We start from the raw sequence: 72,089 nt of genomic DNA on the forward strand, positions 1-72,089 counted from the left end.
TTTATCCGGTCGATAAAGCTATGACCCTTAATTACTTAGTGTAGTTCTCTAATAATTTGCTGTATCACTATCAATGCTTTGCCTTTCGGGTAAAACCACTTTTGGTCTTCTTTTGTGCGCATGTCGGAAGACTGTTATGGAAACTGTGCAGTTGCATCCTCAATCGTCCCATCACCAGTCTTAACAGCTGCGGTGTTAGTACTTGGCAGCATTAAGCTCAGGAAGAACTTGCTGCAATTGTGCATGTGATAGTTATTTGCTGATAGTGCAGAACATTTCATATGTTAGTTAATTTCAAGAATGTAATGGTTTTTGGTTTACTTGACACACATTAAACTTCTCGCTTCTTTTAAACTTACAATGGTTACCACAGGATCTTGGTCACGACATAACAGAATCCTTCAAGCTAGCTTTTCTGCAAGGCTTGGCTGAGCTTACAGAAGAGACTGCCTGTGAGAATTTTTTATCTTCATTTTATGCATGCTGGTCAGAAAAAAACTAACAGTACTGTTAGCAAACTTAGCAGTGGCAAAGATCAGACACTGAGAGATATCTGCTGCATAAGTGGCTTGAAGATACATTAAATGTTATATATACATATCAGCTGATACATCAAACTGAAATCAGACTAACATGTCTCATATCACTTGTTACAAAACTTCAAGTCAGCCAAAAATGCATATATTAGTTCTTGCCCCTCCTCTCTGTAAAGCCTTCAAGCAATTAGGAGCACAAAAAATAGTTGCTGCACATTTAAAAAAGAAAAAAAAAAAAGGAAGAACAGAAGCATTATATGCAAGAAGAGGTACACCACACCATGCCAATAAAATGCAATAAGCACACTTTATTATGTGCATCCGCACTTCCTGGTCGTTTATATTTTGTGAAATACCTGCTACCTGTACGTTTCCTGCCACTCGTCTTGAATAAGTACACTAGAAATCGCTTTTATGCAAATGTGCTAATCGCCTTGGTTCTTGTGGCCAGAGTGCTGAAAAGGCTGGCTATGGAGATTATTAGTATTAAAAGGTGATCGGCGACATCAAAAATTGTATTGCTGTGCTGAACACGAATTCTCAGTGTGTGCCATTCTATATTTTTGTTTTGTGCCCCCTACATTTCTATGTCAATTTTTTAGTGCACTTAGAATGATTCTGTGACTGTTTGGGGGAAGCAAAGTGCAGACAATGTTTTTGCTGTAACTGTGAGTGAAGGTGCCACCATTTTGCTGCCAAGGAAATACACACTTTTCAACTGGCATTGCAGCTGACATTTGACTTATTCTGGACGAAACAGGACAGCAATACTTATATAATTTAAGCAAACAACATGCACTGCAATATGACACCTCCGTGTAAAATATGAACGTGAACAAGCCAGCAGTTCGTCAGGAGAGCATTTTATAAATGGCTTTCTTCAGTGTGAAACATCAGGCAGTCCTGCAAACCATGAAACAGTTGGCAACCCATAGGACGTGGCCTGTCTGTAGCGAGCCTCAGATTCACAGATTTCTGTTCTTTACGCCGATGGTGATGTCTTCGGCAGTCAACAAAGAAAAAGTGGTTACCATCTTTAACGGCACCTGTAACAAGGTAGACAAAATGACCATTAAATCAATATTCATATGGTTGCAAAGTGAATGGTTGAAACCAAAGCACAGACAAATAAAAACAAGTTAACGTGTAAGTTGGCAAGTGAGAAGGTGGACGTTTGCAGGGGGCTACAAGAAAAATATAACACTGAGTGTTAAAAAATAATCTCAGTACACCACCAGTATTTATGCAAGGCTAACTAGCTGTTAACTGGCTCTGGCTAACTAGCTCTATTGCTTCGATATGGACTATAACAGTCCAGGAAGTCAGTTTATTTTTTTTTATTTGCCTGGTTATGGTTCAAAACATCCCATCTTTAGTGAAAAGTTCCTAATTATGATGATGACTTACTCAAAATTTAGTCTATTAAATTTTGTTTTATTCAGTTTTCAGACTTTCTGCTTAATTATTAGGAAAAAAGAAAAAACAATCACCCATTTTCTGAAGCGGTATTACATCTCAAGATTGTGCTTTGCCCCGGATAATTAAGCAGCTTTGATGCACCCAGGTGGCTCAATAATAAACTCTTCGGTACGTATCTAGAAGTAACGACAAATGGAGGCACATATAACCCCTTAGAGATAAAATGTGGGCAAGACATTTAACTTAGCCAAGGTCCCCTGAGAAAGTTCACCAGCGCAATTTACTGGCTATCTGTAGCACCATTGAAAAAGTCACTAAGACTCCGAAAAAGACAAATTTGTTCACTTTAGCACTCTACAGGTGTAACTTGTACAAGTGCCCTGTCTGTTGTCCTCAGAGAGATACGCATTGTGAAGTACCAAGTCTCCTGTGATCTTTAAACCTTTTATCTTTTTATAAGCTAGATACTGATATCCTACACCTATACGACTCTAGGATTTAGCTCTTTGAATTCCGAGAAGTTTCATCTTATTAAATTTTCAGCCGCATAATGAGGATATTTGTATTTTATACAAATACATTCTACAAAATTTGGCGTCAGGCCTAACATACAGCTTTCATTTAAACATGCAGGTTGACTCTACACTATACTAACAGTATGGCACACTTTTCCTTTTGCATTGGCTTGTCATACATGCGAGTGCTAGAAAGGCTGGGTTGAAAAAAATTTGGTAGCCACAACTCCAGTTGAGCTCCATGTAATGCGAACCACTGCTGTTTGGTAATCAGAGGGCACTCACCAACCATGGCAATTATCTTAAGCGAAGCATACTCTGCAGGTTGTGAAGATGAAATGTTTATATGACATTGCATTGTAGGACATGATGATTATGTACAACTTTACATTGCAATTATACATTTACACTAAAACCTTGTTAATTCAAAGTCTACCAGACTGAAAAACCTTCAAGTTAAGAAAATGTTTGAATTACCCAAAAAATAATAAGAAAAAAAAAAGAAGGTCGGAACTGTGCAACACCAGCATATCACGTTTGTTTTCTGCGTAGCAAGACTACTTGAAGTAATCACTGGTGTGGGATTGCTTGGTATGCTTGGTATGGTAGCTCGCTGAACCAAGGGTAGTTCTCTAGCTCGCTAATCATGTGCAGTCTCTCACAGTCACCACCCAAAAAAGTCACCACTCAACAAAGCTGTGGACGCTGTTCAGGGACTTAATAACTGTCGCTAAAACGGGCGCACAAGTGGGCTCATTATCGTCCCCGAATTCGCCTACTGGCACTCTGTCGGTCGCTTCATTTCACACATTAGCGTCTGACATTTGCATAACTGCTTTGATGTTCAAGTAGTCGGCGTAGCCCATTCTGTCACTCACTCTTGTCAGTGTCTTCGTACACTAGTGGTTCCGCACAAGTGCCGGCGATTTCCCACACGGTCGGGAATCGTACGCACGGATCACCAGCCTTAGAGAAAACGTGACGTAAGGTGCAACGCAGCTGGCCACACTGAAGCCCCTCGTTTTCGCAGACCAGCAAGAGCGGCGGTGGTGTGCAGATGGAGGGGTTTTAGGCCACACAATGTATGCACTTTGCAAAGCTGTACTGCCTATCGGCGCCCACATCGCGGAATCTAGCACATGCTCAGTTGCAGCTGCAGTGACAGCTCTTTCCGAGCCTGATATTGAAGGCCATGCATTTATGTACTGCAAGTGCCAACACCAGTTGCAGGAGCTCAAAACAAGTCGTGGACGCCATATTTTTCATATCACATCCGAGATATGTGAAGCCAGAAGTGTGTCCCAGCATGCCAGTCTCGGAAGCTGCAACCGAAAACTACTACAAATTATCCGGATAGATGTGTGCAGGCTTTTCAAGTTATCTGGGATGTATACTGTATGTACAGTGCTCAGCGAGTGAAACGCGATACTCAGACAACATGGCGGCCGGCGCTTGTTGCGCCACCGGTGATCGCTAGGTGATCGCTGAGGGGGCCGAATGCAGTTACAATGCATCAAAAAGATTCTCGCTTTCATGTGACACAAAAATGCATCATCTACAAGTGTCACCAGTGCCCACCGGTGGCGTAAAAAAGTGCCGGCCACCATGTTGTCAGAGTATCGCGTTTCAATCGCTGAGCACTGTACATCGCTTGAAATAATTATTCAATGTCCATTCACTGACTGTACATGGTTTTTGACTGTGTTTTCATCGATGACATCACTGGTGGTTTCACTGGTGGATTCACCAGTTAGGGTGTAGAAAGCCCAATGTGCGTCATTGCTGATGTCAATGCACACTCGTGAAAGAACCCAGGTGAGCTATGCCTAGAATCCGAGAGGGATATGCCAAGCAGTAAGTGACTGCATATTGTGCCACCGGCGCTCTACTGAGTTTGAAGGTCACATTGGGCGCTATCTGAGAGTTTGACAACAGCTGTGTACTCCAAGTACAGTCCTAGGACACTGAGACACTCTTTTAAACTGCACTGCCTTCGGAATCAGCCCACAGTAACAGCCAGATTCTGGAGAGGAAAAGCCTGTTTACACTTGCCAAACATGCTTTGCATTACAAAAATGTTGACGAATTTGCTACCTGATCAGTCCTTTGGCATTGCAGCTTCTCTCATGGCTGCTTAATAAAACAACATAATTTTTAGCTGTGCACCATAGCAAATGGCAGCAGTGGCACAGCTGCACAATGTGCATAAAGAGCATCATATTGTTGCTCCCTTGCACATTATGCAAGGGGGTGTAACCTTAGAAATTTAACAGCACAAGCTGCATCTACCACTCGGACTTTTGTTTTCATGTTTTCATTTATCGAAATAACTTCTACGTGAAATGCATGTGAAGCCTAATAAATGGTTATTCTAAATCATAGTGTTTCCTAAAAAATGACAAGAAAATTCTGGTGCTGCAATCATTCCGCTTCCATGGGAATCATGGGTAGTTACAATGATTAGTCTGGCATTCATGTTTGTGGCTTGAGATGTTCTTGTGGCTTTATTTGTCACACCTTATGTGCCTTGCTGGCCCGATTTCCAAGCAGTCGTATTTTATTAAACACATGGCAACAAGTCCGTGCATGCAAGCATAATCATTGCAAATCATTGCATACATACGCAATATTTTGTTGGAAATTAATCACTTTGCAAAATCAAAAAGCTGCTTGAAGCAAGAGTGGCAAAGGTTAGGCAAATCCATGTAGTATATATTACCCATAATTCCATGCTTGCTGAAACACCATACTCGCAGCTCCCATACTCACTAGCACCACAAAGTTCCCTGTACAGTTGAACCCACTTATAACAATACCAGATTTAATAATATATCGGATATTAACTATGAGCAGCCATTGCACCGTAAAACTTTGTTGTGTTCTATCGCGAAACAAACTGCTTACTACGATGCTCCTATGCCATATTATCGTTTATAACAATTCAATCTGGCTACTACTGTATATAGCCGTGTAAAGTCCGCACGCGTGTAAGGACCGCACCCCCAACTTAGCAGCCCAAAATTTTGAAAAAAAAAAAAAATTCCATCGGAGAAGCAATAGCGTTCGCTGCCCCGATGCCGCGGGCGCGCTTCGGCGAATTTTCACGCGCCGCGTACTTCTGCGTGCCGCTACTACATGGCGAGAGCTGGGCATTGAGCTGGGCGTTGAAGTCGCCGGCTGCGCCGGCTCCAAAATATTTTGACCAAAAAATTCGGTCCCATGTAAGGGCCGCACCTCGTCAAAATTGTGAGAAAAAAGAAAAAAAAAAAGTGCGGCCCTTACTCGAGTCTATACGGTAGGTGTGTGTGCCGAAAGGAAAAGGTATGCAAAATCCTTGGGAAACAAAGTGAGCTGGTGCACCTGCCTGCTTTCCGCACAACTCTGCACGGCACGCCGTCGTCTCATCGCCCTACGCATCACAAGCCTCGAGCAGCTCTCTCCCATCTCCCTTCCACCCCTCTGAAGTCGGCATAGTCATGGAGGAAGGAAAAGTTAGGAGAGAGCGTCATGCCACACAAAGCAAAATGTATAGGCCTAACACGTGATCGTCACGCCAGAGCGTGCAGCAGGTTTTTAAGCTCCCACTCTGCAGGCAGAGCTGTGGCAGCACAGCAGATCAAGTGCACATCGATTAGAAACTACCGGCAACGAAACGTCCTCAGCCAACAGGCTGTGTTTCACAGGTCCCATGTTGGGCCAATACTGATAGGGGACAAAGCAAGGAGAATGGCTTCATGAAGAGTTCGCTTGCCAAGGCTGGCTGCATGATGTAATGCTCTTTCCTAGTTCATTTCCTTCCTCCATGGGTGCAGTCGACTCGTGTATCAGAGAGGTGGAAGGTAGAGGGGCAGCGAGGCCGGCGATGCATAGGGCGATGTGATGAAGGCATGCTGTGCGGGGTGCGCAGCACAAGGTGGGTGTTGTGAAGGTGTGCGGCTTGCATTTCTTTTCTTTTCCTGGATTTCATGTTCCTTTTTCTTTTGGTGCAGACACCCAGTAGCCAGATTTAATTGTTACAACCAATAATGCGGCATGGGAACGTTGTAGTAGGCGGCTTATATTACGATAGAACACTCACAAAAGTCCATAGTGGGGCAGCTTCTCATCGTTACATCCGAGTATTGTTAAAGCCGGTAACGTTATAAGTGGGTTCGACTGTGCTTCCTTGTGTCTAATTAAAATGTGTGTCCCCTCTGCTTCTTTTTCATGCAACCAGGTTATACCAATTATCGGTTGTAACAATGGCATTTTCTTGGCACTTGAATACTGTTATAAGTAGGTTCAACTATACTAATCTTTTTAAGAAACTCGGTGTTCTAAATCGCTTTGAGGGAGCAAACGTGCAATGGCATGTGCAACTTTCCAGAGAGGCTTTTCCTGTTACATTATTGTAAAGGCCATTCTCTCAACTTCTAACAGGGTCTGTTTAGTCATCCTCGAGAAATGTATGCACACTCTGAGGTCTCCAAGGTAAGTGCTTAAAGGGGCACTAAAGGAGAAAAAAATTAAATTAAATTATGGGGTTTTACGTGCCAAAACCACGATCTGATTATAAGGCATGCCGTAGCGGAGGACTCCGGAAATTTGGACCACCTGGGGTTCTTTAACTTGCACCTAAATCTAAGTACACGGGTGTTTTCGCATTTCGCCCCCATCGAAACACGGCCGCCTTGGCCGGGATTCGATCCCGCGACCTCGTGCGCAGCAGCCTCACACCATGGCCACTGAGCAACCAAGACGGGTCACTAAAGGAGAATACTATTAAGTTGAACTATGTCTATAGATTATTCACCTAGACGTCTATCATCACTTTCTGCTTTTCCAATAATCACTTAGTTGCACAAGAAATTTCTGCCAATGGTTCCACTCCTGCTCAATTTAAACGGACGTATCGAAGTAATCCCCACGTGTCCTCCCTCTGTGACGCTTTCTGTGAATCAGTCGGTGCTGACGTCGTGCGAGAGGTACCAGAGTCCACAACAGGTGGTGCCACTCCGATTTTACATTTTCGTCATTCTTGCTCGGGGGCAGTTAAATTATTATCTGAAAAAATGGACTAGTACAGTGTATTCTGAACGAGCCAAACACGGAACTTGGGAAGTTTCAGTAACTTTTACTGAACCACAACAGTTGAAATGCAAAGAACACTTTGAAACACGTGACGTTATGCAATGGTCGTAATGTTCTGGCGTGAAATTCATAAATGAAACCTTGATGGTCATTTTTTTCTTCTAATGATTAACCTATTACAGCAAAATCAACAAAAGTAGGTTCAGTTAAGAATACTTTATCGATCTAAACTATTCGAGTGTTTCTCGTTAGTGTCCCTTTAAGCGTTCAGACAACAAGAAGAGCACTGCCTTTTACAGCAGTATTTGCGCAAGCAGGCGCATCTGCGGTTGAAAAAGTAAGTAGTGATCGACACCCCCTTCATAGGTCTTTGATTCACGTGCGCAACACAGAGTAGTTAAAACTGCCAGCATTACCAGGCTCAAGTAACACTGTGATCACACCAACTCTCGACAACATGAAGCACTAGGTGTTTTCCGTTTGCAAACCCACCTTGGTTTTCTCTGTCCGCAATAGTTCCACACTGCGAACAACGTGGAACAGGCACATCCTCAGAGCTTGCAGGGCGAATCGCATCCCAATGCAGTTCCTGGGACCAGCGCCGAACGGCAGGTAGGAGTAGGGTTGTATGGAGCCAATGTTCTCGTCACTGAATCTGCGTTATGTAACGTTCACACTCACACGAGGTTGCGATTAAATAAACTGCACTTAAACAATGCAACAATATGCTGAAAGACAGATCAAGGAATGGCAATAAATGATGACCTTGGTGCAGCAACACCTTCTTTTAAGAGGAAGTTCTAGCTCGGGACAACTACGACTTCCTCGTTAAAATACGCGTAAAATGCAGAAATGCTCTCGTGAGACAACTGCTGGACCGATTAGAATGAAACTTGTTCCATTTGAAAGAGAAATTTAAATTCTAGCTTTACAATCTAACCGTTCTTACATAGCTTGCCAAAGATCTGCAAGCTTAAGAAAAGAATTGAAGCATGAAGTTTACAAAATTTTAAACTTTACACTAATAATAAACATTGCAGCTCTGTAAGCAGCAGCTGTTAGAACATCTAAAGCAGTCAAATTTGACATGCGAGTTAAGAGCATAGGTGAAATTGTTGCAATGTTTACGAGGGTTTTGTAAAAGTCCTACTCACAAATTAGTTAAACTCGAGAGCAGTGTATAATACATCATTTCCAACTCTGTATAAAGAACAGAAATTTAATTCCTCTCATATTATAATGTGTACAGCCATCATCACACTTAACCCGTACATCAAAGAGACATCTAGAGTGGCTTAACTTTAACAAATGCAAGTTATAAACGTCGAATGCTTTGGAAAGAAGATGCATTAAAAACCGTCACAGTCTAAGCACATTCCTGGCTGGTCTGCTTAGAATGTGGTAGCTTTTAGAATGTGACAGCACCCTCCTCAGGAGAAGCAATGAGGGGCTCAAGGTGTGTTTCGGTCATGTACAATGGTGACCGCACACACACCTAAATCCTGATTTTGTATCCTCCACATCATCATAATCGGCATATTGGTATGTCCACTGCAGCATGAAGGCCGTTCTGAGAAATCTGCAAACACTCTCTCTTCCATCAAAATTATATCCTTATGCTAGGAAATTTCCTATTATATCATCACCTAATCCTTCAACATTGTCGACTACGCTTCTCATCTCTCGGCACTTTTCCCAATATAGTACTTCGATAAGTGTCACCAGTTATCTTGTCCACACATTGACATGACCTGCCCCAACTCAACTTCTTTCTCTCAATCTCAACTGGAATATTAGCTGGCCCTGTGTTGCTTTCTATCCTATAAGTTCTGTCTTCCTTAGCTCTTAATGTTACAGCTAAGACTTCTTTGTTCCACTGCTTGTTGTCGAAAAGTCTTTCTTTGTTATCTTTCAAGCTTCAGCCTTGTACAGGAACAACACATTGATCATACATTTTTCCTTTCATGTGTAATGCTAATCTGCAGTTCACGACTTGAGAGCGCATGTCACATGCCCTTGAACCCATCTTTCTTTATCTGGAGGCTCCTTCCTCATGATCCAGTTCCCTTGTGCCTAAGTAAACACTCCTCTGCACTGCTCTAGGAGGCTATAAACGACCGATTATGAACTCTTGTTCTCATTCCGAGCTACTGAACATTACTTTATGGAATTCTGTGTCACTTGACAAATGAAAACACCCTTGTGGTGCACAAAAAAAAAAAGGCATTCACTGTGGATAGCAAGGCAGATGATTATGCAGATGTCCATGAACACCATTCATGCATCCACTTGGAGACAATACTTTAGCAGGTGGCTGACATGCCCTTGTGTGATAACTTGAATTTCATTTGGAGAACATGCTCTTGTAGGTTTTACCCACCGTACTCTTTTTTTTTTTTTTGGTGCGGCTTCGTCTCCTCCCTGAGAGGGGGCAACGGATCTTCTCAGCACCTTCATTAAAGTTCTTTGTCTGTCTGTCTGGTGCTGCCAGTACCCAAAGCAAGTGAGGAAAGCTGCATTTTCATAAAATATGTCATTGCTGGTTGACAAAATATCATGTCAGGTTCATCAGTAAATCTATGGATAAACAGAAAGCATAAGCCCTTGCTGTGTGCGCTTTATTTTGAGTTTTCACTTCTGCAGTACACGGTCTGTGTTATATTTCGCATACAGTACCTCTGTGCAGTTCTTGCACAAGATGTGCTTGGAGTATCTGATGCGTCAGATACCTTGAGATATCCATTAATGTAGTGATCAGCTCCTAGCACGGTGAGCCCATCATCATCATATGTGCGTGCTGCCGGCAGCATGTTCTGTAAAAGTTGCGATCACCTCCAATCGATCCATAATCTGTAATGACGCTTATAAATAACAGGAGGGGCTGAATAGCCAGCAGCATCAGCATCATTTGATCCAACGATAACCAATCAGGCTGTCAACACTGCTGCTATCACAGCCTAGTTGTACTTCCTTTGCAGGTGCAAGTTGGCACAATGAATGATTACGATATCACAAAGCTTATTGTAGATTAGAGCCAGGCAGAGAAGGTAATGTGTACACATAGTGTATACAAGGTTCCTTCTTTCTTTCTTTCTGTCTAAGTCATGCCAAGTTTACAACAGCATGAATTACCAACTCATTCATCTGTAACTAATGTGAAACTCTCTATAATGGCCTTAGCAGCAGACGTCAAGGCAGGTAAGCTAGTTGTAGATGGCTCTTCAGAAAAATTGCACCCCAACGCTGCTAGTAGGCAGATATTCACTGAAGCTGAAGTTACCATATTTTCAAGCAAACATCCTACATCAAACATGCAGCCCTCATATCTGCATAAAGGGGGGAAAACATGCACATGGCTCGCGCAAATAGCCACACATAACCATGCTCGAATCTTATAAAGTCAACTCCACACAACTGTACCAGTACAAAGCAAAGCCTTGTAAATTATTTTGTATGTTGAATTATAACAGCTTATGTTAGTGATGCATGTTTGAAATGTGACACGGCTCCTGTGCAATGCAGATAGCTGCTACAAGACTGCACTCCAATCCAAAATTCGCATGTACCCAGCACCCATATATTGTACGTAAATGTCTGGTGAGAGTAATACAAGCAGATGGTATGCTTTATGCATCAAGATTAAAATACAAAAATACTTAAGCATGCTTTTCACCCAGCTTACCTTTCAGGGTCAAACTTCTCAGGATCTGGAAAGTACTCGGGATCATGGTGCATAGCGTACACTGGAATTACCACAGCACAGCCTTTTGAGAGATTGATCCCGGTGTCACCGAGGGTGACATCTTGGCAAGCTGTTCTTTCAACCCTTTGTGAAGAGAGAAAAAAGAAATGTGCTTCACTGCTTAAATTGAAGTTATAAACCTGCAGTTGTAAAGCTATCGTTACAGAGCCAAGTTAACAAATTGTATAGTTAAAATCTGAGCTTATTTTACCCAGAAAGAAAAGGGAATAGGAATGTTTAATTTCTCGTCAAACATCTCATTATCGGGTACACTGTAGTGTGCACAGGAACCACAGATATTGAATTTTGGGCAGTTGTTGTCAGGCCCAGAACTCGTCATCTGACTAATCTATGTCCAGTGCAGAGGAGCACTTACTCCATCGCCAGATTTAATTGTTACAGCCAATAATGCAGCATGGGAGCATTGTAGTAAGCGGGTTATCACAGAACACATACAAAAGTTGATGGTGCATTGGCTGCCCATTGTTATACCCGATATATTGTAAAAACCTTGACAGCCTACACTGAACCATATTCACTTACGACACATCACAGACAGTAATCGTCATGCCAACAGCATCTGGAAAGCCTGTCCTGCTACAAACTTGGTGCCATCTATTGAGAGCTCAAAACATAAGAACACTGTGTTGAAAGATAAAGCTTAAACAGAATACACATTGATCAGCAGTCACTCAGTACATTTGGTTACACAAGTGACACTTGCCGTACAGCTGGCGGGTACATTCTCAAGCTCTCAGAGATGATGCAGTTGAGGTACTTTAATTTGGAGACATCATCAAGGCTTGGCTCCTCGCCCTGATAATTGCAAGAAAATATGAAAAAAAAAGGACATCTGTCAAATCTGTACTGCTTCGATGCTTGCAATACATGTATAAAAAGTAGGGCTGGGCAAATGATAAAATAACGTTCCAATTAGTAGTCAATTTATACTTTACCTGCCATTATTAACCACTCAACCTGCAATTAACCTATCTTTAAATATGAACGTGCTGCGCAAGATGCACAAGAAAAGAAAGAAGAGGACAGGACAGAGCGTGGACAGGACACTGCACTCTGTCCTGTCCTCTTCTTTCTTTTCTTGTGCATCTTGCGCAGCACGTTCATATTTCAAGTATGAACCAACTAGTCCACAAGAAAGTATTATTACTAATTAATCGGTTGAGGCCACTTGACATCCCAACTTCAACTGCTCAACAGCAAGAGAATGACAGACTGAGCCATAATGTTCCGACTAAGACGACGATGCCTGTGCAATCTTTCGGGACAAAAGCAACCCATGTGTGCTGCAGGGCAGATGAAAAATCCAGTCTGCTACAGCTGCTAGTGTATTTAACGAAGGGTGAGCGACACACTAAGAACACTGACACGTTCCATAATGAGGCTGCCAGAGAATGCTAACAAGCTTCTTTGCTTCTGCAGTTGCACTAAGTATGTAGCTAGGTTGAATTATGCAAATTTTTAAACAGTCATTTTAGCGCATAAGTTTGATAGAAGATGTGTAAGCCGTGCTCAGAAACCCCCAACGGAGCTGTTTTCGTGGCATCATCTTCGACCTAGTCCCTTCTTCTTGGCTCTGACGAAAGCCGACGAAATATGAAAAAAAAAAAAAAAAAAGATGACATCACTGCTTGCATATTTTGCTTGCAGCTCTCTTCATAAAGTTTCCAAAGAATGAAAGCTGCATGTCCATTGTAAAAAGAAGCTATTGGCCCTTGTACCTAGAGCACGGTGACAGCGACGGCAGAAATGCGCCTTGAGTGTCTATTATCGCAATAATATAGTTGTTTTGGTTATGGTGCGGTACAGCTTATAGTGCGGATATTTGGGACTCCGGCGACTTACGTTATAAGTGGTGTACACTGTAGAACAACAATTAGAGAGTTAGATAATTACTTTTATTTAAATACTCTAGATGTTGGGAACTCCAATATTTCTGGCGGCTACTGAGGGAGAGGCAAAAAAAAGTTTCATTTTAAAGAGGCCCTCACGTTCTCCTCAAAGCAGCGATCCACTTCCTCCCGGAGCTTTTGCTGAACGTCGGGGTGCAGGGCCAGCAGATAGAATGTGAATGCCAGGGCTGACGAAGTTGCGTCAAGGCCGGCAATGAAGAATGCAACGCACTGCGACAGTGCCTCCTCTTCGGTGAGCGCTGCAAAGCACACGTGCAAAGGAAAAAGTGAAACTCACACTAGCCACGCTACTGATCTAGAGTAGTAACCTTTCACTTACATGCCAACGGAGAGAAGAAAGCCTACCAAACATCCACAAGAAGCACGCAAAAGGAGTGAAAGCATGGTAGAGCTAAAACTAAAAGCAGACAAAAATTTACAAGTACGCTCGTAACTGTAACACAAAGACATGTATGCACATACAACATGCACATATGGCATGCATGCAAATATTCACACATGTAAACTGACACACACAGGTGGCCCACACTGCCACTAGTTTTGCAGACAAGGGGACTGAATTTGGGTCAGAACAGGGTCAACACCTCAGTATATAAAGTAATTAAAAGAATTTACATTACGGGGTTTTACGTGCCAAAGCCACGACCTGATTATGAGGCATGCTGTTATGGGGGACTCTGGGTTAATTTTGACCCCCTGAGGTTCTTTAATGTGCAGCTAAGTACAAGGGTGTTCTTGCATTTTGCCCCCATCAAAATGTGGCAGCCGTGGCCTGGATTTGATCCCCATGACCTCATACTTAGCAGCGCACCACCAAAGCCACTACAGCGGGTCGTGTATATTTAAAGCAGGAATTGAAATGTTCTGTAAAATTACCTGCTGGCTTGTATGAGCAGCAGTGTTCCAAATTAAGATGGAGAAATTTAAAAACCGGTATGGCAACACATTTCTTCAAGAGTTCAAGCTCAAAAGAGCTCCAAATCCTGCCGACCTTTAGCACTAGCAGTCCTTTCCACAGCCTGCTCTGCGCCTGGGTTGTACAGCTTCTCCTCGGCATTCTGTGGGCCTTCAGCACAGACTTGCATTTTGCTGTCCTGGGCATCAACCATCAGCTGCAAAAAATCTTGGTGCTTCTGTGGAAAACAAAGATGGCATTTATTTATTTGTATACATACGGCCCCGAAAGGAATATTGCGTGTAGAGAAGTTCAGATAATAATTAAAAAAAAAGAACAAGAAATAAGTTACACGGTGCTATAAGGTTAAACAGGAACTTGAAGTAAACATAATATTTTCCAGAGAAGAACAAAAATTGGGCAATCCGCAGAGTCCCGACTTCTCACCGCACCTGAGTAAGAAAAGACACGTACTGCCAGTGCATTGTATTCATCCTCTTTTATTCGCCAATCTGAAACCACTCGCCAGAGTTAAGGCCTGCTTGGCCTTGTTTGAAAGCGAACCTTTCCAGCTTACTTTTATGTCAAAAAGGATTCAGTGCTGCTTCAGAAGAAAGCTACCTAGTTTTCTAGTGTGAAATGAGTATTTTTGCACTCTTGTTTTTTTCATTTTTCTCAAATAAATAGGTTTTGTAAAATGCAAATTTTGGGAGCAGCATTGTCCCTCTGCTAATTCTCTTAATCTTTGTTTTTGCCTGAATGCTGGAAAGCCATAGCGCAGAAGCATTATGATACAGTGCTTTAGAACATGACAACATTATGAAACCTTGTAGAAATCGCCAACAAAAATACACACTTGCAAAAATGCAACTTTAGAATTTGATAACTTCATCTACAATATAGATGCAAACATTTAAACGCCAAGTTGCAAGCTTTCGACATTCTAAAACATATTGACTTAATTTTAGCTCTCCTGCTGCAGTACATTTTTTGTAACTCACCACCCAAATGTATAACACAAACATTTTTGTGGATTGAGTTTAAGGAATCTACTTGGATACTTGCAATTAGCAGACAATATGGAATATTTGCTGAAAATTGCGTCTATATAGAGCCAGCAACAAAAATTGTTTTCTTGGAACCTGGCTCCAAATGACCCTGGCACCAAAGACCTGGACATCAGCCTTAAAATTATTTTCTGCAACCCACATAGACTGCCCTAGCTGCAAATGGCACTGGCCCACACTCCTAAGGCTAAGTGCTACCACTTGTATAAAACTACCCAAATAAGTGGACACTATAATTCACTTGGTGGAGCATCGGTGGCAAGCTACCTTTTTGTATACTTTCATTTCCCTTTTCCCATTATTTCCAAATTTCAATTAAACAACACAGTTAATTTTGCTTATGCTTTCCCTGACTTCATTTGCCTGTGGCTAACAATAAATTAAGCACCTAAGTTCCGCTTATTCTTTGCGCTCTTTGCACACGTTAGTAAATCTTTCAGCACAATCACAAGTGTCTTAAAAATGCGTTCTACACATTTTTAACATCATTATTTTCATGTACTGATTCCAGTTTTTAGGCATTGTACATGTGGTGCCTGAAGAGGTTGTTCTAGCAGAAAACGTGCTCCTAGCCGCAGCATCAAGCCATACGCAGTGTTGAAATTTACTCTGCAAGAAGCCAGCAAGCTACAAGCAACTGAAGAAATGAGCCTGTAAACAGATGCAAAACTGTTACAGTGTAGACCGCTTATAATGTAAGTCGCCGGAGTCGCGAATATCAGCACTATAACCAAAGCAACAATTTTCAAGGCCCGCACATATGCAAAACATGTGCACCGAGCTGCCACGCATATGCGACAGTCGAGGAATGCGGCTCGAACGTTTGCATTCAATTTACAGTTGAATCTCGTTAATTCGAAATAATTCATGTGACGACGCTTCCGACCGGCATTGCTCCGGCACCGCCATAGAGTAAAAGCTTAGGAGAGACCCCTCAATGTTGCGCGCGAACAAAAAAAAAAAAAAAAGAAGAAAAAAAAAAATGCGGCGGAAATTTTACCCTCTTTCAAATGGCAAGGTCGCCGAATCTGCGTTGCGCCGGAACATGCGTGTACATGTGTGTTCATGTCGCTCAGCCACGTTATCGTAGCCACGCGTAGAAAATGGCAGTGAACCCTTCTTTCTCCTTTATGCTTCCTCTACTTTCTAGTCACGTGTTGCCCTTGCACGCTACGGCTACGGCGCAGATGGAAGCAGCGGTGGTGTCCCAGGCCGGCCAACGAAACTGCCCACGCTGGCAAACACCCGCTTCCCGATAGTGGCAGAAAACGAAACTTCGGGGAGCTGGCGCCGGGCCGGCAGGAGCGGCGGCGTCTGCATGGCGGCGGGCGTGCACGGTGACAGTCGAAAGTGAGGGAGCTACGGGAGCCACCGAAGTGGCGGAGTTGCCAAGGCGAAATCCGCTTCTCTGCCTGCCTCCTCCCTCACATTCCACGGTCTCTGCGTGCGCCCTTCGCTGTGCCATGCCGGCGCCACCCGCTCCCTGAAGTTTCGTTTACTGCCGTTATCGTGAAGCGAGCGTTGGCCGGAATTGGCAGTTTCGTGGCCCTCGCTCGCTATGCGCACCATGATATTTCATGACTCGCACTCAAGATTCCGGTTGCAGCCTCACTGGCTGTTCTCGTTCGCACCACGTGCCCTTCTCCTCCACTCGTCTCTCTTTCTTCCTCGAGTACTCCTTGGGGCGCCCGTTTGAGGGGACCGTTCGCCGTCTCCGCTGACTTCCATACTCCCAGGCAGCCCGCACTGTAACCGGTATTTGGTTTCCTGCAACTGCACTATAAGCGAGTCGTGTACACATGGTGTGCTATGGGAAAATTAACGGGAGTCTGAAAAGACCGCACTATATCCGGTCCTGCACTATAAGCTGTTACGTTATAAGTGGTCTATACTGTATTTACTTAACATGAAAGGCCAAGAGCTATTCCCAGATTTTGTTTTAGCAGCAGGAATCAATAAATCACTCTATCTACCTGTCGATCAAGCAATCAATTAGTACTTGTTTACAACTCTAACATAGACTTACCTCAGGTGACAGTTTCCTTTTCTCAATAACATTTAGGCAGAAATTTTAAGGAAGACGAATGTTTCAGGGCTGAAGACGCGCAGCCGTAGCAACGTTGTGATGAATGGAAACAGCGTCCAGATGTAAACTGCAAGCAAAGGGTTGTCATTCTGTGCATCGTGGCATGCCGACCCGAGTACCTACAGAACAAGACGACAGCTGGCATGGGTTTCAGGGCGAATGCTGCCTGTGACTTGGCGACAAACTCGTCAGCCTGGGCGGTGTGAGATCCCAGCCTTGCCCCCAGGACACACCTCGTAATGACGTCCAGGGTGTAGTGACCAAAGAATCTGTCAAGGCAAATGACCATCATCATCATAATTCATGTCCACCGCAGGCGAAGAACTCTCCCAGCAATCTCAAATTGCATCCATCACCATCCACTGAAATATCATCAAAATGCACACTATAAACTACTTGCCTAGACTAATTTCTTTTGGCTGGCTGTAGGTATGGGAATAAATGTTAGATGAAGAATGCTGTTGAATTCAAGAATAAACTCCAACCAAAATTTGTTTTAAAAACCCGATGTTTCGGAGCACAGCTGGCTCCTTCTTCAGGGGTGAGAGTGCGCGAGGTGTAGTAGTGCTTATATGTGTTAACACTTTGACAGGCGCACAGATATTTTTTTGCAATTCTTGACAGCAGGAAGTGTTCTTGATGAATGATTGATGTTTCCCGACGTTTTTTTGGATGTGCCAGGATCCCAAAAGAAGCCTCCACTAGTGCTTTTGTTTTCTCTCTACAAGAGGACGGCGGCGTCGGGGCTAATTTGCTGTCAAAAAGCTCGCAGTGTTCTGCTGTAGCACTGCGTTCTCAGTTTAGGTGACGAAGGTCATTCTTGTGCTGAAGAACACCTTGTAAGAAGTTTTTGGTCTCACCAATAAACGACGCGGGCATTTGGTGCAGATAATTTTCTACACGATGGCCTGTGCCTTTTCGACAGTAACGTGGTCTTTTGGACGAGGGCAGAGGCTGTCGACCGTGGAAAGAGGCTTGCGAGGAACGTCAACCCCTGGCCCTTGCAGCAGATGGACTAATGTGCCGCTGACCCCTCGAATGTAAGGCATCGAGACATGGCATCGCTGTTCGGATGGGTCGGCAGCTGCCGCCGCCTTCCTTTCATTCTCACTCTGTAGGCAGAGAGCGAGGTAAATGCATGCCTTTGCATAACGGTTCATCCCAAGGTCACAGATTAGTGTGTTCTTTAAATTTTTTTCTTTAGAAGGTGTGGGGAGGAGCCAATTGTTTCGGCTCTCTTGACGAGGCTTCGGCCTACAGAAATCTTGTGGCAGGTGGGGTGATTCGAAATAAAGTGAAGATATCGTCCTGTATGTGGTGGTTTTCTGAATACGGAAAAGGACAGGTTAGGTTGCTCTCTATTCACAAGGACATCTAAGAAAGGTAGAATTTTTGCGTTTCACTGTAAACTGTATAGCCGGCTCTATGGAGATCAAGTGCACAAGCAAATTGTCCACCTTGGATGCCTTCACCACGCAAAAACAATCATCCACGTAGCGTACAAACTTTTTCTGGCTAGGGGGTGAAAGTGCAAAGCGTCCACTTTTCAATGTCCTCCATGGCGAGTGCGGTGAGTGTGACAGAGTTTGCGGCACTGTTACGGGTCGGGGATTAATCCCGCTGCTGCTCCCAGTTTGTTGGGAACGGGTAGTTGAGACTCGGTAGCGTTTAGGCCGGTGATCCTTCAGCCAAAGGGATGAGTACCTCCGGGAGTAAGAGCGAGAGAAAAAAGGGTTTATTCTACATATTTACAGTGGCTCCAAATATGGAAGCCCACTCCATGGGAGAGCACTTTGAAAGTCTCAGCTCACTACATGTCTGAGTTCATATCAGAACACGTCAGGACACACCACTGCACTCAGGGTGTCTCCTTATAAAACATCGGTCTTCCCTAGTTGACCCGACTAGGGAATCAGATGACCTTGATGCGGCCAATCAGACGGGCCGTCTTGTTCGCTGAACTCCGCCTCTAATGTTGCACCTTCGAAGCAAGGACGAGGCAATCCGGAAACAGGGGGTTGACACTCCTTCCACGAAAGTCGGTGACCTGTTTCTTGCCCTCCGACGGTCATCTTGCCAGGGTCGGGAGAATGGCCTTTGCACTAATTCCCGCGTCTAACGAAGGGTGGCGGCTGTGGTCGGTCGCTTCTAAGTGAGCTTCTTTGTCCGAACGTCACTGCCGGTGTCTGGCCGCGTCGCCAGGTAGGCGGCCGCTGATGAAGGGGGTGGAATCGGGGGAAGCACCCAAAGAATGCGCACTGCCGACTTGGGGCGCGTGTTTGCCCGTCTCGTCGGTGTCTGACACTGTTGCCGTCTGAGCGACGCTCATGAAAGGGCCTGCCTCGGTGGGAAACAATCAAAGAATGCGCCCGGCCGGTTCGGGACGCAACAGACTCCTCCCCCGCCGGAAGATTCGACCTGAGGGTGACCAGCTGTCAGGTTGCCCGAAGCGTCGGTGGTCGGTCGAGAGCTCGGGGTTTCTTCTTGAAATGATGGCCGATGACACACTCGAGCATGAGGTCCCAGCATTAACCTCGTTGTGGCCTTCTCCCTGGGAATACACAAGCACACACACGACCACAGGGCCCAGGAAAGCGCCGTGCTCGCACCGAGAGCCATCGGGTCCAGCGAGCAAATCAACGCGCCTGCCCTTATCTAATAATAGCACCAAAGCAGCCATCAAATCACTGAACCTTCGCTGAAGCCCACAATATTAAGATTAGACCAGGATTCACAATCTTCTCGCAACCTCCGACAGAGAAGAGCAGTCCTGGTGACAAAGCACCACATAGAGCTCAAGCGCCCGAAATCCATTTAAATCCACCAGGCCTCGCTTGTCCCAATAATTTGGACCCAAAATTTTGTGCCGCCAAAGCGAGCTCTCATGAACCTCTGAGTTCACCAAAACGATATCGTCGTGCTGCAGAGAGCAAAGGTAAAATACTCGAAAATGCTCTAAATAAATGATAATGAAATATCGTACGCAGCACAAATGCCATGAACAGTCTTACATCCGCTAGTATTGCACGTACTAGTGCCACTAAGAGCCACATTTGCATCATGGATGTACTGTCAGAGTCGCTTTAACTTTGCGGACAAAATTCACAAGTAATACGGGCGACTCACGCACTAAGAATTTCTTTCTCCTGTCCACAAAGGACACACACTAAAGAAACAACAAAAAAAATATTGCGTAAATTACACGCTAGCACTACCGAAAAGTAAACTGATAATCAAGCGTGCCACTACAGGCTTCAAGAAATAGCCTGGACTTGACACTGCAAGCGTATCTCACATACAAAAATGAAGACTATCTGCTTAAAAAAAAAAGAGCGACACGCCGAAAATGTTTCAATAATTTAAACGCGCGCAAACCATCTTTCGGAATATTGCTGAGTTTCTAAAATAAACAAACTAAACAAAGCGCAAAACGCCTATCGAGACTATCTGTATTCCGGAGATCTTAAAACGTATAACCAAACACTAAAAATAAAGAAAGAAACAAACAAAATGATGTTCCAGAAAACCTGCGTCGTTTTTCATTCCGCGTAGCTTATGGTGGCGCCGTATCTTTAAGCCGTACTCGAGGCGGGCGCGGTCTGAGGGCTCTTCGTGTTAACGAGAGAACACAAAGGACACATAGGCCATTCTCCACGCTGGCGGCCGCTGACACTTTACATGCAGGCAACATGCCTGCTGGACATCGGACTGCGAGTTTACTGCAGCGTATAGCCAATTCACGTCGGCTTACCGACTCGCTCTCCTGTGTGACGCCTAGCATGCCTCGAATAGAACCCGAAGAGGGGGAACATAATTGCCCCCTCCGCGCCACCTTTGCTTTTCTCCACTTTCGCGCCGAACGGCTTTTTCTTTTCTTCCTCCTTCGGCGGTTCGGACGCGCTCTCTCTGAAGACATTCCAAGTGACAAACGCGCCGTTCGAACTCTTTGACTGCGCTCCTCAATGGGTTTAGCGCCTTTGTTCGACCGCGTTGCCCTGTCTGCCGCATTCCCGACTTTGCGACGCCGTTTCATCCTAGCACGTTTACTCGTGCTCATTTTCAAGCCTTTCGCTTGAATCTCGTGCTGACCGGCACTTATTTCATCGGTCGCTATTTCTATCTCAACCGCACAGTCTGAATAATTTGCGGGTAAATCATTCCTCTCAATGCTATCTCGACTGGCGGAGAGCTTCAAACACTCAGGGACAATGCAGCTATTTTCCTTTGTGAAACGTAGCTCGTATTCCTGGGAGCTGTCCATAACTGCACTGCCCTGCCTACATTGTGCTTTAGCGCACTTTCCTGACCGATTGGACTTTGCACTGGTGCTCTTGTCTGACGACTCGGGGCCACTTCGGGCTTCTGCAAGAGCTACCTTCGCGACGTACTCCCCGGATAACTGTGCCAAATCGTCTACAGCTGGCCTAGCTGCTTCTCTAGTAATCCATTGGCACAGTATCTCGTCGCGCTCAATACGGTCCCCATTAACGGGCTCCTCAAGAACTACGTCACGGTCTACGGATCTGGCCTCCCCTGTGAACGTACCATTAGGCTCACGGGGATCAGCCTCTCTTTCTACCATCGGTAGAACCGTGCGCGCAACTTCTTCACACTTTCTGTGCGATATTTCTGTGGGTGCCTGACATACCTGCTGCTCCACTTTAAAACCCTGTTCTAATCTTTCAATCTCTTGATTGAGAGCATCTCTTTCCTTACCTGCCTACTTTGTTCCTCTGCAATTTTGATTCGTTCTTGGTTAATTCGTTCATACTCCTGCCTTTCTCGCTCTTCATGCTCCTCGTTTTCTTGTTCTTTCAGAATTAAGTTGCCGAAGTATTCAAAGTATTTCTGATCACGGTTGCCTTCTAAAATGGCTCTAATTTCGGCTTCTGACATGTCATTCTCTACCTCTACGTAGAGGTAGAGAATGACACAACTGCAACACGTACGCAACAGGTTAGCTCTCGTCAAACTCATGAGGTCCATGGTCACCACTTTAGGCTTTGGCTCAGCTATTCACAATACTTGCTGCGAAACCCGCAAAAATGCAATGCAAGTAAAAAACTACCAGTGGCTCAATTCTGTTTTCCTAGGAGAAATTGAAGCCTGGAAAATATAGCAGAAACCAAACGCCCATACACAGAAGTAGTGCCAAGTCCCCAAGTTCTCTTCCACCGCATCGAATCAATTCAAAGACGAAAATCCTGGGCCGCCTTTAAATGATAAGAATTACGGTAGTTCTCCACTTCCAAATTACTCCCACACAAGAATGAGGTCTGGCTTTAGTAGCTGGTTCAGATCTATGCTGAAAGCTGCTTTCTGCTTGGATGCGCAACAACCACAGTATCAAATGGGCAGTTGTACACGCTTCATCGGTTTTTAGAAAGTTTAGGCTAAAAGATCCGATGACTCAAGCACAAAGCCAGGCACTCACCCTGTACCGTGCAGTCATGATGCGCTGCATTCATCCAGCCGCTCGCGAACCAGTTGGCGATTGGCTTTGGCTGCAGGTTCCATCTTGCCGCTGTCATCCTGTCGCTCGTGAATCAGTTGTTGGTGACTGGCGTCGGCTGCAGCGTCCATCTCACCACGGCCATCCAGTTGGTCGCGAACGAGATGCCGGCGACTGAAGTTGACTGAAGGATCGATCTCACGACGGTCATCCAGTTGCTCGCGGCTCGGGGCTAGGATTCATCTCAACGCTGCCATCCGTTGTTGCGAACCGGGGTGACGATTTATCCCGCCGCTGTTACCATTTGTTATGGGTCGGGGATTAATCCCGCCGCTGCTGCCAGTTGTTGCGGGTTGGGGATTAATCCCGCCGCTGCTCCCAGTTTGTTGGGAACGGGTAGTTGAGACTCGGTAGCGTTTAGGCCGGTGATCCTTCAGCCAAAGGGATGAGTACCTCCGGGAGTAAGAGCGAGAGAAAAAAGGGTTTATTCTACATATTTACAGTGGCTCCAAATATGGAAGCCCACTCCATGGGAGAGCACTTTGAAAGTCTCAGCTCACTACATGTCTGAGTTCATATCAGAACACGTCAGGACACACCACTGCACTCAGGGTGTCTCCTTATAAAACATCGGTCTTCCCTAGTTGACCCGACTAGGGAATCAGATTACCTTGATGCGGCCAATCAGACGGGCCGTCTTGTTCGCTGAACTCCACCTCTAATGTTGCACCTTCGAAGCAAGGACGAGGCAATCCGGAAACAGGGGGTTGACACTCCTTCCACGAAAGTCGGTGACCTGTTTCTTGCCCTCCGACGGTCATCTTGCCAGGGTCGGGAGAATGGCCTTTGCACTAATTCCCGCGTCTAACGAAGGGTGGCGGCTGTGGTCGGTCGCTTCTAAGTGAGCTTCTTTGTCCGAACGTCACTGCCGGTGTCTGGCCGCGTCGCCAGGTAGGCGGCCGCTGATGAAGGGGGTGGAATCGGGGGAAGCACCCAAAGAATGCGCACTGCCGACTTGGGGCGCGTGTTTGCCCGTCTCGTCGGTGTCTGACACTGTCGCCGTCTTAGCGACGCTCATGAAAGGGCCTGCCTCGGTGATAACAATCAAAGAATGCGCCCGGCCGGTTCGGGACGCAACAGCAGCCATAGCAGCTCCACTAGTCTGTTTGTAGAACTGGTTGTTAAATGAGAAGTACCGTATTTAGTCGATTGTAACGCGAGCTTTTTTCCAGATTTTTGCTACCTAAACTCGATCCTCGCGTTACAGTCGAATACCGAAATCCAAGTTGTCTAAAAAGTGCAATGATGCACCCAATTCTAATCAACGAGTGAAATGTGTGAGTGAAAGCGCGCGCTTTCACTTTCACGGAGAGCGAACGCACGGCGGAGAGCAAACACGAAGTCTTCCGTTGTGCGAAAGGTAGCGCGGGGATGGGAAGGAGGGAGCGGAGGCGACGTTTAGCTGCGGCACCAAATGCGTATTTTGTGACCGGGCGCAAGGGGAACTGGCGACTCAATTTCCCACGCGAAAGGAGCAAAGCCGGAAGGCAGCGCGAGAGGGAGGGGGCGCGGCTTCTACTTTGCCAGCATGCCGCGTACTTGTACATAGCGCGGCTGCGGGCTGTCGTGCGCACCGTATCTTGAAAGTGATCTCCACACGGCTCTTACCTTTGTACGCGCTGTGCTTTCGCCACTTAGTTTCCCTTCAAGCGATAGACCGCACGAACCTTCGCTCGCCCCTGCTGGCGTGCTTGCTCATGGTAGCGTTTTGACAGCTGTTGTGCGCGGTCATCGAGTGTGGTCTATTCATGTTTGCTTGTGTGCACTGATACCATGCTCATTAATTCAGTTAGTAAGCGAATGTGTCCAAGTTTATACATCCGATAAAACTACTGTCATTACTCCGTATAGCTCTGTACTAATTTGCTATCGCAACTGATGCTTCGCCTCTCAGGCGAAACTGCGACTTTTTCATGCATCCGGTCGTCTCGCATTACTTTAGCGGTTTTCTTCTTTTCTTTTTGATGGATGCAACAAAAAGGCACCCCTTGCGTTACTTTCGCGGTTTTATTTTTTCTTGGTGGACGCAATGAAAAGTCATCCCTCGCGTTACAATCGAGCAAATACGGTAAGTGCTTGAAAGCCAGAATTCCAATCACCAACAGATGAGATTAATAGAAAGGGGAGTGTGGTATTTCAGTGTAGGGTCATGTTCGAGTGCACAACGTGTCACAGAAGGCGCGAGGGGGCACAGGCACACTAATAAACAGCGAAACCACATCAAATGATAGCATGTACTCGTTTTCATCAAGACTCGCATTAGACACAATTTCGGCAAATTGTCCTGAGTGGCAAATGTTGTATGTTTCTGTTTTTCCAGTGAGAGGAGAGAGTATCTTATGAAGATAGGTCGACAGGGCTTGTAGGGAGCAACACGTGACATCTACTATGGGCCGTAGAGGAATTTCTGTTTTATACATCTTTGGGAGGCCGTAGAAGCTTGCAGCATAGCTGTTTCTGCATATCAACCTTGAGTGAAAGATTCTGAATTCCGGATGTTGCTTGAAAATTTCAAGAGAATTTGGTTCATCTTGGTTTGGGTTTGAGACGTTGGATCTTTCTCCATCTTGGTGTATGCTTCTCCATTAAAAAGATCCTCTGCTTTCTTCTCGTAGTCAGCTCGATCCATGCCAACAGTGCTATTGCCTTTGTCGGCTGGGAGGACAACGATGCTTTTGTCCTTCTTCAAGTCTCGCAGTGCCTTCACCTCGTTGTCTGCTAAGTTAAGGTTCTGGTGGGTGGGTGGGTATGTTAGAACTCCCATTACATTTAGCTTTGTCTCTTAATGAACGCCAATTCCCAGATGTTGTATACCGTCCTCGACTGCTGCGATAATCCTAGGGGAGAGGTGGGGTGATGGAAACGTTAAACCGTGATGAAAACGTGGCCAGCACAGACACTTCTGCTTCACTGCCGGGATGTTCATCAAGAAGGTACTTGGAGGATTTACCAGAGACTTTTGGTAATAAAGCAGGTTGCAGAGCTCTTTTTCTTGTAATGCCTTGTGCTTGCCAGTTTCTGTAGAGGCAGCTTTCTTTGCAATGTCTTCCAAGGATGGCACGATTTCGGGAATACGATGTGAGCTGGTGCCAGGTAAAGAAAAGGTCCAGTTCTTTCTTCCCGATTGTCGCATTGCACTCATGTATACATGCATTTTGTATGCCGAAATAAGAAAGAGAGATAAAAAACATGCATGAAGTTTCATATGCAGAAAAATAGAAAAATATAGATGATTTGAACAAAAACTGCAGTACACCTGTTAATCTGACCTTAGATATTTTGACATAGCTTATGATTATACTTTGTTCAAAACGGCCAAAAAGTGTCCATTTCAAAAATTTTTTTTTTCATTTGAATGTTGGCTCACTTGTGAAGGTTTTCATGTTTCAATTGGCCAGCTACGAACAGGCTAGCTGCTTTAAAATTTCGTTCAAGCTAAATATGTTGAATATACGCAGTACTTATCAATAAAGCAATCAGCCATGATAAAGCCACAGCACTGGTAATCACACAGTATTTAAAGATGAATGCCATTTAAAGGGACAGAATGACAAACACTGAATCAATCTAGGTCGTTATATTACCTTTGCAAAAACCCCTTTGCAAAAGAGATTACCTGGCTGCAGGAGAAATTGTGATTGAGGGGGCTGCATACCATTATTTTGTAATTTATATATGCGATGTCTGAAACATGGCGTCCACGACATCTTTCCAGTGCCTGCTTTCAGTAAATTTAGTACGCAAAAGCATGGTCTCGGACGTTCAATTCTGTTACTCTAATAAAGCCGTTGAGGTAGATTTAGACGCCATGTATTTCCTGCAACATAAGCATTATCTAGCTGTGCCAATGATCTCAGGGAGGTGCTGCTGCCTCGTTTGATCCACAGGCTCGCAAAGCATATACAGGGACACTAATAAAAAGCACCATAAGAGTGGTATGATAATGTACAACACCATGCAGTGAGTTACTTCTTCTGCAGCAATAAGCGATGTCTTAAACATCGCAGTATGACATGTTTCTGACTCTGCAATTGCTTGTGGCACATCCAATCTGCAAAAGCATTGCCTTCAAGATTTGGGTTTGTTACTGCAAGCAAGCAGTCACTAGGCGTTAAATTTGGACAGCAACTATATCCAATAGAGTGTCAAAACTACATTATCTTCTGTTTTGTAAAGCAGCATAACTACCTTACTCATAAATGACGGTTCATTAAATTTATCAATTACGTTGTAGCACCAACCAACGCCGCAGCGCAGGGACGTTAAAGGAGGCATTGGGTCGGCGCTCTCCGCCAGCGCCTTGGGGCCAGCTGTGAACGACGAGAATAAAGTTGGGCAGCGCGTGCCATCGGCGCAAGCCTAACACGCGCTAGTCGGTTCTAAAAGCCTGCTGAGCTGGTCACTGCGCGGCGACCCTTCAGTTGCTTACATTGGTGACTTCGGACGTGATCCTCAGAGTATCAACAAGGACCGATTCAGCATCACCAGGTACCGAGCCCCGCCTGCGGTCATGGACCAGCTCGAAGAAGAGTGGCAACCGCCGACGCTCGACGACCCTTGGCGTTTGCAACTGTGGCCCTACCGTCCGCACAGCCCTATCGTGTGGTTTGCGCATGTAGACGCACAGCTATACGTAAATGGCGTGCCGTCGCAGCTCTGGCGGTACCTACTCCTCAAGCGAGAAATTCCCACCGACATCTTCTCTTGTCTTGACCTTCCGCCACCAGACCAGAACATGTACGAGGGCCTCAAGACCACCTTTTTTCAACACTTTGGCGTGCCAGTTCCCGATCAACTACGCAGCGTGCCACAGTTTCCTTCAACGGCTGACGCTTCTGAAGGAGTGGCTCAGCCTACGCCGTCCTCATCGCCATCGGCGCCTGGTGAGAGCTGCATCACTGCTCGCGAATCTTCCGCCACACCTACACCACACTGTGGGGAGACAATACGACAGCTGCGCCTCCCACGTCTCATTCCGTCCCCGACCACGAACAACCTTCCGGCCTGCTAGTCCTCAGCAATGACCCTTGCATCCATGCTTGAGCATACCAAAGAGTCGGCATGCACTGCACCCCCACCCGAGTTACATGGCGTCCAGTCCAAGCCGTAGAGATGACGCAGCAGCGAGCCGTGCCTTGATGGCTGTCGAGATGCATATCAGTGTGCCTGTTCCGAGTGAGATCCTGCGACAGCACTGCGGTGAGACTGGTCTGCCAGCTATCACGTGCACTGCACTTCCTAGCTATGCCAGTGTCCTTCCCGTAGAACCCTTGTCGCATGCCCCCTCTCGCAGCGCACGTTCAGTGTCTCGGCTTCAGCGCCCCAACGACACTTCCTTGACGTTTGGCCATAAGGATGCCTCCTTGGCTTGCGGTGCTCGGTGTCGGAGCACTCGTGCCCAGCGCGGCCGGCAGCCCCTGCTGCTTTCCTGGAATTCATTGATTTTGCATCCACCTGATTTTTCACAGATGCCAGGCCAGACGCTGCCATCGCGTACTTCGAAAGCGCCTGCCATCAACACCAAACCATTGTCCCCAAGTCGGACTGACATACAGACGTTGGCACTACGCTAACCTCGATTGAGAGGGCCTGGTCCCGTCGTTGCGGGCCTGTCACCACGGTCACGGCATCGGCGGGTGCCGGATTCGATGTTACTGCCGGCGCCGATGCGCCCCACCGCGGCCTTCATCGCTTGGCCAGCTCAACATTAGGCGATGGCATCATGGCTGCCTAGTTCCCTGCACTATACTGGGATCGACTGTACATGCACACCGGCAATACATCTTCATCTGCAGCTTAGAGTGCAAATGGCGTCGCCCCTGCACTCTCCGCGATGCAGGGATCATTGGGGCCACGTTCCTCAAGCTGCCGTCACCAAAACCTCGTCCACAGCTGCACTCCCAGGCCAGACCACCGCAGTGAATCGCATACATTTCGCCGCTCCGTCTGGGTGGGGGGCCCTGTAGCGCCAACCAACGCCGCAACGCAGGGACGTTATGGTCGGCGCTCTCAGCCAGTGTCTTGGGGCCAGCTGTGAATGATGACAATAAAGTTGGACTGCGCATGCCATCGGCGCAAGCCCAGCATGCACTAGTCCATTCTAAAAGCCTGCTGAGCTGGTCCTCTTGGTCGGGCGTTCCGTGGCGACCCCTCGGTTTTTTACGTCACGAGAGTTTGTACCATACTCCTGGAGTATGGGCACACCATTCTGTCCAAGATTTATGTCATCTCCTCACAAATGAAACTCCTTTTCTCAGTGAAAGTGATGTTTTGGAAAGCTTGGGGCACATATCTGTAATTTTAATCAGACTTGATAGTACTATGTGCATCTGGTGTTCTGTTCAGTTTGTAGTGAAAATTTACAGACTAATATTTCATTTAAAGATGCATGCATTCGGCACCACAGCAACTAAATATTTTTCCATAAATTAAAAAAAAAGGTGCCAAGGTTACACCACATGCAGCTGAAATGAGAGTAAAGGCCCTTGCACAATTATGTAAGAATTAAAGACAATAAAAAAATATGGCCGAACCTTGGCATGACAAACATGAACATAATGATTTATCGGATATAACAAAGCAAAGCTCAAACGTTTTTTGCTAATATCAGCATGGAACGAATATATGCTTAGAACAAACATAAAATTATAACAAAGGTATTTTCGTGTTGGATGCAACTGTGTTGTAACAGTATTCGACTATAATGACAACACCACTTTTTCAGCATCTTTATTTAAGAAGTACAATGACATCACTCAATAAGGCCAATCAGCAAACACGTTGCGGTCCCAAAACTCGGTAGTACATCCTAAATGTGTACAAGCAACGCACTTGGCGCAATGGCCGACTGTTAAGCTTGTCTTGCATTGACTATGACTGATGTTTTGAAGCAAAAAGAAGGGAAAAATGCTCACTCTTTAGGATTCAAGTCTTTCCCGTCTTCAGCTAGCCCCATGAGGTGTTCTGCTGTAATTCGGGCACAATCATGAATAATGATGTTCATCTACAAAAGAAACCAGTATCACTTAAATGTCGCCACGAGTGCAGTTATGGTGCACAACTACACACCCTTCAGGCGCGGTGTGGACAGTGCAAGAGTGCATTTGAAATGCAACAGCATTAATGAAAATAATGATATTTAAAATGTGTCACACATCTCGAGACAATTCTGACTGAACCTGTGATACAAGTTTGAATAATATGTGTGAAGTGTTTTAGTAAGACGAGTTGGAAGATAGGGTTGATTGGGTTCGTTGTCAGCATGTCGTCATGTAGGGGGTTCACGTCTTCCATTGTTTTTTCGCAACGTTTTACATCACGAATGTTTTTTGCTGCTTTCCTAGTATGATATAGATGAACTAGTGGATGTACTCATATCTGACATTCTTAAAGAGTTCTCACATAGAGTCCACATTCTGTAAAGGTCACGAAACTCTCTTAAGAATTCAGAAATTCATAATCTGTCTAATAGCTGTATGCATTTCATGATTCTGTAGATGCAAGAAATGCGGTTAAAATAATTTTGCAATGAAAGGAAATAAATGGTGCCCTGAAGGGGATATCAAGTGCTCGCAATGCAACGTGACCTCAGAGATCTGGCCTCACGGCCAGGTGTCTCCGAGACTACCGAGTTCTGTGCAGCAGGGAATACCTTACGAAGCTTGCCAGCAGTGAAGGCAGGACTTGCAGCTGGCCGAATCTTTCTCCAACGTTCCGCACAGACTATGGTCATCATGTTGTCTAAGATGGGGTCGTTGAGTGTAACAGTCTGCAATTTCAACAATGAAATATTAATGCTTGGGATAAAAAAGAAGGCACTTGTTGCTGGGCACTTAATGCAGTTAACTTGACATGTACTAATGCACTAAAATAATAAAGACACATGAAAGAGGACAGGACGAGCACTGCCCTATCTTGTCCTCATTCATGCGTCTCGTGCTCTTATTGTATGAATATATGTCAAGAAAAATGATTGCCTATCCCATGCTGCAAAGTAGGTGTAGGCACTAAATTCTGTGTTTTGATTAAAACTTAAAAAAACAGTAAAGGTGCATAAGATTTTTTCTGAAAATTTTATTTCAGCAGAAAGATGCCAATAACCAACGGCAAAAGCTCCAGTTGAAGAAACTGTGAGGAGCTATGCTCAACGATGGTGAATTATTGATTCTTCTACATAGAGGCTGCAGAGATATTGAATAGAAGAGACACACACCTTAATGAACAGAGAATGAAATGTATATTTTAACTTTAAGCAACTGTAAACTGTTTGTGAACAGGACATATTTGTAGCATGTACAAGGTGTCTTGCAATCAAGAATAGGTCGTGGTTTAGAAAACCTATATCGCTAGTGAATGTATCAGATATCAATTGCACTTCTGTCTGTGCTAAACTAGTCACCAGTTGTGCGGTGTCTCTTGCTTAAACTTTTTTCACACCTACTTCATACTATTGTACGGTCAGGCCCTATAATCAGATGCCACAAAATGATTTACATCCCAAAAGGTTGCCCAAGTTGCTCTAAAATTTAAAACTTTGTGTGTAAGCTTTCAGCTTGTGGCAAGGTGTGCCCATGTCTTTTAGTGCACCATGCCGATGCACAGACACCCAAGGTGATTTGCGTGGGAAGCCAATGCGAGGCGTAGACAAAGCCAAAGGGCACGCCGTGTCTCATTCCCAAATCTCCTTCTGTTGATGCTACGTTGCAGTCAGTGCATCCTTACACCAGACAATGATAAGAATGGTGATAAGAATGGTGATAAGAATGCCCTTCTTGCTCGATACGAAGGCGAAAGTGATATTAAGATCAATGCTCAAAGAGGAATGCTCTTTCTTGCTGTGACTCTGTCTTTCTTGACTGATCATTATACCTGTCAATAAACTTTAACATCTTAGCCATCAACCTGACCACACCCCATGAATGAGCTCGTTGCCAAACCATATGTAACAGGAGGTAGACTGACTCCTTCAGTTCTATCAGTTACAGACATGGCACCGCTCCTCCCAATGCCATTTTGCTTCTTGTCCAAGCAGTAAACACTACCTCAAGCCTGCGCTGTTTTTTGCCGTATTCATCTGGACCTGCTGCGTCTGCAGTTTACTTGCACTTGAAAGGTTACTTGCATGTTTTGGAAGCAGACGAGCAGAAGTAAAACAGGCTTTGCGGTTCTTGTTTGGCTCTGGCCGATACCTTGTCGGCAGCCAAGCAGGTACCAAAATGCACTAAATTACCAACTCAGGCTCACTGGCTAACGCAACCAAATCCAGTCACCTCACAATAATTTAAACTTCCAGCGATCCCGCAGTTTCGTTTCAATCATCTCGGGCTAAAAAAAATATTGTGCAACTGAGAATTATGAATCAATATTCACAGAGATATTCCGTCAAAATAATTTTATAGCTATTCCTGCAATCATGATTAGAATGCACACTGCAGCCAGAAGAAAGACAACATGCCCAGTGATGCACTTACATGCAGCTTTTGTGTGGGTGTAATCTTTATCTTCTAGTTGCACTGAACATTCCAACTGTGAATTCAAACCGACTAGCCTGTCAACATCCACTCCCACACAATGCTACAACGAAACCAGCTGCAGACGTAAAGCTATTGGGTACTTTGCACAAGAGGCCATCTACTAGCTCATCAAGGCCACCAATGCATACTTGTCATGGGCCAATAAAGGAAGAAAGAGAGAAGAAGAAAAAGCAGAAGATAAGAAGAGAACAAGAAGACACGTGGAGTCGGTGGCAGAAATAAAGAAAGAAGAAGTTAGAAAATAAGAGCGTCTGAATAAAAGGAATAAAACATGAAAGCAGAAGAAGTGCAAAAGTGCACACGCAGCTACGTGGCCAATGGGAGAAGCGACACGTAGCCGAAGAGAGCAGCCCAGCTACGGTCTGGGACGACGGAGGCAGAAGGAGCTGGAGGCCGAACAGGACGGGTGGATCGCGGAGACGGCGGCAACCGTCTGTACGCGCAACGCTTCCCGATACAGTTATGCACCAACTCGCCCAGCAAGAAGTTCTTCTAAACAACCCAATGGAAGCTGTTCTTCAGCTGCCGCGGCCACTGACCCGCGAGCTGAGCGAATGCCCCACCGGAAGCCGCAGCTACAGGCTGACGGTGCCGCTTCCCGGATTCCCTGCGGCTATGATCCGCAGGCTAGTGGAGTTGACCGGGCGATCCAGGCGCCTCAGTCATCCCATCGTCCTGACCCCCGAACCAGGCCAACAGTGGACCGAACGTCGGACACAGCGACGTCGAGTCTATGACGCATCGGCGGGCCCAACGATGTGTCGTCAGAAGCTGCGACGACGAGGTGACGTGGCCCCGTTGAGGGACGTACGCAATGTAAATATTCTGGACTCATCAAATCAAGGTAGCTAAGGACTTTGGGGAATTTATAGAATTAACTCGTGTTATAACTTGTTTGCCGTTTACTTTTGCAATTATAAATGCATGTTTTAAACGCGTCCCTGTCTGTCTTGTCCACCGAAATACATGACAATACTGGAAGCAGGAAGCGTACTATCAGCTGATCACATTTGAGGATACATCCACTTTTGCATAACACGGCTTCGGATGCAATGTCTCAGTAGAGCGATGGTTGTGTTCATCTCGCTGGCTTATAAATAGCCAATCAGAATTCACTGAAACTTATATCCCCAAAAGTGACCGATCCAAAATACGGCACCAGATCTCATGCACTGCCAGTCTGTCACATGCTTTTGAAGAAGTTTTGGGCTTATTTAGCATTTTAAGTTACACAAAATAACAATTTACAATGCAGAAGGTGGAGTGACTGGCTGTCGCAGAGTTCTGTGACGAAGACGAGAGACAGAGCCTTGGCATGCACATCCCGAGATATCGGAGCCATGCGTGGGAAAGTGACTCGGTGCCAGTAGCGCACCTAGGATTTCTGCCAGGGGGGGGGTTGACAGTTTGCCAATACCATCTAAACAGCACTAATTTCGATTTCTTCACGGGAAATTGTCAAAAAATTTCGCTTTTTGCGAGTGTGCAGACGATTGCGCGTCTTACATCTTAGTTGCAGCACTCAAATGCGTAAGGAAAGAAAAGTGGTTAAACAAAAGAGGGGGTTAAGTCGGCCTCAGGGGGGGGTTACAACCCCCGAATCCCCCCCCGTCGGTGCGCCACTGCTCGGTGCTGTAACCACTTCACAACGCAGCATCAGTCAAAATAAACAGCACCTTCCTCAATGTCAAACATGAGCATTCTTCAACTATTCATGCCTTATGAGCATCTCTTATAGAGGGTGTGCCAACTAACTTTGCAAGCTGTCGAACAAAAATTTAAAAAAAGAGAAAGAAAGAAAAATAATTAATAAAAAAATTAAAAACATGGTTCAAGACAATTTCAAGACCTATGAGGTTCAGTTGTCAGAGGTCTGACGACCAAACCCCCCCACCATAGGTCTTTTAATTATACGAGTTTCAGATGCAGCATATATATATATGTACGTACTAAGTCTCAGTTATGTCCGTACACAGCTACATGTGTAGATACCATTAAATTGCTTTTTACATTTTAGCAAACATCCACAGATGGCTTCTGAAAGATTTTTGGGTCCTCAGTGAATCCTTGCAATATGAGTACATGGCACCAAACACTTGAACAAGAACATATTTAGAATGAGAAAAATGAGCAGCAAACCATGCTGAACGAGAAAGCGACTGCCCTTATGTGACTAAACAAAGTAAAACCTCCAATGGGACCACATGAAAAGAGAAAGATTTCATTCATTTTGAAGGTTAATTTAATCTGAGCAGTAATACTGAAAACGCAGTATGCTACAAAGGCTAGTGACGGTACAGGTGTACTCACTCTGCGGTCAGGAAGGTCATTAAAATGCTTGACGAGCACAAGCTTGATTAAATCAGGATCCGACAAAAAAAGTGTGGGATGGAGCCCTTCAAAAGCACTATAACAAAAGAGACAGTGACAAGCTCAGAAATGCTAAATAACTTGTTGAGTGATACTTGATGTAGCCATTGCAGCGCAAATAAGACAAGACACTAATAACAGCTTTTGTAGCAGAGCCCGTGGTGCCTCGTCTTCTGTTCTATGTGAACAGCAATTACTTCATCAAGCTGCAAGCTATAAAACAAGATGTCATGTCAATGTAGCGGCAACTGAGATGGCCATTGCCATAGCATGATGTGCAGAAATGAGCTTGAGGTTATATGTACAGCAGAAATGTCATAAACTGCAGTGCCATGAGTTTTGACAAATGATAAGGTTATCACCAGAACATGCACAAAGACTCCTGCGATGCTCCAGGGAATTACCAGTCTCGAACTGCAGCCCACTCGGGTGGTTCAGTGTTCTCACTTGTTCATTACATTTATGTTTACTCATTTCGTCGGTATTTATACTGGCAAGTACGCACATGGCTTTGCTGCACATGCAGTGAAGCTAAGAGATGCAAGAGTCTATGCACGCTTCGCTGAGGATTAAAGTCTCGAGCTACAAGCTTTAGTGTGCTATGCCTGTCGGCGCCAGGAGCCATCCGTCTGTATACATGTGCAACAAAGTTTCACTTTTATTTTTTTGTCCTACCACGATTTACAACAAGAAATGGGCAGTAGTAGCCTGGCTAACATTGCTACCAATACAAATAGAGGTACTGTGAACCATTAGGGACTGCAACAGAAGTAAAACCACAACTAAAACGAAACTGCCTTTGTTTTATTACAACACAACAGAAGACAAAAGACAGGAATGTGCTTTTGAGCTAGCTGTCAGGCATTATAAAAAGGAAATCTGGTTTATTGAATGTTATTCAGCACAAAAAAAAAGTCAGGTCATTCAGCAGCCCCAATTGGGTCAAGTTGGGACTCATGACATATACTCAAAAGTTGGCACTGTCCCACTAATGTTGGGACAGTTGGCAACCCTAACTTAGTGCACGTGAACTGAAGATTACATTTTGACATTGCAAGCACTGTGTACTTTGTGAAGCGGCAAAAAGGCGCACTTCTATGTGTGTCATAAAGATTCCTGTGTGATAATTGATCAAATTAAATCATGAGGTTTAATCTGCAAACAGGTAATGAGGGAAGCTGTAGTGAAAAGGCTCCGGTAAATTTTTACTACCGAGGATTTTTTTTATGTGCACCAAAAAAAAGAGTGGACAAGTAATCCTGCATTGAAATCCTGACGCGACGCAGCCACTGTGTCCGGAAACTCAACTAGCGACTTGGCACTTAGTAGCATAACGTCATAGCTCCCGAAACACTGCAATGACTGGTAGGTGCTTTTCTACAGTAGGTGTTTCGGCTTTGCTTTCAAATATGCTGCTTGTCTATAGGCAAGCATTACATGCTACAAGTATGAAACGCAATACATTATCATCAGCCTATTTTTACATCCACTGCAAGACAAATGCCTCTTCCAGAGATCTCTTAATCACCCCTGCCTCGAGCTGGCCAATTTCAAGTTGTGCCTTTAAATGTCCCAATTTCATCACAGCCACCCAATTCTCTGCTGTCCTCGACTGCACTTCCCTTTCCTTGGCCCCTATTGTGTAACTAATGGTCGACCGGTTATCCGTCCTACGCATTACATGGCCTGCCCAGCTCCATTTTGTTCTCTTATTGTCAACCAACCATACATACCCAAAGACTTTTCCGTATTTCCTGTGCCTGTTCATATCAATCTCATGTATAGGCTGAAAGAAAAAAAAGGAGAATTATGAGGACAATGCATGAAATGCTCTGTTCTATAACATGCAATAACCCAGTGAACACTCAGCTCATAAATGACCGCTAATAATTGTTGGCATGGCATTTCTTGGGAAATTTCTTTAACGTACCTGCCAGCCTGTGAACTCTACAATTCGCAAACATTTCAGGAACAGGATAGCGAGGGAGTATGTGTGCATCTGGGAGGGTGAGGGGGGGGGGGCATGCATTTTTTAGAAGTGTGCACTGATAGCACACCTACTGTAGGATATGTGCTCGTTTTATTATCAATGATTAACCTTTAGATACAGTTCACATGCAGAAACAGCAGAGACTAACAAGAAACTCACTGTTTAAGATATTAGATCACAGCACCTTTTTCAGTGACATTAATGTTGCCAATTTGGTTGGAAAATGGTAGCTTGTTTAGCCTTTTAAGGCTCTGTGTACACAATTGTCTACCACGAGATTAGTGTACCAACAGCAAAAGCATTTGATGACAGTAATGATATTTAAAATGTGTCACATAGATCTTGAAACAATTCCGACTGGAACTGTGCTGCAAGTTTGAATGACGTGTGCAATATGTTTTGGTAAAATGAGTGCGAAGGTAGATGATGGCTGGGTGTTCTTGCTTCGTGTGAGTATGTCGCTGTATGTTGCGAGTTGTGCTGCAACACAAAATTAATAGATTGGTAACAACTAACACAAGCAGTTACGTTATAGTAAGTTCCTCCTTCAGCTCCCCATATATGATAAAGTCATACTGCTGCAAAATGATGCATGCACAAGCCACGCAAAGCAAAGTGCAACGAACTCCAGCAATGGTCGCAAGTTTCAAACTACATTTTGATAAAGTTGTTTATGACAGTATAAACTCTGCAAAGTGGCAACTAAATGAAGGTGTGACAGCAGATGTGAAAGGTCTGCCCATCGAAGCTGCAAAAGATGGCAAACACCAGCCCACTCTGAATGTGCCGCCGTAAAGAGAAATTGTTAGCTATGTGAAAGAAAAGCCGACGTCAGCTTCACAAGTAGCTTTTGCCAAGAAATGTGATTTTCACCTCTGCCTATGGGCCAGTTCTCCTCTAAATAAAGTGCAAACTTCTAGCTGTCCCACTAGGGACATTATAATTCTTATTTCACTTCCCAGGAAACACTGCCAACCAAGGAAGTTAGGGCTGAAGTTGTTTTGTAACACATGACGAAGGCCCAGCCTTCCCTGGTAATTCAAGCACATGTGGCATAGGATATGCAAAGTAAGTTACACAACGAGGTTCACACAGACATTATAACTACAATTTTGAACAATGCCATCAATATGTTGCACTGTATTGATAACAAACACAAAAATAACATACTTAACTACAATAGATATCAACAATGCAATGTAACATACGTAAACATAAACACGAATCACAAAATAAAACGAAATGATGACTAAATCAAAGTAAGATCGCTGAAACAGAGAACAAGACAAAAAGGCAACACTAGCATTACAACAGTGGTATTACTTCTCTCCTTATAGTAGAGATTTAACTGCATAGAAGGGAGATCAATGTGTGAATTTCCAATAACTAGAAAATCTATTTACAGGTCAGCATTTAAGGTATGTGGTATCACGCTCTTCCACAGAATTTGAAAAGAAGAAAGGCCGTCTTATCAGCATACTGCTGATTCAGTATCCACTATCATCCGGGACCTATATCCTCAGATTTCAATGAAAAATGCAAGTGACATGCTCGAAAAATGCGCGCTATCTATAATAGATAAGTGGCCAGTCATTGCAAACAGATCTGTGCACCTAGCAACTTATGCCACAACAATGGTGCAAGACAAGGGAAACTCCAGATTGCTGCTAAGCCCTGCAAGGACAGAGCAAAAGGATAAGCCCCCAAGTTGATACAAAAAATAACTTCAACCAGGCTACTCAGGCGAGCTGGCTGAATAAATATAGCAAAAAATGCTTAGACTTAGATACCTTTAGCGTTCTTTAGTAATTTACGGCACAAAATTAGCCAACTGTATGACAATGACCTCGGTATGACAAGAATGGCATGAAAATGGCGAGCATGATGTCATGACATGGCACAGCAATGATGATGTCAATGTGACATCAACAATGATGACTATGGCACAAGAATGATAATGATGGCATGACACAATGTTGGCACAGCAGCAACAATGATGACAATAGCATGATGCCAACACTTGGTTGCTGAAAAGCTGTCTTCCTTTAGAGGAATGAAGAAAACGCTGCTCGACTGCTCTGCTGAAAGCTGTGCTATAAGTAACCGTGCCAAGCATGTCTGTTCTTTTTAGCAATCATGTTGACGCCTGTTAACCCACAACCTTAAAATTTTTCTATTCTCATCTAGTTCATCAACTCTCTCTCTCTGTAAAATCTTATCCCCATGCCTCTCTCAATTAGCCCACGAAAGCAATTCAAAGTGTGAATATTGAATGCCACATTACCTAGTTACACCACAGGGATGAGCTCAAACTAGTTCTCCTAGAAAAATACTATATTGCATATAAAATCAACTGCATTTATTTACGATAACATTTAGTGAACAAAGTGCAGAAGTTTATTTTGCTGTCATATCACAGGAATTGACACAGCCTTGCTTTCATGAGTTGTGCGTAAGTACGAAATGTACACAGGCACATTAAAAAAAATAATAATAAATAAATATGTGCACATGCTTCATGTGCAATCATCATGTGCATTTCTCCACCACCTCCAGCAGCACTTTTGCCCCTTTTATCATTACTAATGTCACCCCTGTAATGCACATACCACACTGTCTCATGTTTTTTACCAATGTATTTCAGAAATTGCATGCTTCACATAATTTAGAATAACTTGCACTTATGCCACATGCAGCATGAAACACTAGCAGAAAACCTGAACATTGCATTGAGAGTTCTGAAATGCCAGTGCCTACTGCCTTCGACCACCATGTGACCAAGCTCTTGCATTCAACCGTTGAAATGTTGATGCTGCAAATGAACTTGGTTGCTGTTAGTTTCCATTAAACAATTGATTTACAAAATCTAGCTCAAGTGCATGCAGTGCATCATGCCTTCTGTCCCTGTTACAACAGTTCTGCACTAAATGATTGTGAAAATGTCTGAAGCAGCTATTTTAGTTATTCTGTGGCAGCATAGCCAGTATTAGTGTGTAATTCTTGGTGTTTTCTTTCTTTATATTGGCAACTTGAGATATTATTTAGGCAGTTTAACATAGCACTTACATTACATTGTTTTTTATCACAAGGGTGGTTGCAGTATAGTGCACATGCAATGTGCAATATATTCACAGCGTTGCATCATGTGCAGTCTCAAGGGGAGTGTTGGGATTGCCAATATCATGCTGGCTGCTGTTGTAAGTGATAATAAGTGGAAAACTGCACCATGATGACACTATGCTAATGAGCATATATGACAGGGTTCGTACACAATATTTGGCTGGAAATTCAAGGACATTTCAAGGATTTCAAGGATGCAAAAAGGCAGAATTCAAGGAGTGTTAGCGTAATTTTATTTCCTCACATGACTTAGGAAAGGAGCCCTATTTTCGCATTAATTTCTCTTTCAAGAGCTGTTATCTCCACTTCTTTTTCTTTGGCTGTTCGACGGAAACTGTTTGCCTTGACAAGATAAGTCAGGTCGTTTTTTGCTTCGGCGTCTTCTGAAAAGTGATCCGCTGACTCCTGCAAGCACTTCAGAGTTTTTTGGAGCTTTGTCTTCTTCTCTTGCATGCTCTGTAGCTCTAGCTCGAGTGCTTTTCTCTTCAAGGTTACCTGTTGAGCTACAGCTTGCTTCTTCTGTTCGTCCATGTATAGCGCATACCTATGCCTGGCTTGGCGCACTGATGACTTCAGTTCTTTCGACAGTGGAACGTTAAGCAGCCCACCGTGGGTTTTCACGGCCTCGCAGATGACTCGTTGTGAGATATACGAGAGCTCTGCCATATTTTCGACCGCGATCTGCTTGTTTACACTGAAACCTCTTTCTACTGAAGCCTGCCCATGGCTAAGCAAGAGAAGGACCTTCAGTACTTCCCATAACATCGAGAACGCCGGGTCATGCTTCAAAAGGCGCACGAAGAGAACGTCAAGGCGTTCATGGTCTCTTTCATAGTTTTGCAGTTCATGCCGCTTTTCTTGGCAGAACTGAATGTACTGTGCACACACAATATCTCTCTTGTGCTCAGAAAGAAGCTTACTGTCAATTAAACAGTTAAGAACAACTTTCAGCTTCCCAAGGCACATTTCTGTCTTCGCCATCTCTCTGGGGTCGAAACATGACAACCCTCGAACCAGAGGGTACCTAAGAGGACTTCTCTCCATGATTTTCAGGATCATGTTCACAATGAACTTACGACACTCGCCCCTAAATTCAAAAACACACTTGGTACTCGCTTTTCCGCTTTTTAACATCTTCTCAGCCACACATCCAACATCCACCTTCTGAAGTGACGTGTAATTGGCAATATCATGAACATCCATTCGCAGCAGTTTCGTGATGCTCGCGGCTTCTGTCAATACCGAGCGCTTCACGAACCTTGCAAGGAGGCTCCTCAAGACAGTTTCAAGCTCTTTTGCTAAAAAAAATGTCTTTGGAGAATCACTCTGAAAAACAGTCAAAAAAGGCTGCACAACCATTGCAACGTTTAGGGAAAAGTTCAGTTTCGCAAGTGCAAGCTGGTCCTTTAGAAAAGCACTGACGTTCTCATACGCTCTACATTTCGGCAAGGGTAGCCTATGGTCGCTCACTGCTTCGGTGTAGTGCCTCAAATGCTCCCACATAGCCAGGGCTCTCTCCAGTACGGGCACGTTCTCGATCCAACGGTGGGGTACGAAAGGAAGTGGAAACAGCTTGCTCCCTGTTTCTTCAACAAAATCTTCACGGCGGGCCTGTGCATCATGGAAGAGTGAGAATAAGCTCGACAGAAAGGTGTCAACTGGCCAGCTTGTCGCATGCATTCCTGCTTTGTAAGCATTATGCACTGTGTGCAAGCCACATGAACCAATATCCAAGCACTGAACTTGAAAGTCATTCTTCATGTGCTGCTGCAACTTGTTGAAAAGACTCCAGTTGACATTCGGGCCGTCCATCGAGAGCTGCACAATCTTGCTCAAGGGAAAGGACGCGAGTGTTTCCGTCAACTTCTGCATAAGGTCGTCCGCTGTGCTGTGACCCATGAATGTCGAAGTCAGATATCTGGTTGTCACCTCACAGTTATTCCACAATCTGACGTGAACATCAAGTTGTTTTCTTTGCAGGTATTCATTCAAGGTTTCGTCAAAAAGCACAACAAAATTGTCAGACTTCTCCATCATTTGTTGTACTTGCGAAGTGAAAAATGGGCGCAGACCGTGGCACGCGACGTACGCGCACTTTTTCTCAGAGCAAGTGAAGCTTCTCGCGACCTCGCTATCCGGAAACATCTTTTGGAATAGCTGGGAAATGGATCCACTGGAGCTGTAGGAGTAGTGTGAGGACACAAATTTCCTTGTCCACAAAATCTCGGCTTCGATCACGGAATCATGCTTTTTGCAGTCTTCGTCAAGTGTCGCAGCCCGAGAGGAAGTTGCCGTGCTTTCACGCCGACAAGCAGCCTCGGACGACAGATTTGCCGCTTGCATGAAACTTGTGACGGATGAGCAGCCCTCACCTGCTGCAGCTTTGGATCGGTGCTTCGCGCCTTTCTGGAGGCTCTTCAAGGCAGATTCCCCCATCGTTGCAATGTCGACCGTCTTCTGACATAATGCGCACATTGCTCGATAAGGATCGCTTGGTTCCGGTCTCACCCAGTGACGATAGTCCGTATGTTGCAGCCACGCAGGCTGAAACTTGCACTTCCCGCCTGGCATCTTGTCAAAGTAAATACACAACGCAAACTTCACTGAAATGGCGCGCACGAGGCCGACGAACGGCCCGACTATAGTACCTAAAAGACACTTACTAGTGTGCCGAGAGCGGGTGTCGCGGTAGCACCGAGTGAGATGCCTGCCGCCGCCGGCCGCTTGGTGCGCTGCACTTCGAGACTGTGCCGAACCATGCTGAGACATGGGCGGACTTCAGGCAAGACACGACGCGAGTCTCCCCATTTGCCCGGCGATCTGCCTCTTATGTCCTTGTCCCAATCCGCAATACGTTCGGGGTCTGCGGACGCGCTGGGTAGTGAGATCAGCTGTTTCTTTCCGCGTCTCTGGGAAATCGCGGTTTCGCGACTTGTTCAAAGTTTCATAGATGCAAAAAACCCACTCACAAGAAGAAAAGACTGCAACGAAAGCGGCAGCAAGGCGAGAAATGAACTACGCATTGCAATCGACGCGTAGCAATCAACGCATTGCAAACGAACGCGAGTCGGAACACCGCAGGATTTAGCATGGTGCCGACAGGCATCGCCGTCTGGTGGCCCGCGGCGGCAGGCATCACTGCCCGCGCCACCGTCCCGCGTTGGAGACGCTCGGTGGACGGCACCACTAGAGTATATTCTAGGCACTATACGCAAGCCGAGCGAGCGATATGCCTCGCATTGGATTGGATTGGATTTCCAATGCATATTAGTTGCCAGACGACGTAGGGGCTGCAAGATTTAAAAACGAAACTTCCTGATGTTGCCCTTTAGTCAACACAGCTTGTTTTCCTGGGCATTCGTAAGCGAAAGGGCCTTAAATATCAGCATGACTGGCGGAGGTACATCGTTAATTTCCTCTAGCGGAACAAATCCCACGGGATTTTCAAGGATTACAAGGAGCTCACGGGTATTCAAGTAGTTTCAAGGGGCTGTGCGAACCCTGATATGACATCCAGCAGCTACAGCATTGGTGATTGACAGCTCACATAACGTTACATGCTTTCCAAGGAAACTGTAGTAATCGGGTTACAAACAAGCGGTAAAACAACCAAATGAGAAGACAGCTGTGGCCCACTGTAAGAAGTGCGTATACATCTGGCATGCACTCTGCCACAGCCAGGAATACCTTTTCAGTGCACATTGTTGAGAAGCATTTGCGCTAGCTTCACACATTTACTTTTGTATGTGCACGACAAAGTACACTTGAAGTTTACTGAACCCCATTTCATTCTGTGCGTTGCTTTTTCTGGCCGGGCTTGTCCATGAGCCTTTCCAACAACCTGTGTCACTATAAAGAACACAAAGGCAGATGCGACGTCTAATCAGAAAGATAATTCAATTATGCCCTTCAACATTCATCAGCATTTATCGTGCGCCAATGGAAAACTTAGTCACTGAAAAAGTAGTGACTGAGGACGGCATGACACAACCTCAATTTATAAATTGCCAAAGAATCGCACAGAGAGCTACGTCATCCACATATCAGTACTGTACAGGAACTGCATCAGTGATCGCGGAGGCCATGCTCAGAGGATGCTACCATTTTTGTTTAAGCCAAGAGGGGGCACCGAGATGGCAGCACATTCCTGCACATATAGTACCAATGCAGCAATGCGACAAGGTAGCATGAACGTGTTCTTCTGCAGGATGATGCAATAAGAATGGCCAAACTCGCATTTCCTTTTGTATTCAAATGCAATGTAATTTGCTTTTTAATCGACAGTTGTTTACTACTTTTCAGAAATTGTTGCCAGGATAAGGTCCGTCAGAAGAAGCCCGTTCCGTAGTGTGGTACCACTTCTTCTAACGACTAACACGGGAATAGGAGTGACACGTTCCATAGAAGTGTTGCAGACGACACTAATTCAGCGCTGGATACTAGCAGTGTTACCAAACCCTAGTGCGAGAAATTGCAAAAGTCTCTTCACTTTTCGACTTCCCCTTGTACCGACATGCCTAGTAATGCCTAGCAAATAAACTCTGTTGACATGTCTGAAGTGTGTGTCCTTGTGCAAATAGTACACCAAATTTATACATATTATACAGGACATTCAAAATGCAGGAAAATTTTGTGCCTTATTGTTTGTGATCCTGTATCATTATAACTTTTAGGGTACAAAATTTAGCAGAAATAATGGATGAATTTCCACCTTGTCATGTGTCTGCATCAAGTCTGCACAGCGTGGATTATGCAACTGTTACATCAATTAAATGAGTAAACACCAAATGTGTTACAGACAAATTTACACTACCCATTCTCTTTTGAAAAGAGAACTTGAAATCTACCTTATCCTGCATCGTTCATGCACGCATACGTTCCAACGCCTGCCATCGTTGACACCTTCAACGATTAAGTGCATGCCAATTATTACTGCACGCTGACCTTCGAAACACGTATACGAGCGGTGCACGCTTATCGGCGAAACTACCGCGACCACTCTGTCCAAAGGCGAATGTTATATGGCATATAATTAATATTCCTACCTCTTTAAGCATGTTGGATATCGGCGCCCAGGAAAGATCAAATTCCTCGTGCACGACATTTTGCTTCTTCCAGTAATCTTTGTACCTTCGAAGATACTTCCTGCAAAAGGAATCATAAAAAGAAAACGGTCTCACGATCTCCTATTAAAACGCGCGACGAAACATAACATGAAGAAGCGCGTACGTGGTTTTGAGATCCCGCCGACGTCGATCATAATCTCATACGCACCACCAAAGATATTAAACCATATATATGCTACCAATCTACTTATTTCCCTTAAACGCCAGGTGAAAGCATATCAGAAATTAAACAATGAAACGTGTTCAACAAAGTAACGGCGCGAGCGCCGTCACATTGCGACAGAATTGACAAAATAAAGGAAAGCTTACACGTAAAAAACCGTGGCCAAGAACAAGGCGCAGAATATCAATTCTCGCAGTCCGAAATAGCCCGTAAGTGATGCAGTAGTGCTCATCATGACTGCTGCTGGTAAATGCGCAAGGCGCAAGTATGGCTGCAACAGGGCGACAACAACGCCCGAAAATCGCGAACCGACTAGTATCTCGGCACTTCCGACAAACGCACAAAAGCACCTACCTGTGCACACGTACAGTAACGTCCTACTCTGCAAATCGCGCGATTTCATATCCGCGCGGTAATCGCGCCAAGGAAGCTCCGTTCGCTCCATGTGGCAAACACGCGGCAACGAGCTTTGAAAACAAACAAATCCCTCTGGATTTCGTTCACGTGACCTGACGTCATTCCCCCAACATCACGCACGTCACGGCCATTCGCGTGCGTGCGCGCTGGGCGCTTAGCGGACGCAAGCAGACGACTTTTTCGCGTTTATGTACCGCGTATTGCGCGAAGTTTCAATTCGGAGACAATATATGCGCGATGGTTGTACAGCAAACAAAATGATCCAAATGGTTATGTCGTTATTTCAGGCACATTTCTCCTGGCATCGTAGGGCGCCCCACGGCACCGCAAGATCTTCGCGGAGGTGTTGCAACAGGGCAAGGTACAAGCACGGTTCAAGTGGCTAGGGGCGGGCAGCTTTCGTGCAGGCTTTTGGTCGTCGTACTATATTGGATGTAGTGGCGTCACACTTCTCTCCTTCCCTGAAATGATTTGTTACATTATTATTTTCCTTTTTATGTTTTTTTTTTCATTTTAATTCTGGGGATTTGCGTGCCAAAACCACGATATTATCAGGCACACCGTAGTGGGAACCACTTAGGGTTCCCTAACGTGCACCAAATGCACGGGAGTTTCGGCATTTCACCCCCATCGAAATGCGGCAGCCGCGGCCAAGAGGGGCGAGGGGGGGGGGGGGGGGGGCGATTCGATCCCGAGCCATTTTTGGAAATTCGCGAAACCGTTTCAGTTGTACAAATCACTCGTTTCGATTTATCATTCTCGTTCAGTTTCATCATCTCGTCGATTATCAGGAGGATCTCTCATATATAGCCCACAAGTGCCGGGGACTCCAGTCATTGCAGTAATTTTATCTCAATGAAAAAAAAAAAAATTGTAACAAAATGGAAAAAAAAAAAAAATCACCGGAAAAGCACAGAAATTTGGGTATGGCTGAATTTAGCAATTCTTCCAGTTGAAATAATGTGCCAGTTCGTCTGAAGTGATCTGATATGTGCTAACGCCCGCGCCACTGTTCACAGTGCGGAGACCAGTCCAGCACAGCATCCAACGGCACACAAGGAGCTGTCCGCAACGGCTAAAGACTTGGGCCTTTGCGCTCGCATTTTTGCCTCCTTCACCTAGGCACGCGCAACGCCAGTGATGGCTGTCTGCACATCAGTGCCTGCCTCTAGTCTCCGGACGTCCATTGGTCAGCCTCCCTCGGTCACCTACCACACAACGGATGCCAAGAAGGGTCTCGAGGACTCCGTTATAATGGCAGCTGTGGAATGCTTGGTCCTGGATTCAGTCATGGCGGCCTCGCCATGCCAACGTTCTCATACTACCAATACTTGTAAAAACTCGAGCCAATAAAAAAATATTTGAAAATGTAGTACATTTCCTCTCGCTTAATTTGAACAAACTGCAACGTCCCTACGATAAATCCTACCATACATTGTTATGGAAGAAATGCTTTAGTTCCTACGCAAGAATCTATTACTTTTTTTTCCTTTCCAATACTACTTACAAAAAATTAAGAACAGGCAAAATACTACAAATGCAATTTCAGCTAAGAAACTGCAGCGTAAGTAATAGAGTAGGAGTAGCCTCATACTAAAGTGCAGAAGAGGACAGAAAGCTGGGCAAGCTTTCAGTGCACCGTTATTGGCCACGAATAAAAGCACAGGTGTGACATAGAACGTAAGAAAAATTTATTTGAGTCAAAGTATTAAAATTCCTTTTAATAGGCTCTGAATTATGCCTAAGGGTAACATTATGACGATGATATGTAAGTGAAACAAGAACACACACAGCAGCCTAACTTTAGGACAGGCATGAAGAGGACTTGTTTCCAAGTTTGTTTCATCAGAACTGCAGCTTGAAATAAAAGCAGTGTTCGTGGGAAACTAGAAAAACGTCTTACAAAATATTCTGCTCATCAAAGGGCTTGTTTTGATAAGATTTTTGAACAAGGAAAGATGTCAGTTTGCTTGGCACTGGCGAAATGAACTATGAAATGGCAATAAAAGAGGCATTGTCAATGTGGATAAATGGTGGTAAATTATTAAAACCAGCAGTTTCTTGCTGCTATTACAAATATGTCAAAATTACAAAAACAAAAAATTATCTGGCTGGCCTGTCTTATGCTCAAATTTCACACATCCACTTTGTACTGTGAGGTACAATAACATCAGGAAGACACACAACTTTTTGACAAATACAGCAGTAACACTAAAATCAACACATTGAAATGATTAGAAGTGAAATGAATGATTAGAAATGAAACATAATGAAATGATTAGAAGTGCAGGAAATTACTGACATAAATAAAAGGAGATCAACTTAAAATGTATATACAGGTGAAAAGCACATAGTCTCCGTACAATTCCTACAAGCCATAACACAATATAAACCGGTGGAGCAGCCACCAAATGAGACAACAATACAGTATGGAGAATGTAACAAATGTAAATACCATATATAGCACATCTAATCAGAATCCACAACAATGGCACTTCCTACAGTGTGATAGTCAATTCCGAGAAAAGCCGGCAGCACGCGTTTGCTGAGAATTGTATCGAAGCCACGTACGTAGAGATCACGCAGCTTATCTATCAAGTCGGGGCCTTCAAAGCGCAACCAGGTCCCTTTCCCATCAGTGAGAGTGTACGAGCTATCCACAGGTCGTAGAGAAGGCCCAAGTTCGGCAAGAGCGGCATTCCACTTGTCAAGGCGCTCTCGTGAATCCTTGTCATCTGTTGGTGGGTTGCGCACATCTTTTGTCACTTTGGGAACATTGAGGGTACCCGGCTCAACCTGCAGGAGAAATGTAGGATTAAGGCTAAGGAATCATGTATGCAAGCAACACAATCGACTCAACAATGATACATTATAGCATATTATAGCATACCTGCCAATCCGAACTTGTATCGCACGGACATTAATCTCATGTTGGGGGGAGGAGGGTAAAGCATGCATATTTCAAGTTTAGCTTGGGCACCCACATTGCTGGATAAATAAAAACTGTATTAATGATGATTTACCCTTATAGATGCAGCACAGAAGTAGCAGCAAACTTGAAATAGCAGGTACTGACAACATTGTTTTTATTATCAGTGAGTTCTTTCAGCACCTTTAGAGACCAAATCAGCTTAGAGTGATAAGAACTTCTTTACAACTCTATTTCTACGCTTTTCAGGCAAGAGGTTGACGAACAGAAGAGAACTGAAGGTCGAAGTTCCATTTCCCGTCTTCAAGTCAATTATTTCCCTCATTTAGAAGAAAATATAGCCAAGCTTTGTCATCAAAAAGTTAAACAAGCTCAAAAAAAAAAAAATTACACCATCTTCCCGTAGGGGAACCCTGAGTAGTATGTGAAGCAGCCATGGGGTCGACTCAAGGTAGTTTTATCAGCTGTATAAACTTGGACATGCAGCAGCACCAGCAACGCGCAGAACTGTTGCCCACGTTCACACCAAACGCCGCGTGGTGTTGGTGACTGTACTGGTGCCTCTGGGGCGCCTACAGTCGCGCCTCCAACCTAAGCTGCTTCGCATTATCGCACGCGGAGCCGCAGGTGTTGCCATTCATTGCGCAATCCGGAGAGGAGGAATGAGGAGAGGAGGATGCGCAGTAGGGGGGTGGACACCGCACTGCGGAGGGAGGGAGGGAGTGACATAGCCCCGACCATAAGCTGCTTCACATCTAAAAGTGGTGTCATAATCCACTATGTCAGGGCTTAGCTAGTGCAGGAATTTCCAGGCAGCGTAGCAACCTGTGTTTCATTTATTGAGGTTTCTTTTTAATCTTACCAAGCTCCTTCCTCGGAAAGAGTGGCTTTTTTGGTATTGTAGAAGGGTAACTTACCAATACAGCTTAATTGATTATTCCCTTTAGCACCCTGCCCCTAATAAAGGGGCCCTGAAACACTCTTTGAACATAGTAAGAAAATATTGACATGTTAATGGAGGTGCCTGTGAACTTGCGAGCCAAATATTATTGCACTCCATGCAACCGGGATTTACAATCTCTTGTCAAAATTAGTAACAAATGACTTGCTCTCTCCTTCGCAATGTCGCCATGCAGCGTGATCGCAAGCTGCTGGAACCAGCAAACAGCTATTGGCCGATTCCGTGATTGAGAGAACATTCACAGCAATAAAATTAGTGCTCATTGGAGTGCTCATTGAATATGCCTGTGACCTCAAAAAACAGAACCATTTCATTTTTTCACTGCCCATCTAAACACGATAGTTGCGCGTTGCTGCGTCTGCTACGTGTGGCTTCCAATATGAAAAGCGTAGCGTAGATACTGCGGCCACAATGTGTCACCACGAGCCGTCTCGCGTTCAACATTCAGACAGCACCAATGGGGCATTGCTCCCTTGCCATCCCCCTGTGTAGCTTCCAGCAAGCTAGTGGAAATGAAGGGAGACTGAAAACCGCTGATCGGTTCAATAACTACGTCTAACTTCGCTTGTGCTTGAAGGAGTTGAAAAATATTTTGAGGCAGCAGGTTTGCGAGGCGATGCCATTTAGCAGTGATGTCATTCTATGATTATTTAACTGAACACATAACTTCAGCATGTCTCAAATTTTTTTTTGTGTGATATGTAGTGTGTTTTTCTGTCACTTGGTGGTGTGCTGATGTGCCTATTTAATATAACTTACTTTTTTAAGACTACCGTGAGACAAGTGATGGAATGAAAAATGGTAGGTGTAACACCAAGACAGGAAGACAGCGTGTTAACTTAAGTGCAAAGGGTTCTGTTTGACATTTTAAGAGGAAGAAATGGAGCTGGGCTGGTCAAGTAATGCGTAGGCAGATAACTGACCGTCTATTGCAGAACAGGTGTCAAGGCAAGGGGAAGCAAAGTGGAGGACAGCAGAGAATTATGTGGGGCGATGAAATTAGGAAAATTTGCAGGCAGAACACGGGGTCAGATGGGGAAAGACAAGGGTGATTCGAGAGCGCTGGGGACGGCTTTTGAGCTGCAATGGACGAAAGTGAGCATGCTAACATCCCTAGTTAAAAAATAAATCAATTGTGGGGTTTAGCATCTTAAAAATGCACAGCTGGTTATTAGGGATGCCATAACAGAGGAACTCCAGATAATTTTGAGCAGCTGGGATTCTTTAACATGTACCCAAAGCAATGCACATGAGCATTTGACTTCCACCCCTACAAAAACGTACTGGTCACAATGGTGGGTATACCTTCACTTATGATTTGTAAGTGCTCTTTCAAGCCATAACCATTTTGTTAATCAGTATTAATATATGGCTGAACAATCTCAAATGATGTTCTGGCAAAAAATGCATTGTTGTGAAGAACTCACAAAGAAAGAAAAGCAAGGGGGACTGAAAATGACTGAATGCCCACAAAAACTAAACACAGGGCGTGTGGAAATATTCTGTGCAGGCGCCAATTAATTCTGTCTATTGAAAATCTCATTTAACCCCATCACATGCGTCTTCACAATCATGAATAGCATGCAGCCGCAGTACAGAGTAAGAATTTTCCACTCATCAGCAAGTTCTGTAAAGTTTGCAGAATGCTGACTGCATGTGAGAACTCTACAAGGAAGGCACGAATGAGACAGACTATTTAGTCTCTAGCATACTTCGAAAGAACCTATCCAGCCACTTAAAAAAATGTGCCTGATGTAGAACATCGTCACAAACAATAAAACATGAGCACATTGCATCACAACATAGCGGCATCGTTAGGAAACATCCTGCCATCTTGTATACCTTGCAACTTGTTTTACTACCAACAATTTTCAAATATAAAACTTGCAGCACAAGAGTGAAACACAGGAGTGTTTCAAGATGTGCACGAGATGCTTTAAATATTCTAAAATGCCATTGCTTTTTGATGCACCATCGTGGCACACACAATTGTACCCACAGAACCTTAAGGGGACATACAGCGCTGTACAGCCTTTTAAAAAATAAAAGACTTGGCATTGTATTATGTCACCACTGGTGCCTGTTATCATGCAACGTTGATGGGACATTGCATATAGTAGAACTGTTTTAAACAAGAGTGTCTGAGATGCTGCTTATGTGTGTGCTGAATATCCTTCTTGAGGCAAGTGGCCTATAAAACAACACGACACAGTACTGACTATTAAATGAAAGATTTCATGAAACTCGCTCTAATAAATACTACTTGAAAATATACGTGGCAAGAAGGCTGGAAACGCAATAAACCACAACCTAATGATGCTTGTCCTTATTCCCCCCCCCCCCAAGATGATCTAGTGGTACACAATATGACCTGTGTACTAATGTGGTTCACTAATGTGCCGCCTTGTCTTTAATGCTTTTAAAGTGCTTAAAACAACAGGCAACCAAAGGAGTCACAATACCTTGACGGCAACTTTGCCTTTCTTAGCAACAAAGTCCCGTGAATGGTAAAGTTGGAAGTATTGAGGCAGTGCCTGGTCCGGACCAGGCACTGCCTCAATAGTAAGTTAATGGATCATAAAGCTTCTGAGGAGCGAGCAATAATCTAACCCGTGAAAAATGCACTGTAAAGAATTTGGCAGGTGAACATTTGATGCATATGGGCATGCTCTGCGTGACCACAGCCAAAAACCATTGGAGAAAGGCATTTCCAGTAAATAAATGCTGAATGTTACTGCGAGCTCTGCACTGATCCATTATTTCAAACTTCAGGTATACCAAGCAAAAGACGCATGCTTCTCAACAGTTGAATAAATACAAGTCAACTGTATTAATGCAATTTACTCCTACAGGCAAGCTCTGTGCAAACTGCTGCGCATGCAATTCCACATCAGCCGCTATCTACCAGACTAGTGCAAGTCAGGTTCACGCACAGTGTACTTACATGCAGCACCAAATATGGGATCTGCGAGTGTGTGTCAAACTGCATTCCTGCGCCCTCTGAAGAAACAAGCGCCTGGTGTTGAGAGAGATGGCATTGTGCATGCGCATTCTTTCATGCTCGTGCGCCTGCCAATACGCACACTTCTTGCCAGCCTGCCACCAGAATCGCGATAATTAGAGAAGATTACACTATGAGAGCATTGTTTGCTTCTGCCGGCGGAGAGCATACAGTGAATTATCGTCTGTCAGAACAGCCGAAACACTGCTCAGACAGCGACAACAGCAGTGGAAAAGTCGACGGAAGAGGCAAGGACAGCTTGCGCCGCTGTGCTACGAGACTCTAGCGGCGTTCCCCTGGCGTTTTAGGGCGTCCTCCGTCTTGGCGGTAGCGCCACGTACTAGACCAGACTATTCTACTGTGCTACCCTCGACAACGGCCAGCATACCTGTATCGGTAGCTGCGACAAGCATGAGCGGAACACCGTCTCGAGGTCTCCACACGGCACGTCCAGCTTCTGCACCGGTGCGCCTGCCGTTGCCCTGTGCAACGCCAGCAGCAAGTTGCGTACTAAACGTGGCTCCGGGGCAAACAACGCCATGAGCGGCAGCCCGGGCCACAGGACCACGTACGACGCCTCGTGGTCGAGAGACAAGGCCTCCAGGTTCTGGACGAGCAGGCAGGCGAACACGGTGCCGTCGTCCACGGTCCACGCTGGCGTCACCTCGCAGCCGTGAACTCGAAGCACCGTCGCCGTGCGTGACAGCAGCCTCCGAAAGTTGGCAAGAACCGAAGCCGTCTCGAAGCGAATGACCTGCCACGGACGAATGCTTCTTCGCGGCAGCAGCCAGCAGTGTAGCCAAGCAACACAGTGCAGCCGCTGGCTCCGGTCCGTCACGTCTTGCAAAGCACGAATGATGTCGTTCACGGCACGACGACGCCTCTTATTCTGCAGCGGCGGGAGCCAAGGAAGGCCGGCGTCGTCCAGGGAGTAGAGTTGGGCCGGGGTCAGCTCTTCGAGCCACGACTTCAAAAGCGTCAGGTCGACTGTCGTCATCGTTAATTGGGCGGTATGCAACGAATCTGATGCACACTTTTACTCCCGTTCTGCCCTGACCAACAGTTTTGTCCGTTCAGCTAGAGTTCAGCCGGGATCAGCCGTTTCGTGCCTGCCGCGGCGACCGCCTGGGCGCGGCGTCGCAGGCGGTCGCCGCGCCCTCTCTGGTTCCTTATTCTGCTTGCCAATATGCCAACTCTTTCTTGCTTGCTTGCCTTTGTGAGTTACTGCACTGTAGTTTTCTCTTGATATAATTGTTTTTGTCACTTTTTAATATTTTATTACTGTTTTTATGCTTGTTATAACAACTATGGCGCAGCGCCTGCGCCACGGTGCATGGAGGTAAAAATTTTTTCCTTCCTCCATGCCACGGTGCCTGTGCCCGCCTGTTTTAAAGAGTGAAGCCGCATCAACATCACCAACATCATTGCAGACGACTCTAACGGCGCTTTCCGCCGTCCGTACGCCAGCCGGTTGTGGAGTTTCGAGCTTTTTCTGTTGTCTGCGTATGGTGGTATCGTCGTCTCCAAGTTGTTGAGTATTTCCACAATCAAAATAGAAAAAAAGAGTATTGCTCATACGCAATAAAAGAATTATGAACAAAATCGTAATTACGACTCTTACCAAGGCCCCAATTCGCTACCTCGATCAGTCGACTTGCAGACGATTGCTGAACGCGTATGTTGCTCGCAGCGGCAGTTGAAGGTCCGTCTGTTTGCTAGTTTGCTGTAACGGTGATGTTCTTCTGGCGTTTTACAGGCCAGTATGCACTGATGTTGTGTGCCGTTTTGGTTTTTCTAGCTAGCAAAATAAAGAGCCATATGAGCGTCGTTTCTAGACATACCCTCCCTCAGAGCAAAACTACGGGAATAAGAACTGGGAGCCGAACTCAGCCGTGTCCAGCATTCATTTTCTTCAAACCGACTTTTTTTTGATACTCCAATAATTATTAGGCTGACCTTCCCATGAACATAATTAAGTTTAAAGCAGTACTTGTACCCCTTTTGCCAGCTTAATTGGCACATTAATTCTGGGGTATTGGCCACAAATGGGCCTATACCAATATCGCATAATTAAGCAGTGCCAAAGTGGCCTGTACGAGAACATACCCTGTGACCCAAGTTGTCAAATAGGCCAGCCAAGCGCCTATTTAGTTGCCTGTTTGGGCGCACATCCATTGACATATGTATTGTCTGCTCGGCAACACATACATGCAGCTAGCACATACATATAGTGACCCAGGATATATACTATAGTAGACAACTTGGGTCCCTGGGTAGCCTATGTGAAAGAGGTTAGATGCATACCGCAAATTGGGTGAAGCTCCCAAAGAATACCAATGATATTAAAAATAGACGAGTGCCGCGTGCAATATTTTTAAGGTGCGCTTACATCTGGTAGCCACAGCAATCACAGGAACAGTGTGAAGCCTTCAATTAACAATTACGTCCTACGAATCCACCTCCTGGGTGCACCAAAGCTAGTTGACACTCTGATGTTTGCCAGTATGAGCATTCTTTGGGAACTTCCCCCGGATTGCAGTGTCTGTGTGTGTGTGGTCGTACCACTGTTCACACTGTTCACAATAATGATCATAACATATAGATCATAACGACACCAATCACACCAGTCATAGCACATATCACTTAGTCACAGTAATGTCGGCAATCATCTCCAAAGGATGGATGCACCACCAAACTTTTAAAGATTCAGATAGCCTTAATTTAACAAAAAAAAAAAGAAAGAAAAAAAAACGACAAGTTGAAAACGTCATATTAGTGCTCATTGTTCTCTAAAGAACTGTGCCATAAGTTGTTTTTTTACTGCATGGGTATGCTGCAATAACATAATCTGAATACAGAAATATGACTAGAAATACTGTGCAAAGCCTAATTAAATAAAAAAGGAGAGGATGATAGAATGTCCACTGCCATCTTTGTCGTAAAAGAAAAAGACAACATCGTTTGACGTTCACTGCACAAGAGAAATAAACCATTTAAAAAGTGGGGAAATACCCTTGACAAGGTAGCCTCATCATAAGCCATAAAGTGATGACCACTCATGATGAGCCAAGGTCATCAAGGTCCCTTATAAGGCATTGATGTGCAAGGAACTGCATTTTCATCTAGAGTAACAGGCGTGAGAAACTAATACTCAATAAATATAGCATGCAGTGCTACAGAGCGGCACTAAATAGCAACGCTAAGTTATTTATTGAGTATTCGTCTGGTGAAGTATCTCTTTTAAAGGCCCAATTTGATTTATTTAGCGAAAAAAGGAGTTCAGTAGCAGTGAAAATGAATGGCATAGTTTCCCTTGGATTTTTTTGTGGCCAAACTGCGGCGCAGTTATGTAAGTGGGACTTCAAGGACTTCACGCATGTTTGGGCCACGTTCGTTCCAAAACTGTTGTCAAAACTCACTAGGTTGAGTCTTTCGTTGTACTTCAGAATGCAATGTAATCACTGTTGCTAGGTGAACTACCTATTACCTGCTCTAGAGCAGGTGCTGCACAAATAGGATGACGTTATGAGAAGTAATAATCCCAGGAATCCCAAGCCTATCTCATTTCTGTGCTGTTTCTGGTTAACCAAAGCTCCACTCCCTGTAAGATTTTCCATTCCAGGTAAATTTAGAAAGTGTTATCTATCAATCCAACTTAACACTTCCATAGTGTTTTTTAAGCAACTCAGCAAACTCCATCTTGGCAACTTGACAGACTCTGGTCAAAGTATATAAAGTAGGTGTTGAACCTATATGAATTTAACTTCTATGGCGAAAGGTCTGATGCAATCAACTGGTAAGCTGGAGGGTGGTTATGCAATACACCAGAAAGGTGGCAAAAGATCTTTAAAAGAATACAGACGTGATATTTTCTACTTGTAATTCTATAATGTTTAATGAAAGTTTCAACGCTCTAAATCTTGCATAAAATGCCAACAATATCCAGTGCCCTATATTATTTACTGTATTGCTTGTTTGTACGTACCAGTTCCCGTACCAAGGAAGATACATTTCATGTTGCTGTTCATTTTGTTCCTGTGATCACTGCAGCTGTCGCAAGCAACAACAACCAGAAGAAGTCTGCGCAGCACTCTGGTTTATATTTTTGTGAGAACAACATCATGCCTGATGCCAGTAAGGGGATCACTGGCCTTACTTCTACATTTGATGTTAGCAAATTTTGTTTTGTCGTTATACCACAATAGTGTTGATGTTGACAGGTCCAGCATATCGAGACCAACTTTAGTATGAAATTAAAATATCTTATATTTCCCAAACTTCATATTTGTGAAGTACCATCTCTTTGCATGCAATAAGCAGGTGGTGTCTTGATGTCAAAAAAATGGGTCGGTACTTGTTTAAAAGAATAAAGTACATCTCTCGAGGAACTATGCTCCGTTTAATATGTAGAAGGCAATGCTAGGAAGGCTAGGGGGAGTCTTTTCTCAACAAAAAATACCGCGCACCACATATGAAAGACAGGTATGTAGGTACGCGGCATGTAATTCAATGTAAAATAGGTCTCATGCATGTATGTTGTAAAACCTTACATATTTATTACAAGAAAGGCATGAGAGATCTGAACCTATTTACCATCAAACGAGCGATGCGACATGTTTTGGTGACCAGAGGCCGCAGCACATCACTTGCGCTCACGACCAGAACATAGTACGTCGCTGACTGGAACCACGAATGTGCTCAAGTAATATTTCGATTTGACGTAAGCTTACGTCTACAAGTTTCAATTGTAGTATATGAAGTAGTTATTCTGCAGAAAAACGTCGCAGATCAAGAACAACTGCGCTGCAAAACTTGTCGACTGAGGTTTCTATGACCGCACTACTTGCGTAGCTTCTGCAGTGTTGCCTGCCAAGTTACCTGAAAGTACGAGTATAAGGCCACCTTTTGGTCCTTGAGTGTCTTGTTGGTTGACTTGGCCTCCAATGCATAGTAGTCCATTTGCCCAAAATCCGGGCTTGCACTACCACAGGAATCCCAGCATTCCGTTCAGGCCTGTAGCTAGGAATACTTTTTCAGGGGGGGGGGCACTTGCTGACGGCAACGACTATTATAACAGAGTAGTACTTCATTTTGAGTAATTATTTTCGGTTAGAAATGCTGTAATTCAATTCTGTGGGGTTCTCTCCCTATTTATGCGGTCGACTGGTCTCATTATATTTGATAAAAATATAAAACTGCGTTATTCAAAGCTAAAACCAAAAAACTGAGAATAAAAAAACAGTTTTATTGTGGTTTCTATGCACAAAGCACCATTTCGCAAGCCACAGACATGCTGCGGCTTGTTTTATTCGAGGTTTCGTATCTGAGTGAAAAGTAATATTTACACAAGTACTTCCAAGTGTGTCTCCTGGTTTGCTTTAGCAAAAGCGATCTCTCACACACCAACATACATATTATAAGGAAGGTCATGGGGAGGGAGGGACATGGGAAGATCACTTCCATGTCTACACAGTGTTGCATGTGGTGAGCCTGTTGACATGTTTCTTGGCGTACTGGGGCGGCGAGATCCGTGCTGGAAACACCCCCCCCCCCATCGCACCTGGCTACGGGCCTGATTCCACTGCAGCTCTGGGATCAGGACCCGAACATCATTACAACTGTGCACAAATAGAAGAATCAATGACATTTTACAAACACTTTAAATGACTATACATACAAATGCAGGCTGGCTTCTGCAATATAATACACCAGTACTCCTTGGTGGCAGAGTCCACGAAGCCAGGAATCATAAAAGCACTATTAAAATCTTAATTTTTATTCTGATGTATCGCCATCAGAATTTTTCATATAGAAAACAAATCACGTTTGAGTTAGTGGCCCTGAAGTCACAATTTTGTGCTGAAAGAAGCGCAGTTACAAGTTATCAGGGCCTCTATAACATTTCATTTAATTTTCAGTCTTTCATAAGATCATCACATGTAAAAGAGCCCAATGAACTAGCAATGAACTGCCCAAAGAGGGCGAATCGGCAAGTTGGAACTTATCTATGAAAGCAGCGTACATCAAAACGAAGACGCAGGAAGAGAAAACGACATGTTAAGAAGCTGCAGTGCCAATGTTTACTTCTAAGCTTGCCCTCAGTTCATTTCTTTTCTTTTGTGTTGTGTATGTTTTTGATGCTCATTTACTACGTCCTTCTTTTCTTATCATGCAGCACGCTGAGAGGCCGATCCCTGTGATTACAGCAGCAAGTGTATGGTGCACTGTACCTGCCTTTTGAACGTCGCTATTGGAAATTACAAATAAAAGTTCAGCGTACAAGAAGTTACAGCTTGAGTGATACTGTGAATAAACATTAGGACGAACTCGGAAGTAATATTTTTTTTGTAACTTGTTTGGGCAGTAACTAGCGTATGTAATGCGGTCCTGTACAAGGGGATGGAGGCCAGAGATTTTCTTAAGTTTTGACTGGTTGCCCGGATGATCTCATTTTGCTCTCGCAACAATGCCCGGATGTACTTGTTTGGTTCCCATCTTGAGTGCCCGAATAACGGCTCTGGATTTTCGCTCAAGCTCTCTTGAAGGTCGCCGACAACGGGAGATAAAAGAATTTCATGCTTAAAATTAAATAGAATGTTTGAAAACACAGACCAACGCCACATCACTGCTCCTGCCGTGCGTCTAGAGCACACACAGGTGTTCATTACCTGTGCCAAATGTGTAGTTCACAGGCTTTTCCTCTTCCTCACACCAATGATGATGTCTTCAGCAGTCAGCAAAGCAAAGCTCACAATCATCTTCAATGGAACCTGCGACTAAAGGAAAAGCATGCAGGTGTAAAATTACAGCCACTTTACTGAAAGAAAGTTCCACCCAGCTGCTTTGATATAAGTTCGAATTTCCAGGCAGTATTTTGTCGCCATTGTCATGGTAATGTTTTGCATAAAGTGCAAATGAGATAAGATCCTATCAGCATGTGCTGTGTGTGCAAGGAAAAAGTGTGTGAGGGTGAGCCACGAAGGATGGTGGCTTCCCGTATGCCCAATGTTTGAGGTCCACGTGATCAAGCACACTCTATCAGGTTCATATTTCCTACGGGTCTTGCTGGGTGAGTATCTTGGCATTCCTTTACGATGGGCTGAGTCGCTTCCCGAGTTTTGTTGCAGTCAACACATGCCTCATCCTACTTCTTCTTTGCCATAGTTGTGAATATTCACATTCTTTGTATCCATCCTTTACATCCAATTTACCTGTTTCGCTTACTTTCTTTCCGATGACTCTAGGCTGTCTATTGACTCTTTCAATTGCCTCTTTTCCAAGAAGTGCCCTCTAATAACAGAGCAATGCACCATTCTCTGTTGAGGCAGGGCAGCATTATTCCGGGCACTTAGTACACAGTCTAACTGCTTATAACAACAACATGACTAGTTATAACAATCTTTCAATTATGAGGGCCAGGTATGAGTTGCAGTATGAATTTGGGACAGTAGGCTAAGCGCAGATATAAGAACAAACTGCGGATATAATAACCACTTTTTCTGGAATTATTGAATTTGTTATAAGTTGATCTGGGCTGTATACAATATTCAAGCTTAATTTAAAAGGGCTGTGCGCTTGCTGGGCTAAGTGCAAGCAGTCACACCAGCTTTATGGTAAACTTGGCTGACTACACCGGTGCAGTAGTGCACTGACCTTGGTTTTCTCTGTCCGCAATAGTTCCACACTGCTAATAATGTGGAGCAGGGACATCTTCAGGGCTTGCAGGGCGAATCACATCCCAGTACAGTTCCTGGGACCAGCACCGAATGGCAGGTACGAGTAGGATTGTATGGAGCCAATGTTCTCGTCATTGAATCTGCATTTGGCAGAGGTCAGACTCACTTTGGTGGTTCTGAGAAACGCAACCTAGGAGGAAAGAAATGACTAAAGATTTACTTGTTTATTTATACATTCCTGATAAACCCAAAGACGCCGAAGTAGTTGGGATAATGCAACACGTAAATGCACTATTTTGCATATACAGTCAAAGCTTGATATTTAAAAATGGTTATAACGAAACGTTGGGTACAACAAAGTAAATCTAAAGGCTTGTCATCAATATCAGTACATTCCAAATCAAATATTAGATATAATGACAGTATTTTTGTATTTGATGCGACTTTGTTCCCCGTGCTGCAAAAGACTGGAACGACTTTCCCCACGACATCGTGGCCATCACATGCCCAACCACATTTTCTGAAACCATCACCAATATTTTGTGATCACCTGCATGCATATGTTAGTAATCGCCTTATTTACTTCTATAATAAACACCCCTTATGTAATACTTTGTAATGGGGTCTGTGAGGTAATAAAGTGAAGTTATAACAAGGTTAAACCACATTTCACACAATGTCATTAATAATATAGAAATTGGGATGAGCTCTTAACAAAAAACTTAACGCAAACAGTGGACGCATTAGAGCAGGCTTACGATGTGTTCCACTTTATGCCACCAAGCAAAGCTGCCTGACTTGATGCTGGAACTGACAGCTTCTTTTCTGTGCAATGAAACAGGCATGCCCTGGCATCTAATTTTTTTTTTACACTAAGATAAAGTCAAAGGTTCTTGCGAGCAATTTTCTTCAAAGATTTGTGTAAATGAAAACCCACTGTTTATTTCTCTCACACAACATTTTAGGCCAAGGCACTGCTTAATTTGAGTTATAACAGATGACTACTTAGACAATCTTAGACAAGCGCAGTCGAGGACGGCAGGAAACTAGGTGGAGTGACAAAGTTAAGAAATTTGCAGGTGCAAGTTGGACTCATCTAGCGCAAGTTGGAATCATCTAGCGCAAGACAGGGGTAATTGGAGATCACAGGGAGAGGCCTTCGTCCTACAGTGGACATAAATATAGGCTGATGATGATGATGATGACTTAGACAATTATAGTTTGATGACTTGTGCAGATCTATAGTTAAGACTTGCGCTCTTCCGTGACTTCTGCCCTATCAATGCTTCAGCCAACGGGCATTTAACACGCTCTTAAGTCTGTTTCAGGTCTACCTTTGGCTTAACTTCATCCCACAGCTCTGCGTTGAGTCACTTGTCCATGTCATGTAAGTGCTAGACAGCAAAGCAGCCTGCATATTGTTGCAGGCATTGTCTCCTGGAAGCCATCATCTTTGGGTCTATTTATTTATTTATTAACGCGATAACGTTTAGAGCCCCGTGTCGCAGAAAATCCGGCGTCGGCAACCGGCGTGTGATCGAGGGTGGCGGAGAAAATCATCCAACCACATCGACCGTGCAGGCCCTCCACGTGGTGCAAGGTTTAGTGAACAAAAATTCAATTTCTCACAGTGAAATCCGTCAGAAAAATGGTAAAGTACGACTTTACCACTCTGCGTCGGATTCACCATCGGATTGTAGTTTTAATGTACGAGAAAACCTAATTCTGCTACGAGAAAACTCAAACACAAACCCCTTTTCCAGCGTTTCTACCAGACCTGCGCGCGTCGGGGCAATAGCAAACAATTAATAAAATAATAAAAAAGGTGCTAGGGCCTTCACATTTTAATATAAGACCACTTATATTGATCCTGGGAAAACATCTTTCCAGCAATGTATTTCAGTTTAAAAGTGAAGCCGACTTTAAAGGGATCGGTGTAAGCTTGGTCTTTGTAAGCTGGCTTTGCCACGTTCAGTGTTGCAGTGAATGAAGCCTACTTGCCATATGCGAACGATGCGATGCGAACGATGCGATGCGAACGGGTCCCGATAACTCTATCGCATTCTACTCTTAAAGGCGAAGCTTAAGCGTCCTCTAATATTTATTTATTTGCATTCTCTCAAGACCCGAGGACATTACAGAGAGGAGTGGTTAGTACATCCCTGTCAAAAAGAGCAATTGACTCCAATTGGGAAATTTCCAATTGGTTCCAATTGGAAAATTTCCAATCGTAAATTAGTACATAACTGGACCATTTGAACGAACTGGAACGTGACCAATTGTACCCAATGGGTGCCAATTGGTTTGAAACCAATTGGTTGGAATGACCAATTGCACCAATTGGCAATACCAATACACATATATACCCCACAAAGCAAACCTAAATAGTATTCCAGCTGTTAGAAACGGGTTTGCTGTAGCCTTAGTACCGCATGCCTACAGGGTGTTTCATTTTAGCTGCACCAAGTTTTAAAAAATTGCCTGTGGCAGATAGCACAATTATAATCCTTGATCTAAACTACTCGATGCGGTGACCATTATTTCCACGAGAAATCAAAACACCTAATTGAATAATTAGCATAATTGCACTAATTAACTTTTAAATTAATTATTCTACGGCACATCTTTCAATCTACGAATTATAGCTGCTGGGTTCGCAAGGCGTATCCACTTGGAACGAATTATCAGGGCTGAACCAGTTTCGAGATATTAATCTTCAGTGTCCGACGAAATGTATGGGCGTTCCAGTTAACTTCGTGCGTCAATGCAGAAAACAGCGTTTTCCTCAAAAAGTTAACTGGAACGCCCATGCATTTCGTGGGACATCTCGAAAAATAATATCTCGAAACTGGTTCAGCCCTGAGAATTCGTTCCAAGTGGATACGCCTTGCGAACTCAGTAGCTATAATTCGTAGATAGAAAGATGTGCCGTAAAATAATTAATTAAAAAGTTCATCAACGTAATTACGTTAATTATTCAATTAGACATTTTGATTTCTCATGGAAATAATGGTCGCCGCATCGAGTAGGATCAAGGATTATAATTGTGCTATCTGCCTCAGGCAATTAAAAAAAAATTGGTGCAGCTAATATGAAACACCCTGTATAGCTATAACTCATTCCAGTTTCCTTGAATGGGTTCACAAACTGAAAGTATGACTTCCCAAATGGTTACGTTCTAGCTAGTTTATTCCTATTGGTAGTCTAATTAGACTCAGTTGGGAATGTAAGGTGGGCCTAGCTGGTTGAAACTGCAAGTCCAATTGGACTCAATTGGTTCCATCCCTGACTCAATCGTAACCAATTGGAGGTAAGGATTTCCCAATGGGCCCAGTTGATTCCAATTGGCAAGTCCAATCATACTAAATTGGTCTTACTTTGACTGAATTGTAACCAGTTGGAACTAGGGATTTTCTAATCGGTTCCAATTGGGTCCAGTTCATTTTAATTGGCAACTCCAATCGGTTTCTCCTCTGACCCATTCGTAACCGGTTGGAAGTAAGGATTTTCCAATTGGTTCCTATTGGTCCCAGTTGATTCCTATTGGAAAAGCTAATTGGAGTCAATTGTTTTTTGTTTTTTTTTGACTGGGATATGAAATTGTTGGTGACATCCTTGAAATTTTTGGCGTCCCAAATGGCATCAGTGTAAGTGGGAAGGTGGTTTCAGTCGTCGACAGTCCGTGGTATGAATGAGTAAAAGTAAGAGTTGGAGTGGCATGGTGGTATCGCCACCCTCATTTGGTGATTGATGCGAGGTGAAATGTAGGATGGGCGAAGGGGAGCCCCCTAGCTCATGCTTGATCACGTTACGGCGCATTCACTCCCTCCCTTGCGCAGAAGCAATCGTCAGCTCTCGTGTTTCTCCGAGCGCTGTGAGCTGCTGTGCGCAGCGCGGCCTCCGCAAGTTGTTAACCAACGCGACAAATGGCGCAGTGGTGTTTCCTGCCTGGCACGTGCGCTTTGATGGTGTTTTTACTGCTCGAACTTTCCATGCAGGACAGATGAATTAACGTTTGCCTCAGCCAACAAGTTTATAGTTTTTTGCTAGATTTACTAGACATACAGGCTCCAAATATATGCTTGAAATGACCAAAACCTTTGTTAAATCAAAACCGTTTCACAAAATTACTTCGCTAAATTGTGAAAAAAAAATTCACAATTTTCAATGGAATTACGACGGGGAAATTAAAATAGTTTGTTAGATCGCAAATTTCATTAAATTGAGGTTCGTTATATCGAGGTTTGACAGCATAAGAATGAAGGCTCTTATCACGTAGATACATCTATCTGGATATATATCATATCTAGCTCTGCGGTCTCTAAGAAATTATGGGGTTTTACGTGCCAAACCATGATGTGATTATAAGGCATGCCGTAGTGGAGGACTCCATAATAATTTAGACCACCTGGGGTTCTTTAACGTGCACCTAAATCTAAGTACATGGGTATTTTCGCATTTTTCCCCCATCGAAATGTGGCCAGCGAGGCCGGGACTTGATCTCGCGACCTCATGCTTAGCAGCCCAACACCACAGCCACTAAGCAACCACAGTCGGTCTGCAGTCTCTGCAACTGTATCACCATTGCCGACTATCAATCTTACTCTAGTTGCGATAGCGACAGGCTGCAGTTTTTTGCTACAAATAATACGTACTGCTTGCACTTTCAGAGGTGCTTTACACTGCCATATGCGGCAGCAAAAATTGACCGAAAGAAAACAGTAGGCTCTTCCTGTAGACAAATCGACTGACTGTTTGATGGCATTTAAGATCCCACACACTGGGGCTATAATGGAGGACGTAGTGGATGGCTACAGATTAATTTTGAACACCTAGAGCTGTTTAACTCAAACCAATATTCAAGTACACAAGCGTCATTACATATCGCCCCCACTGAAATGTGACCACCATGGCTGGGAAACGGGATTTAAACTCATGACCTTGTGCCCAGCAGCAAAATGCCACAGCCACTGAGTCATCACGGCGGGCAGCCTCATATTCACCTGCTTCATGCTGAGAAGAAAACATCTGCACTAAGCGTACCTGTCGGGGCCAAACTTATACTCGTGGTTGTGATGCATTGCATAACCTGGGATTCCCACAAAGCAGCCATTTGAAAGCTTGATGCCAGTGTCACCGAGAACAAAGTCTTCGCATGCTGTCCTTTCGACCCTTTGAAGAAGAGAAACAAACAACATCAACAATCGATCAGCAGGAATTGATAAACTTCGAGCCGACTGGGGGTCTTCCCAGTTATTGCTCACTGGGGGCTAAAACGCGTGCAATTTGTGTACTACTAAGCCTACCAATATGACGCTTTGTAGGAATAGAATGTGTGGTTGGAGGAACATGTAAGAGAAATTTCAAAGCTTTATGCAGGTTAGAGTCAGCCGATATAATTTCCGAAGTGCTGTCTAAGCTTTTCAAGTGCTCCTTTGAGCAGCCACCTAAATTTTAGAGTTGCTGCTATAAGAAAACTGTTGTACGTTTGTGCTTGAAGCTTTGCACGCCTATGCAGGGACACTTTTCATTTACCATGAACTATATAAAGTGTCCTTCTCTGTTCTTAATTTGAGAACGACAATTGCAAGCGGTTCAATTCTGCTGATGCTGTCACAACAGCCTTGGTGCAGCCGGCAATGACGTGAGTGAGCGAGCACCACAAAGAAATTCCACAAGAATGTGCAATGCCCCTTTGCCATGAAAATGCTTCAAGGTTATAACAAGCAGTACACAGTGTGCCGTAGCCTTTGTTTCGGAGAACTCTGCTTTGCCAGAATTACGGGCACTTCTGTCAAAATAAGACTATATGCTGATGACTGCATCCTTTATTCTACTATAACCAGTAATCATGATCAGTTAAAGTTGAATGAAGTCTTCGCCCATTTTTGCGAATGGAGCAGAACATGGCCAATGCCACTTAATTTTAATAAAACCATTTCAATGACTTTTTCAAATAAAAAGCAACCATTATGATTTACATATTTTAATGAAGTACACAAGCTTGCAAGCATCCACACGCTCAAATACCTTGGTGTTACTTTCTCCCCTGATCTGAAATGGCATGCTCACATTAAATGTACCACCAACAAGGCGTGGAGAAAATTGGGTTTTCTTAAAAGAAACTTACGAGATGCAACTAAAGAATGAAAATTAACGGCATACAGATCACTAATAAGGCCTCTACTTGAGTATGCGTCGGTAGTGTGGTCACCACATCATTTCAAATACATAGACGTGCTTGAGTCTATTCAGAAGAAAGCCATAAGATTTATATATAATCGTTATGACCACCATTTCTCACCGACATCACATGCTAGTAAGCTGCTACTAAAACCTCTGGCCCATAGACGAACTTGTGACCGTGTTGTTCTGCTACATAAAATTGCTCATGGGAAAACTTACGTCAATGCACCTATTGTTTTCACAAACCCTTCTTCTCGGCCCACCAGAAGAAGTCATCGTCTTAACATTGTTCCTTTGAATTCATCGATTGATTGTTTTAGGTTTTCCTTTTTTCCACATACAATTGCGATTTAGAATGGCCTTGAGGGGTCCTTGCGCGAGTTATCGAGTGATGAATTTGCCGACCTATTTCCTAATTATGTTCATTAATCAACTAGCTCTTCCTGATTTGATTTTTCTATATTGTTTGTTTTATCTGTATTCTTCAATTGATTGACATATATATATATATATGCACTCACTCCTGCAATATCTTGCTATGCAAGATGGCAGTATATGCAAATAAATAAAATAAAATTAGGGCTGGGACTCTGCAAAGTTGCACAAGTCAGTCAGGCTTTTTCATGAGGACCTCATTCCCGCAATTTTTGCAGATTTGCTGTAGCACACAAATAACCGACACGATTGAGTTGCACTTGCATCACAACAAACATCTTGCTCCCTTCATTAGCAGAGTTTGGCTCCCTTAAAATAATTCTGTATCTCTCAAGACAGGACAAAAAAATTTGACATATGCGAATAACAAATACACAATTATTCGCAGTACACAGCTCTGGCAGTGTAATCCACGAGGAATGTTTATTTAGTTATTTCAGATACTCTGAAGGCTCGAGGGTATTATAGCGAGGAGAGGTAAAGTGAAACACGTATGCACTTTTTTAGCAATAGGGCATGCTAAACAACATACTTGAAGTTATTACAGTTTGGGATGACAGTGTGAAGTGTAATAAATAGTACCAATTTCTGTGACAATACTAGTACATACCCTGCAGCCGCTGTATGCACGGTGTTATGCATAACAAAATGACACTCTCTGTGCATGCTGTCATCACAAAATATATTCAAGTAGAATTTGCACATAGTGTCCGTTTCGTTGTTCGGCTTTTTGCTTATTTTATTTTCTCTGCTGCTTTTCTTTCATAGTGTGATGTCACCAAGTAAAAATTTTCACTGCACAGCTTGAACTGTTTTAATCGATTCGCCAACACGCTCCATATATGTCGACGTGGCAGCAAATATACAAGAAAACTAGTTTGAGAGCACCAGAAAAAAAAGGTAAGAACACACCTATGTGAAACATGCTCTACATACTGAACAGCTGGTGGGCACAGCCTCAAGCTCTCCGAGATGACGCAATTCAAGTACTTCAATTTAGAGATGTCGTCAAGACTTGGCTCTTCACCCCGGAAGCCAATGGCAACAAAAAAGATTACTTTCCTTTAAACAAGACAGTGGTTCATAAGAGTGTGGTGACCAGAAGTGAATAATAGTGATCGAACTAGGGAATTCTCTGAGGATGGTGTCAATGCTTGGACAAGGATACTTTTCTTTGTCAGAGCACTGATGAAGACAAGTGTGTCCTTGCGGAAACAGTCGTTCCATCCCCAGTGCGTTCTCTAGTTCAATCACTCTCATTCCCTTTTATGGCACTCATAAGCATTGTTGTGGTGTTTTTATGAGAGCGTAAGGAAGCAGGACAGAAAAGAAACTTGCAGTTGTATGTTGTACAAACACTTTGAACTGCACATAAAATTTCACAAATGTGTTGTTTTCTTGTAATCCTGCTCTTCCTAAATCTAAAAGAAAAATCACACAGTGCTTCAAGCCTGTTGGGCAGAGGTTTTCAATATGTAACATTTTGGGGGAAACTGAGAGTCAATCAGACCAGCATGCCGTGAGAGTCAATCAGACCGGCTGTGCTAGGTTCGGCTGCCCCTTCTAGCTTGTAGAATGCTCGCACTTCTTTACGCTTGTGCGGCCTGAACTATACCTGTGAGTACAATCAGAATGTGTCCATTGTGAGCACCGACACAGCACCACAAGTCATGCGGTGATGCGTCTTCCAGGTAGCTCCTGTGCGGGTCTTTCCAGCATAGTGCCAAGTGGATACGTGATGTGCAAAGGCTTCATAAAATCTGGAGTGCGCATAAAAGCTACTCTGAATTAATAAACTTGAGAAAATGACGACAGAAGCGAGGAGGAAGCAATGCATAATGGTTGCCTATAAAAGCCAGAAATACTGTTAGGAGAAACGAGTTTGGGAATCCCTCAGTGTGAATTCAGGGATGTTTTATCAATTATCCTGGTAAACGAGCAAACAAAAATAGGGGAAACTGAGATGCTCAATTTTTGCAACAACCACATGAAGCCAACAGGAAGTTAAGCCAAAAATAGCAGCCAGTGAAGGCCACAGGGGCCACACGTGCATGTTGACTCGTGAAGTTTGAATTATTCGGCGAAGGCCAATTTTAGGATCAAAATAACAAATCTTTGGGCCCATAGAAATGCATGGCCGCCGGCTGGAACCTTCGGCCGAGATCGAATTAGCCAAAAATTCTAATTAACTGGAGTCAAATTAACGGAAGTCTACTACTAAATCTGTTCAGTCAGCTGGAGGATTCTTTTAAGACCACTCCTACATTTCATTGGTGCAACACTATTTATTAGTGGCAAACAAAACGAAATGCAAACTATCCTTTTTTTGAATTTTATTCAAAAACTGCAGAACCAGTGATATTATTCAGACAACATGAGTTTCAAAATTTTTTTTGTATATTTGAACCCTTCTACCGCAGAAAAACTTCCTAAGTATTCCAAGTTTCTTCTGTTTTGTGTCACACATTATGTAGTGTTTTTCAGTTTATATAAACAATCTGCTAATGTCGTGCAGATGCTGCAAAGGGCTACAAAGCAGAAATTTTCAACAAGGCGTCTTGCCTGTCTTATTCTGGCTTACCAAGCCTGCGCTCACAGCATGACTAGCATGTTCACAATTCTACAACTTCAGTCGAGACAACTAGCTGAATTCATCGTTTGGCTTTGAAATTGCTTTTAAAAAATGAAGCCAAGGACCCCATATGAATCAAATAGAAACAGCGCACAATTATATAACAAAAACAAACACTGAAAAAGAAAATATGCACACTATAAGAAGGTATTGGCAAAAAAAAAAAAACTGTAGGGGGCACAGAACACATCGCTACTGTAGGCCCATCATTGGATCACGTTTGCATTACACTGGAAATGGTCAATTACAAAGAGGCAACATGGTTTTGCTTATGATGCTTCTCGAAATGAGGGTCACATTTTCCTCGAAGCAGCGATCCACTTCCTCTTGGAGCCTCTGCTCAACTTCTGGGTCAGCAGGTAGAAGGTGTAAGGTAGCACTGACGAAGTTGCATCTTGGTCAGCAATTAATAATGAGACTTACTGCGAGAGCGCCTCGTCTTCAGCCACTGCTGCAATATCACAGTGTCCAAAGGTGCGCTTATCTGGCTCACTAGCGATACTTTCGGCTGATGGCACTCATGGCATTTTTAGTGCACTTTTCTGAGGTTGCAACTCAGGTGGTGGACCTTTTTTTAATTTGGCTGGCACAAGCACAACACGAGCACGTGCGTGCAAACAGACCAACTGTCAAGTAAAGCATTGAGCCGGCCTAGGTGGTACATATCAGAGTTGAAACAGCGGGACAAAAGGACGGGACAAACAAGAATACAGATGACAAAGCGCTGACCTGCAACTAACGTTCATTACGTGCTGTACGTGCAATGTAAATATACATTGCAATGAGAGAACGCAAGGGGAATGGGGGCTGTAGGAACATGAAAATTCTTTAAAGGTAGGAACAGGCTGCAACCTGGTAGTACTGCACTGCAAAGAATGCGGATGGGCTTCAGATCTAATTGATGCAACCACTCTAACAAAGTATACATATGCAAATCAGAGGACATGCATACAAGATGGCAAAAAAAGGCGCAGGATGCGTAAGCAAGCTATCAATGAATCTTTTTGAAGAAGAGGTAGAATATTTAGATGGCTGTCCATGTGCGCATCTGGGCTAGTGGTGCTTGACAAGAAATCATATGCAATGGCATTGTCAAACAGCGTGCAATAAATGTTAGTTGCAGGACTGCAGAATTTGGCTGAGATGTTCACAGCAGCCTATGCTATCCACGGACTGTGTTTTTTCACCAAGCCCGGGGAGTGGTTCAGGACCTTTTTAACATCACAAGGCAACACAGAGGCTTCGACAGAGTACGGTTCAGTGAAGTGCTCTGGATTAGCTTTGACAACCTTGGTTTCTTTCATCATCAGCCTATATTTATGTCCACTGCAGGACGAAGGCCTCTCCCTGCTATCTCCAATTGGTTTCGACGGGAATTCAGGGCGCAGGCTCCTTTCCCAAGCGTATCACCCCTGAAGGAAGCCGAACGCCAGGCCGGGGTACGCTTGTACCCTTTTGAACCAGTGGGTGCCCGGCGGCAGTGGGAATCGAACCCACAGCCTCCCGCAGCCGAGGCGGGCGTTCTACCACTAGGCCACGACTGCGGTGTCCTGTCCTACGCTAGCTGATTCCAACTTGTGCCTACAAATTTCCTAACTTCATCACCCCACCTAGTTTTCTGCAGTCCTCGACTGCGCTTCCCTTCTCTTGGCATCCATTCTGTAACTCTAATGCATGGTCTACCGGTTATCCATCCTACATAATACATGGCCTGCCCAGCTCCAATTTTTTCTCTTAATGTCAATTAGAATACCGGCTATCCCCGTTTGCTCTCTGATCTACAGCGCTCTCTTCCTGCCTCTTAACGTTAGGCCTAACATTTTTAGTTCCATCGCTCTTTGTGCGGTCCTTAGTTTGCTCTCGAGCTTCTCTGTTAACCTCCAAGTTTCTGCGCCTTATGTTAGCACCAGTAGAAAGCAATTATTGTACACTTTTCTTTTCAACGCCAGTAGTAAGCTCCCAGTCAGGATTTGGTAATATGTCTGCCGTATGCACTCCAACCCAATTTTATTCTTCTCTAAATTTCCTTCTCATGATCAGGGTTCCCTGTGTGTAATTGACCTAGATAAACGTACAGACTCTAGAGGCTGACTGGCAATGCTGAATTCTTGTTCGCTTGCCAGGCTACTGAACATTATCTTTGTCTTCTGCATATTAATCTTCAGCCCCACTCTTAGGCTCTCTCAGTTAAGGTCCTCAAGCATTTGTTGTAATTCGTCCCCATTGTTACTGAATAGGACAATGTCATCTGCAAACTGAAGGTTGCTGAGATATTTGCCGTTGATCCTCACTCCTAAGCCTACCCAGGGTAAGAGCTTGAATACTTCTCAGCATGCAGTGATGCAGGAGTCATGAGTCACGCCACCAATTGCTCGGTTTCCTTAATGTGAACTAAACGCCCGACACAAGAGTGTTTTCATACTGCAACCCCAGTCCCGCAGCAGACGACACGCCGGGATGACGTCACGGCGCATGCGCATTAGAGTGCAGCTGGTGGCGGAGCTCGGCCGAGCCGCCGCCAGAGGCACCTGCTGCAGTCACGGACACCGCGAGCGTTCGGCGCTAATGCGGGGAAGCGGAGAAGCACGGATGGCGTCGCACGGCCGGGCTCGACTGGCGCGCGCGCTCGCTTCTTACGGCCTTCTCACCCGTCGGGGAAACAATGGGAGAGGTTCTCAGCACGTTTCGCCACCCGTCGGCGGTAGGGGCGCTGCGACCCTGACCCTGCTGGAGATTTACAAGAATGAGAAGAAATAAATTAGAAGGGAAAATCTGTA

General features: G+C 44.3%; 2 protein-coding genes across 2 annotated transcripts; both read right to left on the reverse strand.

Moving 5' to 3' along the window:
* Positions 1–1,383: 1,383 nt before the first annotated feature.
* LOC119431959 (cytochrome P450 3A31-like) lies at positions 1,384–45,409 on the reverse strand. The gene is made up of 13 exons (XM_049658125.1): positions 45,222–45,409; positions 44,832–44,931; positions 36,410–36,462; positions 34,617–34,713; positions 30,425–30,541; positions 29,688–29,776; positions 17,230–17,530; positions 14,205–14,466; positions 13,292–13,452; positions 12,007–12,098; positions 11,223–11,366; positions 8,033–8,195; positions 1,384–1,582 (listed from the first exon to the last, which is right to left on the reverse strand). The coding sequence occupies exons 1-13, from the start codon at positions 45,308–45,310 to the stop codon at positions 1,502–1,504; spliced, it is 1,749 nt and encodes a 582-aa protein (XP_049514082.1). The 5' UTR covers positions 45,311–45,409; the 3' UTR covers positions 1,384–1,501.
* Positions 45,410–47,049: 1,640 nt separating this feature from the next.
* On the reverse strand, positions 47,050–53,522 carry LOC119431123 (uncharacterized). The gene is made up of 2 exons (XM_037698596.2): positions 52,772–53,522; positions 47,050–48,288 (listed from the first exon to the last, which is right to left on the reverse strand). The coding sequence occupies exons 1-2, from the start codon at positions 53,378–53,380 to the stop codon at positions 47,962–47,964; spliced, it is 936 nt and encodes a 311-aa protein (XP_037554524.1). The 5' UTR covers positions 53,381–53,522; the 3' UTR covers positions 47,050–47,961.
* Positions 53,523–72,089: the final 18,567 nt, after the last annotated feature.

This window comes from Dermacentor silvarum, chromosome 10 (genome assembly GCF_013339745.2).
Source record: "Dermacentor silvarum isolate Dsil-2018 chromosome 10, BIME_Dsil_1.4, whole genome shotgun sequence".
NCBI classification, from domain to species: domain Eukaryota; kingdom Metazoa; phylum Arthropoda; class Arachnida; order Ixodida; family Ixodidae; genus Dermacentor; species Dermacentor silvarum.

Bases quoted from the DNA above. Each gene is read 5' to 3' on its own strand.
- LOC119431959 (XM_049658125.1), bottom strand. From the start codon at position 45,310: ATGATGAGCACTACTGCATCACTTACGGGCTATTTCGGACTGCGAGAA. The intron at 44,932-45,221 runs GTAAGCTTTCCT...TTCCTTTTGCAG, and splicing joins TTGGCCACGGTTTTTTACGT to GAAGTATCTTCGAAGGTACA. The intron at 12,099-13,291 runs GTGAGGGCCTCT...TGCAATTATCAG, and splicing joins ATCGCTGCTTTGAGGAGAAC to GGCGAGGAGCCAAGCCTTGA.
- LOC119431123 (XM_037698596.2), bottom strand. From the start codon at position 53,380: ATGACGACAGTCGACCTGACGCTTTTGAAGTCGTGGCTCGAAGAGCTG. The intron at 48,289-52,771 runs GTATGCTGGCCG...TTTCTCCTGCAG, and splicing joins TGTCGCAGCTACCGATACAG to GTTGAGCCGGGTACCCTCAA.